This window comes from Mesoplodon bidens, assembly GCF_964165515.1.
Source record: "Mesoplodon bidens genome assembly, chromosome: 7".
NCBI lineage: Eukaryota > Metazoa > Chordata > Mammalia > Artiodactyla > Ziphiidae > Mesoplodon > Mesoplodon bidens.
Window position 1 is genome coordinate 29,542,050 of NC_138164.1, and position 72,089 is coordinate 29,614,138.

At 38.5% G+C, this 72,089-nt stretch overlaps 1 protein-coding gene across 1 annotated transcript; it reads left to right on the forward strand.

Moving 5' to 3' along the window:
• Positions 1–28,385: 28,385 nt before the first annotated feature.
• MMP13 (matrix metallopeptidase 13) lies at positions 28,386–38,593 on the forward strand (the record flags this gene model as incomplete). Its single annotated transcript, XM_081238901.1, has 10 exons — positions 28,386–28,505; positions 28,594–28,835; positions 29,518–29,666; positions 29,828–29,953; positions 31,904–32,065; positions 33,494–33,611; positions 34,612–34,745; positions 35,707–35,866; positions 37,721–37,824; positions 38,493–38,593. 10 exons carry the CDS (start codon positions 28,386–28,388, stop codon positions 38,591–38,593), a joined length of 1,416 nt encoding a protein of 471 aa, XP_081095027.1.
• Between the last annotated feature and the right edge of the window lie 33,496 nt (positions 38,594–72,089).

Below are 72,089 nucleotides of genomic sequence, written 5' to 3' on the forward strand. Positions count from 1 at the left end.
GGGGTGGGGAGGAGACTGAAAAACCTACAACCAAGAAGACGATAAGCAGACACTTTGAAGACATAAATAATCAGAAGCCATGAAATAAGGAGGATTGGGAGAGTCAGGAGTTAGTATAGGCAGTGGAGAATAAAGCAGGAGCAAAGAATCAGAGAGGAGAAGCGAGGCATGAAGCCAGCAGTGTCCCTGAGTAAGTGTCTGGCTTTGGTGGGAGTATCACCGGAACTGCTGCTGGACGACTAGAATTGCCATTGAATTGGGAAAGAAGTTTGGTTCTCCATGAGGCCTGCTAGATGATTGTAAATATGTTAAAGGTAACAGGCCTCCATAAATCCCTTCAGCTGTTCCCAGGGACTGACCACTTGGTGACCAAGTTCTGACTTCTTTCTCTGTGTTTCTTCATTTCTGTTTAGCTAGCAGATAACCTGCCAGCACTGTGGGCTTCTGTATCCAAGCATCCCAGCAGCACGTTTTTCACACCTTCAGTCACCTTTCAGGTTGGCCTTGATTTTAAGACCTCATGCACTATGTACTCAAAGGTAAAGACTGGTGAGGAGAAACGTCAAGGAGAAGACTCCCGTGAGTGCATTAAAGCAAAAAAGAACATGATTTATCAACTGGAAACCAGCTTGCCCTTTGCCTTTTTCTCTACTAGTCCAAGCCCCTCACCAAAACCCTGCAGAACCTAATGAAAATTCACAGCCTCCTAGAAGTATTTTCCAGTTGAGGGATTTCTACCTGATCTGCCCTAGCTCTTGATTATTTCTGTTGTCCCATACTAGAATGTGGTAAGAGAAATACTACTGCCTTGTAAAAAGGATTCTGTTAATTGGGATTTTCCCTTGTTTTGTCTAAAAGATTAAATCTTCTAAGTCTTGCATATCGTCTAAAACTTTAACTATGCTTTATGCATGACTGATGCTCAATAAATATTGGCTAATCTTCAGTAATAACAAATAACAACAGCAATAACTGACATTGATGATAAGTAGGAGGACCTGCTATATATCAGGTAAGGTGCTGCTGTGTTTATTATCTCTATTCCTTATATTGTTATGAAAGAAAGATATTTTTCACTCCTAGTTTATACACAAGAAAAATGAAACTCAGAAAGTTAAGTAATTTTGCCAAAGTCACACAGCTTTCAAGTCACCCCATGAAGATTACACTCAGTGCCTGTTTCCATAGTACACCAATGGTTAACTTTTTCAGGTGAGGGGACTCTATGGCTCAAGTTCCACTGTTGCTTATTACCTGAAATTTGTTTTTATAGCTGTCTACATTATTTTGAAGATAATTTGCCCTTCTGAACTAAGATTTTTCTTACTTAAATGGCTTTTAAGGAAATGAAAAGTCATTTATTTGTTATTTATATTTCTCTCTTTCTCTCTCTCTCTCTGTTTTGTGGTTATGGAAAATCCAGTAGTGATTCATACATACAGAATCAATTTAAAAGTTTTTACTAAAGGTATGCAGCACCATCTTCCCTGCCCCAAGGGCATGGCTCACAAACTCTTCATATCATTTATAGTTTAATCCAATGTTAAGCCACAAGCATTGTCTGGAGTTGAAGCCAGACAACATGACTCACATTATTTAGTGACTCTTGATAACTTAAAATCTTACTAACTTACAAGAGATTGCAAACAGCTTCTTTAAACTGTATGTATTAATGTTAATAGTATACTGATAATATTTAGGTTACTAACATTCTAATTAAATAAGGCTACTTACAATTTAAACTGAATTTGGGTTTAGACGATTTTTCTGTTTAATCTATCCATCAACCAAGTAATTTTTGAGCACTGGGTTCATAAATATCAATAATTAATAAATAATTGCAAATAGCATGCAACCCATGGAAAACCTTATGAATTATACAGAGGTTATGTTCACAGAGAATTCTCTTCAGACAACTAAAAAGAAATCCTAAGCCTCCTCCTGATTGATTATATCATGATCAGGGAGTTGTTTGTTTCATATTTTGTTGTATTTGTTTTCCTGAGACTCAAGCACGTGTGTACTAAAAGGGCAATTGCATTTCTATGGCAGAGCAAAGAGCAGATAAACACACTTTATAACAGGTAATCTGGGTTAGGCTGGTCTGGGATGGAAGAGTAGTTACAAAGCTCAACTAAGTTACCACTGTTAGTCTTCTTATATCTCTACTGCTCTAATATATATATATATATATATTTTTTTTTTTTTTGCTGTATGCGACCTCTTCACCGCTGTGGCCTCTCCCGCTGCAGAGCACAGGCTCTGGATGCGCAGGCCCAGTGGCCATGGCTCACGGGTCCAGACACTCTGCGGCATGTGGGATCTTCCTGGACCGGGGCATGAACCCGTGTCCCCTGCATCGGCAGGCGGACTCTCAACCACTGTGCCACCAGGGAAGCCCTGCTCTGATATCTTTTGCCTTAAACATCATCTCTGGATCATGGCAGTTCAATGCAGACCAGAGCTATTCACAAGAAACTGACAAATCATTGTGCCAGTGTTAATTTGGACAGAGGAATATCTGTTAGGTAAATATCTATTAAAGAATCATATCCAATAATTTATGCATTCTTTTCCACTGAGATACCTATATGAGTAATATAATCAAGAGCAGAGTTTTCTTGGTTTGTTTGGAGACAGAGCAAAAGGCCCTGGGTGATCTTAAAGGACTGTTCCTTCAGATTTTATCTGTTACTCTTTTCTCCCTCACAGACCAGATACTTCAGGTAGAACAAGTAGATATTGCTGCAGACAAATGTGTCTATATGTCAATCCTTACTCTGTTAAAATTATATAAAAGAAACAAAAGTTATAAAATTCTATAAGAACCAAGACAATGTGAGGATTTATTAACACTTGAGAGATTTCAATAAATTTCTGAAATTAACAAAATGATAATACTGGTGTTTCAGTACCTGTTTCATAAAATTCTGTGTTTGATACTCATTTTATTTTTTAAAAACATATTAAAAATTTATTAAAAACTTAAGAATCTTTGAAATAAGTTAGTTTATGCATTTTAAATATAAAAATTTATAAGAATATTCTAGGACATAAAATTTATTAGCACTTGTCAAATATGTATTATCTTTCTAAAATAAATTATCAAAATAAATTGTTAAAATAAAAAACAACTTATTTTCATAGTCTTTTGTTTCATCATTTGTAAATGAAGTTTTCCTATACATGAACTAATTTCAATATTCTCATCTTCATACCTAAAATTTTGGGGAAATCCTGCACTTTGCTGTCATAATTCAATAATTTGTCTCCATTAATTGTGTGAGGTTGGTCGTGAGGAATAGTAAAGTGCTGAATTTTTCAAACAATTCACATTTTTTTGTATCATTTTCTGGGCTATCTGTTTTGATAGTGTCACTCTCACTGCTTTCTAGTGTGTTTTTTTGAATTGGAGAGAAAGAGGTAAAGTTTCAGGTGGTATCCTGTGCAGTTGAATGTTATCACAGGGGACCACAGAACATGGCTGAGAATGGATACGTTTACATGGATCTCATCAGCAAGCCATTTTTTAAAAAGTGATTATATCATGATTTAGAGACCTAATGTTCTTTATTTTCAAAAAATTAATTAATTAATTTATTTTTGGCTGCATTGTGTCTTTGTTGCTGTGCACAGGCTTTCTCTAGTGTGTCAAGCAGTGGCTTCTCTTCATTGTGGAGCATGGGCTCTAGGCGCACAGGTTTCAGTAGTTGCAGCATGTGGATTCAGTAGTTGTGGCTCGTGGGCTCTAGAGCACAGGCTTAGTAGTTGTGGTGCATGGGCTTAGCTACTCCACGGCATGTGGGATCTTCCCAGACCAGGGCTTGAACCCAGGTGCCAGCACTGGCAGTCAGATTCTTAAACACTGCATCACCAGGGAAGCCCCAGCAAGCCATTTTTGACCACCACTGGTTTCTGGGAACCATTTCCTGATTGACTGCCTAAATTTGGGGGGTGGGTCATCTTAACTTTTGAGATTGTGACCTGTCTCCATTCCCATCAACTGACTAAATTCTATAAGATAATGAGTAATGGTGGAGCAAACTGGTTCAAAATCATTCATTTAATCTGGATATGGCAAAATACCCTTGAAGCAAATGAAATATTAGGATGAATGTCTCTTATGTAATGTACTTGCCTCTTCAAACTGAAAGCACTCCACTCTGCAGTCACCCAAAAACTGGCGGGTATAGGACTTTCCAAGATGTGTAAAGTATGTATCATTGGAGGAAGAGTAGGTCAAATCCTCTATTTAACCTCTTGCTTGATCAGGTTCATCAGCTTGCATATTTGTACAAGAAGGGGTCAAGATCCATTTAATCATTTGTGTTTGTCAGTGTTTTGGAAATTTTGAAAAGAACTTTGGTTTTGGAAAAAATTGACACATATCCTCAGTGATGCTTTACCAGGAATATGGCTCATTTCCTAACATCTGGATTATATTAATCCCATTAGCATTGGACTTATGGTTAAAATGGTCTGGCAGCAAGGTGATTAGATGAGTTCCCAAATTGAGGCAAACTAGTAGTGAGGGTCCTTGGGTTATGACCCATAAGGAAAATTCCTCCCATCCCTACAGTCCTGTCTAGTTCTGTTAGTATCTTTGTATTTAGGTGTCTGGAACAGACTCACTCATATTCTTGGCCACCCTCTAGTTAAATAAGAGCCAAAGCAAATGGACAGTGCTTGGTCCTTTGTTGTTTCAGAATAAATGCCGTTTTCTTTCTAACCACCTCCCTTCCTCCTCACCTTTTCTCCTTCCGTATTTTTCTATTATGTTGCCCATTTTCTTCTTTACTCTCCTTCCTTCCTTCCTTTTTCTTCTTCCTTTCTTCCTCCCTCCCTGCTTCACTCCTTCTCTCCCTTCCTTTCTCACTCTATTCTTTGTTTCCTCTCTCCCTCCTTACCTTCCCTCCAATGTCAGAGGGCAAATTACAAGATCCCTGTTGCTCAGCCAATTTTAGTGATAAAATCCTCAAAAAAAAAAAAAAAAAGAGCAAAACCTACATTCTACATTTAAGGCAACTAAACAAGGAGTGAAGCCTTTGCTTCTATCCATAAACTTTTACTTTGGACAAAAGAATGGGCTATACTTGCTCTGTCCCTGAACAGAAAATAGTGCAAAAAAAATAGTGATAAATGAATCATCTGCCAACATTTTGATCCTATAAAAGAGGCTCAGTGAGGCAGAGGATCAAAGTATCTCCCTTCAAACCTCCACCTTCAAGTGAAAGTCTCTGCAGAATCCCAAGCAGCAGAGGCCACCATATTTGTGCTGATGGCCTTTCTGTTCTGGAATCTCAATGTCTGCAGGCCCCTATCAGTCCCACATCTATTATACTTGTAGATAACAAGATGTCCTCACCAAGGCAGAATTGCTTCTCACAGAGGTAATATCTCCTTCTCTTTTAGTTTTCTGAATTTAGCATGTAGTTGTTACATTTAATGGGTATAATTGTGTGTTTTATTTCTAGCACTATTTGAAAGGCTTTTATCAACTTCCCTTGAAATGAACACATGGGAAGAAGAGCTCCTGGGGAATAGACTTCAGCACATGCAAGCCTTGTTTGACCTACAAGCAAAACGCTAACTAGATGTTGAAACTTTAAACCTTACGAAGCAGCTAAGGTGTATGTATATGTGGTGGTGGGGGTGGGCTTCCTGGCATAGTGGCGTATAACTTTTTCCTAAGAAAATGAAATGGCTAACTGATAATTTGACCTACAAGGAAAAAAGTGGCTTATAATTTTTTCTCTGTGCAATGTGTAATATTACTTTAGCTGGCAAGACCAGCTTTAGCAGTTTAGCATGTATTAAAAAGTAGTTGGAGGAATATATAGTATCCTAGACTATCCCAGTCAGCAGTCTGAGATTCTAATCCTAGCATTAACTTTGTCTTTTGATGTGGTTTTGAGGAAGTTTCTCAATGGCTTTGAACCTGTTTTCCAATGTAATATAAAGGGATTAGGTTAGATGATCTCTAGGTGTACTTTAGGGGTCTATATAAGTCTGTTATCCCTAAATCACATTCTTATGTATTCCACATCAGGCTAATCTGGTCTGGAATACTTGAATATTGACTTAGTAAATGAATATAGACTTAGTAAATATTGATACTTGAATATTGACTTAGTTACTTCAATATTGACTTAGTAAATCTTCCCTAAAGGGCTTAATATATCATAGAAGAAAATAAATTTTTAATTAAAAAATATGATGGAGAACTAATGATTTCATTTTTTCCTTGTGTAATAATTTAAAATGAACATTGAATTTTAAAATAGTTAAAATCAGTTGTTTCTTAAGAACAGTAGTGTTAAGAATTTTCCTGCAAATTTAGAGAGTTCAGAAACAACAAATATTGAACCTATGTTATTGGGCGGAACTGATTCTTTTTTTTTCACAATTCACACACACACTGTATTTTACTTTTTCAAGAGATAAAAAAACTGACACCAAGCATTGTAAATGGATGACCACAACAAAAGCAACAATGATTGCAATTACCAAACACTGAAACACACTAATACTATGTCATAATAGTGACATTCAGTCCAGTAATCCTCCACTGCAACAGCTCCTTTACTTTGCAGTGAAAATTGATTTGTATATTTCTTGCCTCTGAGTCCTTGTGAGATTTTTTTTTCTTGCAGCCATACTTTTTAATCATCTGAATAGTTGAATTTAGCTTTTTTAAAAAAATTTTTTAATTAGTTTCTGCTTTATAACAAAGTGAATCAGTCATACATATACATCTGTTCCCACATCCCTTCCCTCATGCATCTCCCTCCCTCCCACCCTCCCCATCCCACCCCTCCAGGCGGTCACAAAGCACCGAGCTGATCTCCCTGTGCTCTGCGGCTGCTTCCCAATATCTATCTACCTTAGGTTTGGTACTGTATATATGTCCATGCCTCTCTTTCGCTTTGTCACAGCTTACCCTTCCCCCTCCCCATATCCTCAAGTCCATTCTCAAGTAGGTCTGTGTCTTTATTCCCGTTTTACCCCTAGGTTCTTCATGACATTTTTTTTTAATTCCATATATATGTGTTAGCATACGGTATTTGTCTTTCTCTTTCTGACTTACTTCACTCTGTATGACAGACTCTAGGTCTATCCACCTCATTACAAATAGCTCAGTTTCATTTCTTTTTATGGCTGAGTAATATTCCATTGTATATATGTGCCACATCTTCTTTATCCATTCATCCGATGATGGACATTTAGGTTGTTTCCAGCTCCGGGCTATTGTGAATAGAGCTGCAATGAACATTTTGGTACATGTCTCTTTTTGAATTATGGTTTTCTCAGGGTATATGCCTAGTAGTGGGATTGCTGGGTCATATGGTAGTTCTATTTTTAGTTTTTTAAGGAACCTCCATACTGTTCTCCATAGTGGCTGTACCAATTCACATTCCCACCAGCAGTGCAAGAGTGTTCCCTTTTCTCCACACCCTCTCCAGCATTTATTGTTTCTAGATTTCTTGATGATGGCCATTCTGACTGGTGTGAGATGATATCTCATTGTAGTTTTGATTTGCATTTCTCTAATGATTAATGATGTTGAGCATTCTTTCATGTGTTTGTTGGCAGTCTGTATATCTTCTTTGGAGAAATGCCTATTTAAGTCTTCTGCCCATTTTTGGATTGGGTTGTTTGTTTTTTTGCTATTGAGCTGCATGAGCTGCTTATAAATTTTGGAGATTAATCCTTTGTCAGTTGCTTCATTTGCAAATATTTTCTCCCATTCTGAGGGTTGTCTTTTGGTCTTGTTTATGGTTTCCTATGCTGTGCAAAAGCTTTGCAGTTTCATTAGGTCCCATTTGTTTATCTTTGTTTTTATTTCCATTTCTCTAGGAGGTGGGTCCCAAAGGATCTTGCTTTGATTTATGTCATAGAGTGTTCTGCCTATGTTTTCCTCTAAGAGTTTGATAGTTTCTGGCCTTACATTTAGGTCTTTGATCCATTTTGAGTTTATTTTTGTGTATGGTGTTAGGGAATGATCTAATGTCATACTTTTACATGTCCCTGTCCAGTTTTCCCAGCACCACTTATTGAAGAGGCTGTCCTTTCTCCACTGTACATTCCTGCCTCCTTTATCAAAGACAGGTTGATCATACGTGCGTGGGTTTATTTCTGGGCTTTCTATCCTGTTCCATTGATCTATCTTTCTGCTTTTGTGCCAGTACCACACTGTCTTGATTACTGTAGCTTTATAGTATAGTGTGAAGTCAGGGAGCCTGATTCCTCCAGCTCCATTTTTCGTTCTCAAGATTGCTTTGGCTGTTCGGGGTCTTTTGTTTTTCCAAACAAATTTTGAAATCTTTTGTGCTAGTTCTGTGAAACATGCCAGTGGTAGTTTGATAGGGATTGCATTGAATCTGTAGATTGCTTTGGGTAGTAGAGTCATTTTCACAATAGTGATCCCTCCAATCCAGGAGCATGGTATATCTCTCCATCTATTTGTATCATCTTCAATTTCTTTCATCAGTGTCTTATAATTTTCTGCATACACGTCTTTTGTCTCCTTAGGTAGGTTTATTCCTAGATATTTTATTGTTTTTGTTGCAATGGTAAGTGGGAGTGTTTTCTTATTTCACTTTCAGATTTTTCATCATTAGTGTACAGGAATGCCAGAGATTTCTGTGCATTAATTTTGTATCCTGCTACTTTATCAAATTCATTGATTAGCTCTAGTAGTTTTCTGGTAGCATCTTTAGGATTCTCTATGTATAGTATCATGTCATCTGCAAACAGTGACAGCTTTACTTCTTCTTTTCCAATTTGGATTCCTTTTATTTCCTTTTCTTCTCTGATTGCTGTGGCTAAAACTTCCAAAATTAGGTTGAATAAGAGTGGTGAGAGTGGGCAACCTTGTCATGTTCCTGATCTTAGTGGAAATGGTTTCAGTTTTTCACCATTGAGGACAATGTTGGCTGTGGTTTTCTCATATATGGCCTTTATTATGTTGAGGAAAGTTCCCTCTATGCCTACTTTCTGCAGGGTTTTTATCATAAATGGGTGTTGAATTTTGTCGAAAGCTTTCTCTGCATCTATTGAGATGATCATATGGTTTTTCTCCTTCAACTTGTTAATATGGTGTATCACATTGATTGATTTGCCTATATTGAAGAATCCTTGCATTCCTGGAATAAACCCCACTTGATCATGGTGTATGATCCTTTTAATGTGCTGTTGGATTCTGGTTGCTAGTATTTTGTTGAGGATTTTTGCATCTATGTTCATCAGTGATATTGGCCTGGAGTTTTCTTTCTTTGTGACATCCTTGCCTGGTTTTCGTATCAAGGTGATGTGGCCTTGTAGAATGGGTTTGGGAGTGTTCCTTCCTCTGAAATTGTTTGGAAGAGTTTGAGAAGGATGGGTGTTAGCTCTTCTCTAAATGTTTGATAGAATTCGCCTGTGAAGCCATCTGGTCCTGGGCTTTTGTTTGTTGGAAGATTTTTAATCACAGTTTCAATTTCAGTGCTTGTGATTGGTCTATTCATATTTTCTATTTCTTCCTGATTCAGTCTTGGCAGGTTGTGCATTTCTAAGAATTTGTCCATTTCTTCCAGGTTGTCCATTTTATTGGCATAGAGTTGCTTGTAGTAATCTCTCATGATCTTTTGTATTTCTGCAGTGTCAGTTGTTACTTCTCCTTTTTCATTTCTAATTCTATTGACTTGAGTCTTCTCCCTTTTTTTCTTGATGAGTCTGGCTAATGGTTTATTAATTTTGTTTATCTTTTCAAAGAACCAGCTTTTAGTTTTATTGATCTTTGCTATCGTTTCCTTCATTTCTATTTCATTTATTTCTGATCTGATCTTTATGATTTCTTTCCTTCTGCTAACTTTGGGGGTGTTTTGTTCTTCTTTCTCTAATTGCTTTAGGTGCAGGGCCAGGTTGTTTACTCGAGATGTTTCCTGTTTCTTAAGGTGGGATTGTATTGCTATAAACTTCCCCCTTAGAACTGCTTTTGCTGCGTCCCATAGGTTTTGGTTCATCGTGTCTCCATTGCCATTTGTTTCTAGGTATTTTTTTATTTCCTCTTTTATTTCTTCAGTGATCACTTTGTTATTGAGTAGTGTATTGTTTAGCCTCCTTGTGTTTGTATTTTTTACAGATCTTTTCCTGTAATTGATGTCTAGTCTCATAGCATTGTGGTCGGAAAAGATACTTGATACAATTTCAATTTTCTTAAATTTACCAAGGCTTGATTTGTGACCCAAGATATGATCTATCCTGGAGAATGTTCCATGAGCACTTGAGAAAAATGTGTATTCTGTTGTTTTTGGATGGAATGTCCTATAAATATCAATTCAGTCCATCTTGTTTAATGTATCATTTAAAGATTGTGTTTCCTTATTTATTTTCATTTTGGATGATCTGTCCATTGGTGAAAGTGGGGTGTTAAAGTCCCCTACTATGAGTGTGTTACTGTCGATTTCCCCTTTTATGGCTGTTAGTATTTGCCTTATGTATTGAGGTGCTCCGATGTTGGGTGCATAAATATTTACAATTGTTATATCTTCTTCTTGGATCGATCCCTTGATCATTATGTAGTGTCCTTCTTTGTCTCTTCTAGTAGTCTTTATTTTAAAGTCTATTTTGTCTGATATGAGAATTGCTACTCCAGCTTTCTTTTGGTTTCCATTTGCATGGAATATCTTTTTCCATCCCCTTACTTTCAGTCTGTATGTGTCTCTAGGTCTGAAGTGGGTCTCTTGTAGACAGCATATATATGGGTCTTGTTTTTGTATCCATTCAGCCAATCTGTGTCTTTTGGTGGGAGCATTTAGTCCATTTACATTTAAGGTAATTATCGATATGTATGTTCCTATTCCCATTTTCTTAATTGTTTTGGGTTCGTTATTGTAGGTCTTTTCCTTCTGTTGTGTTTCTTGCCTAGAGAAGTTCCTTTAGCATTTGTTGTAAAGCTGGTTTGGTGGTGCTGAACTCTCTCAGCTTTTGCTTGTCTGTAAAGGTTTGAATTTCTCCATCAAATCTGAATGAGATCCTTGCTGGGTAGAGTAATCTTGGTTGCAGTTTTCTCTCCTTCATCACTTTAATTATGTCCTGCCACTCCCTTCTGGCTTGTAGAGTTTCTGCTGAGATATCAGCTGTTAACCTGATGGGGATTCCCTTGTGTGTTATTTGTTGTTTTTGCCTTGCTGCTTTTAATATGATTTCTTTGTGTTTAATTTTTGACAGTTTGATTAATATGTGTCTTGGCGTATTTCTCCTTGGATTTATTCTGTATGGGACTCTCTGTGCCTCCTGGACTTGATTAACTATTTCCTTTCCCATATTAGGGAAGTTTTCAACTATAATCTTTTCAAATATTTTTTCAGTCCCTTTCTTTTTCTCTTCTTCTTCTGGATCCCCTATAATTCGAATGTTGGTGCATTTAATGTTGTCCCAGAGGTCTCTGAGACTGTCCTCTGTTCTTTTCATTCTTTTTTCTTTATTTTGCTCTGCAGCAGTTATTTCCACTATTTTATCTTCCACCTCACTTATCTGTTCTTCTGCCTCAGTTATTCTGCTATTGATCCCATCTAGAGTATTTTTCATTTCATTTATTGTGTTTTTAATCGATGCTTGATTCATCTTTAGTTCTTCTAGGTCCTTGTTAACTGTTTCTTGCATTTTGTCTATTCTATTTCCAAGATTTTGGATCTTGGAAATAGAATCTTGGATCATCTTTACTATCATTATTCTGAATTCTTTTTCAGGTAGACTGCCTATTACCTCTTCATTTGTTAGGTCTGGTAGGTTTTTATCTTGCTCCTTCACCTGCTGTGTGTTTTTCTGTCTTCTCATTTTGTTTGTCTTACTGTGTTTGGGGTCTCCTTTTTGCAGGCTGCAGATTCGTAGTTCCCGTTGTTTTTGGTGTCTGTCCCCAGTGGCTAAGGTTCTTTCAGTAGGTTGTGTAGGCTTCCTGGTGGGGGGGACTAGTGCCTGTGTTCTGGTGGATGAGGCTGGATCTTGTCTTTCTGGTGGGCAGGTCCACGTCTGGTGGTGTGTTTTGGGGTGCCTGTGGCCTTATTATGTTTTTAGGCAGCCTCTCTGCTAATGGGTGGGTTTGTATTCCTGCCTTGCTAGTTGCTTGGCATAGGGTGACCAGCACTGTAGCTTGCTGGTCGTTGACTGAAGCTGGGTGCTGGTGTTGAGATGGAGATCTCTGGGAGATTTTCGCCACTTGATATTATGTGGAGCTGGGAGGTCTCTTGTGGACCCGTGTCCTGAAGTTGGCTCTCCCACTTCAGAGGCACAGCACTGACTCCTGGCTGCAGCACCAAGAGCCTTTCATCTACCCGGCTCAGAATAAAAGGGAGAAAAAGTAGAAAGACAGAATTAGTAGAAGAAAGAAAGAGAGAGAGAGAGAAAGAAAGGAAGAAGGAAAGAAAGGAAGGAAGGAAGGAAGAAAGAAAGGAGGGAGGGAGGAAGGAAGGAAAGAAAAAGAAAGAGTTAATGGAAGAAGGGAGGAAGGGAGGGAGGAAGGAAGGAAAGAAAGAAAGAAAGAAAGAAAGAAAAAGAAAGACAGGAGGGAGGGAGGAAGGAAGGAAAGAAAAAGAAAGAGTGAAAGGAAGAAGGGTGGAAGGGAGGGAGGAAGGAAAGAAAGACAGGAGGGAGGGAGGGAGGGAGGAAGGAAAGAAAAAGAAAGAGTGAAAGGAAGAATGGAGGGAGGAAGGAAAGAAAGAGAGAAAGAAGGAAAGGAGGGGTGGAGGGAGGGAGGGAGGTAGGGAGGGAGGAAGGGAAGGTAGGAAAAAAAGAAAGAGCAGGTAAAGTAAAATAGAATAAAGTATAAAATATGGTAGCGTTATTAAAATTAAAAAGTAATTATTTAAAAAAAACGGACAGATAGAACCTTGGGACATATGGTGGAAGCAAAGCTATACAGAGAAAATCTCACACAGAAGCATACACATACACATTCACAAAAAGAGAGCAGGGGGAAAAATCGAAAATCTTGCTCTTAAAGTTCACCTCCTCAATTTGGGATAATTCGTTGTAAAAAGAGGAAAAGGGGGAAAAGTCTTAAATCTTGTCCTCAAAGTCCACCTCCTCAATTTGGGATGATTCGCTCTCCATTCATGCACTCCACAGACGCAGGGCACATCAAGTGGACCGTGGAGCTTTAATCCGCTGCCTCCGTGGCTGCACAGAGAGATTTCCCTGTCTCTTCTCTGCTCTCGCAGCTCCCGTGTCTCAGCCTTGGACCTGGCCCCGCCTCTGCGCGTAGGTCGCCGGAGGGCGTCCGTTCTTCGCTCAGACAGGACGGGTTTAAAGGAGCCGCTGATTCGGGGGCTCTGGTTCACTCAGGCAGAGGGGAGGGAGGGGCGCGCAGTGTGGGGCGGGCCTGCGGCGGCAGAGGCCGGCGTGACGTTGCACCAGCCCGAGGCACTCCGTGCGCTTTCCTGGAAAGCCGTCCCTGGGTCCCGGGACCCCGGCAGTGGCGGGGTGCACAGGCTCCCCGGAAGGCGGTGTGGACAGTGACCTGCGCTCGCACACAGGCCTTGTGGCGGCGGCAGCAGCAGCCCCAGCGTCCCACGCCCGTCTCCCGGGTCCGCGCCTTTAGCCGCGGCTCGCGCCTGTCTCTGGTGCTTCTTTAAGCAGCTCTCTTAATGCCCTCTCCTCGCGCACCAGGAAACAAAAGGGAAGAAAAAGTCTCTTGCCTCTTAGGCAGCTCCAGACTTTTTCCCCAGACTCCCTCCGGGCTAGCCGTGGTGCACTAACCCCTTCAGGCTCTCTTCCTGCCGCCAGCCCCAGTCCTCTCCCAGCGCTCCGACTGAAACATGTTACCCGAGCCTCAGCTCCCAGCCCCGCCCGCCCGGCGGCCGAGCAGACAAGCCTCTCGGGCTGGTGTGCGCCTGAGGGCACCGATCCTCTGTGCCGGAATCTCTCCGCTTTGCCCTCCGCACCCCTGTTGCTGTGCTCTCCTCCGCTACTCCGAAGCTTTCCCCCTCCGCCACCTGCAGTCTCCGCCCGCGAAGGGGCTTCTAGTGTGTGGAAACCTTTCCTCCTTCACGGCTCCCTCCCACTGGTGCAGGTCCCGTCCCTATCCTTTTGTCTCTGTTTATTCTTTTTTCTTTTGTCCTACCCAGGTATGTGAGGAGTTTCTTGCCTTTTGGGGGATCTGAGGTCTTCTGTCAGCGCTCAGTAGGTGTTCTGTAGGAGTTGTTCCACGTGTAGATGAATTTCTGATGTATCTGTGGGGAGGAAGGTGATCTCCGCGTCTTACTCTTCGGCCATCTTCCTCCGGGCTCCGAGAGTTTTTTTTTTTTAATTCAAACAGAAAGTCACAAAAATTATAATCATCCTCATCAGTTCACTCAGTCCCATGTAATTAATTTTTTTATCTTGATTTTTGTTAATACTTTTATGAATTCATCAGTTTTCCATTAGAGTTCTGAAAATGCTTATTCATTCAGTTCAGCAGTATAGTCAGTTACCAGAAACCTGTACCTGTCAGAGTCTTTTCCATGAATTCCTCGAAGATGAAACCCTTTTATAGGAACATTTTTGCAAAAGCATCAGAGTACACCCAGAACTGTCTGTAAATGACAAAAGACTTAAAAATGACCATGGTTAAAGATTTGATGAAAGTTCATAATAATGCAACTGACAAGGAAATTTAGTTATTTCTGAGATATACATTTTAAAGTAATAACTAGAATTATGACTTACAACATTATACCAGAACATATAAGAATTTTAGAAATTTCATGTAATGTCTGAACCATTTATATTAACATATTTCCATACAAATAACCCAAAGAAAGTTTAGTATTAGTTGTTGTTTTTGTTAGTTGTTTGCTTTTTTATACAGCAGGTTCTTATTAGTCATCAATTTTATACACATCAGTGTATACATGTCAATCCCAATCGCCTAATTCAGCACACCACCATCCCACACCACCACAGTTGTCCCCCCTTGGTGTCCATACGTTTGTTCTCTACATCTGTGTCTCAACTACTGCCCTGCAAACCAGTTAATCTGTACCATTTTTCAAGGTTCCACATACATGTGTTAATGTACGATATTTGTTTTTCTCTTTCTGACTTACTTCACTCTGTATGACAGTCACTAGATCCATCCACGTCTCAACAAATGACTCAATTTCGTTCCTTTTTATGGCTGATAATATTCCATTGTATATATGTACCATATCTTCCTTATCCATTCGTCTGTCGATGGGCGTTTAGGTTGCTTCCATGACCTGGCTATTGTAAATAGTGCTGCAATGAACATTGAGGAGCATGTGTATTTTTGGATTACGGTTTTCTCAGGGTATATGCCCAGTAGTGGGATTACTGGATCATATGCTAATATTATTTGAGTTTTTTAAGAACCTCCATAGGGTTCTCCACATTGGCTGTATCAATTTACATTCCTACCAACAGTGCAAGAGGGTTCCCTTTTCTCCACCCCCTCTCCAGCATTTGTTGTTTGTAGATTTTCTGATGATGCCCATTCTAACTGGTGTGAGGTGATACCTCATTGTAGTTTTGATTTGCATTTCTCTAATAATTAGTGATGTTGAGCAGCTTTTCATGTGCTTCTTGGCCATCTGTATGTCTTCTTTGGAGAAATGTCTATTTAGGTCTTCCACCCATTTTTGGATTGGGCTGTGTTATTTCTTTAATATTAAGCTGCATGAGCCATTTATATATTTTGGAGATTAATCCTTTGTCCGTTGATTCATTTACAAATATTTTCTCCCATTCTGAGGGTTGTCTATTCATCTTGTTTATGGTTTCCTTGGCTGTGCAAAAGCTTTGAAGTTTCATTAGGTCCCATTTGTTAACTTTTGTTTTTATTTCCATTACTCTAGGAGGTGGATCAAAAAAGACCTTGCTGTGATTTATGTCATAGAGTGTTCTGCCTATATTATACTCTAAGAGTTTTATAGTGTCTGGCCTTACATTTAGGTCTCAAATCCATTTTGAGTTTATTTTTGTGTATGGTGTTAGGGAGTGTTCTAATTTCATTCTTTACATACAGCTGTCCAGTTTTGGAACTGATTCTTTCTCAATTGAGGTTCTAAATTACAACTCAAGTGAAGCAAAGGATTAAGACATGAGATAATTCCAGCATGAAATCTGTAGATACTCACATTGAGCCTGTTTTTATTTGCATCTGTCTATTTATTCGTTGGTTTATCCATTCAACACATTTTAATAGAGTAACAAGTCTGGGTCGAATCTCTAGGGATATAAAAATGAATAAGAAGCATTTTTGCACTCAATCTCTAGTACATCAGAAAGATATTTCTCCACTAGTGAATGCCTTTTAAAGTAAAACCTCACTGATTTAAAGCCTGCTGATATAGTTAAATATTTTATTTAGTATACATAAATCTCATCTAGCAGAATGATCTAGATAGGAAAAACACTTTAATGTTTTTCTGTGCTAATGTTTAGTTTTACTTGAAAGGCAAATCCAGTTAGAGTGCAGTAGCTAATTTTTCCCAAGAATCTATGAACTTAATGGTTCTTTAATTTTTTTTTTACAGTAATATTTTTTAAATATTTTGCCTCCGAACTCTGGGACCACCAATCCAATCATTTAGTGCATTACTTACTGATATATAGCATAGGCTGAATGTTAATTAGTTGTACTGAATTATCTCTTGCCTGACACTTCAATGAAATAAAACAAACATTCAAACATTGTATATTAAGTGGAATTTTGTGCCCTTATTTAAAATTATTAATGTCTTATAGTATTGTTTAAATATTAGCTGATTATAGTGCAATTTAGATTTTTTTAAGTAAGGATACTTGTATTACATAAAAATTAAGGCTGTGTCTAAAGAAATTTTAATATATCATAGTGTACCTTAGACTTCTGATTCTATAAGAAAATAAGAATCATGAAAATGCTAGATCCAAAAGTACAACAATCTTTAAAATGTCACATTTTATTGTCTCTCTGTGTTAATCAGAAAAGCAAATTACACTCCAGCTCTTTTCCCTAAAACTGTGGACCATGCTGTCCAAGCAGCCTTCAAGGTTTGGAGTGATAAGCCCCAACTCAAATTCACTGGAGTTTTCTGGGACACTACTGACATATAATCGTCTTCAAAAGCAGAGGTAATAATGATGAAAAGACTGTCTTTATTGAGGATGTCTCATTTTTTAATACACTCTACCTGAAGTGATAGGTTTTGTTCTTGTCTTGACAATTTTTCCACAATTATTTTCTGAGTTGTTTCTCTTTTAGAATATGGAGATTTCTTCCCCATTTGATGGGTCATTTGGACTGTTAGCACATGCTTTTTCTCCTGGTGAGGGTCGGGGAGATGATGTTCACTTTGATGATGATGAACTCTGGACAAATAATTCCAAAGGTAAAGGTGAATAACCTTCAATTAGAATTGATGTAATCCTATTCACTGAACTTGTGTAATCACTGACCTCAAAGAGTGGTGAAAGTAAGTTACAGAAATCCCCCATTTGGGAGAAAATTGCTTTTTCCATTTTATGTAAATAGGTTGTCAAAACATTGAGTTTTCCATCTCATATTCCCAACAGAAATTAAGGCAATAAAACAGAATTAACCAAAATGCTTTTTGAGGTCTTAGAGGGTTAAACTGACACTGCAGGGATTGTGTGGTAACACTACAAAGTTTGAATTGACCCAGGTTTTTTCCCTCCTATGGTTGAAGAAAGTGTAACATAGTTTGCTAATTGATCATTTAAACTTCAGTGTGGTGGAAATAATTTATAGTGATTCACAGATAAAACATATTGTCATATATTCAGATATAAAACAATGACCTTTATTTCACGTTTTGCTGCTTTAAGTTATATTCCTATTCTTCACTAACACTTTGACTAAATATCATATCAAGGGGTAGACAACACAGGCATTAAATATCGATCTATAATCTCTCTTCTTTCTTATTAGAAAAACAATGTGTCACTCTGTCCTCGAGCTGGCATAGAAAATATAGCCTTCATAGTAAACTAATGAGCATTAGAAAAGATTGCTGTTAAAACTTCTCCAACTTGGGCAAATGTGGAATTAGGAGGGTGTGTGTTTATATCAACTACATACTAATAGTCATGTTTGCCAAGTACTTTCTGCCAGAAGGTTTGCCTGAATCAACAAGAATTACTGTAATTAGCATGTTTATTGTTTTTATGCAAATATTGCTAAATGCTTTAAAATAACCTAAAGCTTCGAATTTGAATACCCCTAGTGTGTCGATTATTGCTTGCAGCTCAGCAATTGTTTTCATCATGCCAAAGTAAATTCTGGATAAACTCCATTATCATTAATTCAGATTTCAAACTTTGTAGCTACTGTACATTAGGCACTTACTATTTGCTGGGTCCTTTGGATATTAATAATAAAAACAACAACAAAAGCTAATCTCTAGTACAGTGATTGACTTCTTATAATATGCCATGTGCTTTACCATTAAATTCTCTCATTAATCCTGTAAGACTGGTTTCATTATCCTCACTTCACAGGTGAGGAATCTGTCTGGCTTCAGGGCCCATATCCCCTACCAGTACAGGATTCGCTATTTCTTTTACATATTCCAAACTAATTAAGTTTGTTTTTAAACATCTTTATTGGAGTATAACTGCTTTACAATGGTGTGTTAGTTTCTGCTTTATAACAAAGTGAATCAGCTATACATATACGTACGTTCCCATATCTCCTCCCTCTTGCGTATCCCTCCCATCCTCCCCATCCCACTCCTCTAGGTGGTCACAAAGCACCCAGCTGATCTCCCTGTGCTACGTGGCTGCTTCCTACTAGCTATCTATTTTACATTTGGTAGTATATATAAGTCCATGCCACTCTCTCACTTCATCCCAGCTTACCCTTACCTCTCTCTGTGCCCTCAAGTCCATTCTCTACGTCTGCATCTTTATTCCTGTCCTGCCCCCAGGTTCTTTAGAACCCTTTTTTTGTTTGTTTTTTTAGATTCCATCTATATGTGTTAGCATATGGTATTTATTTTTCTCTTTCCGACATACTTCACTCTGTATGACAGACTCTAGGTCCATCCACCTCACTACAAATAACTCAATTTTGTTTCTTTTTATGGCTGAGTAATATTCCATTGTATATATGTGCTACATCTTCTTTATCCATTCATCTGTCGATGGACACTTAGGTTGCTTCCATGTCCTGGCTATTGTAAATAGAGCTGCAATGAACATTGTGCTACATGACTCTTTTTGAATTATGGTTTTCTCAGGGTATATGTCCAGTAGTGGGATTACTGGATCATATAGTAATTCTATTTTTAGTTTTTTAAGGAACCTCCATACTGTTCTCCATAGTAGCTATATATACTTATATAGTTGTGTGGTGCCCAAATGTTCTTTGTCACTGAAAGTAAAGTGACCATAGTTTTTCTCTTATTCATTACTGCCTAATAACACAGAAGTCAAAGGACACAACAAAATCAGTAATGGAATCTCAGTGGCTCCAACCTGCACCCCTTGGGCACTTGCTGTGTCAGGGTCACTGACGAAGGTATCCTTACAGATTTTGGTTTTTGTCCTTCTTCATTAAATATGCAATAAGGGAGAGATGTAATTAATAAGGCTTAAATAATTTATCTAAAAAATCTTTTAAAAGAACTGATTTTGGTGTGGTTCTACTTATATCATCAACACTGTGTTCCTTCATAGACATTAACCTGTTTGCTGTTGCTGCACATGAATTTGGCCACAACTTGGGCCCCCATCACTCCAGGGACCCCAAAGTTCTGATGTACCTTATCTGATATACACCCACTTTAGCCAGAGGAATATCTTCTCTGAGGATGATGTCAAAGGCATCTGGGCTTTCTGTGGTTTGCTGACGTTTGGTTTTCTTCTCATTCTAGAAGTATTCATTTGCCCTTCTAATCTCCTAAAACAGCTTTTCTCAGTCTGTGTACTGTGGAACTCCAATGCTTCAAGAAGCAACTGAAAAGGCTGTTCCAAGCTCAAATAACTGAGGGACTCATTCCAAGCTCTAGCCCTTTTCTTAGATTATCATGATGTCATGAAGCTCTAGGAAGTCCTCCAGGAAAGAAACTGGTTCACAGTTGTTTAACCCAATATCTCCTAAGTTTATTTGACCATAGACATTTCCCTCTTTTTCTCCCTCCTTTCCTCACCACCTTTCTTCATTCCCACCATTAATATTGGTGGAACACCTCTGATATCCCATGGAATGAGGTTTCACACCACCCCCTTTGAAAAATGCAGTCCTAAGACACATAACAGTGAGGAGTGATTTTCTCCATGGGTTTGTGGAAGTCCAGATCTGAGAGAATCAGGATTATCAGGTTGGCCTCCATTTACTTTTCACCCAAATTTTTAATCTTATTTCAAAAGGCATATTTTATAGTAATTTAGTTATCTCTGTACCTGTAGTTTAAGATTCTCCAAATCTTTTTCCCATCTCAGAAGAGAAGCTCATAATTGTATGCTGCACTTTAGCAAATGCATGGCTGGTGCAGACTACAGAATACCATTTTATAAAATCCATCCTGTTAAAATTCATATAATTTATATTACATTCATTCCAAATTTTGTATGAGAAAATAAATTTCTGGGAGTTCCCTGGTGGCCTAGAGGTTAGGATTCTGGGCTTTCACTACCGTGGCCCATGTTCAATCCCTGGTAGGGGAGCTGAGATCCTGCAAGCCGTGAGGTACATCCAAAAGAAAAAAAAAAAAAACAGAAATTGCTCTAAAAGGTGGGAGATTTATTAATTGAAATATATAATCGAATTAAAATATAACTTAACATAGAATCTAATTAATGAAGGACATGACATCAGTCTTTGGCCAGACCTAGGAGAAAATGTTCCTTACCTATAAGACCTGGGGACCGGGTAAAATAATTATTATGTTTGCTGTCAAATACAATTTTCATTTCATTTTCTCACTCTCTGTGAAATTTAAAAATAGGGAGCTATTATTATCCTTGTATCTGAAAATAAATATATAATTTATACATGAAGATATACATTAAACTATACAAGAAGATACAGTAAGTCAGTGCTGATTGGGACTGGAAATTGTATTACAGTTTTCCCATTTTAATCCTTATATTGTCAACTTTATCAGTCAGGATCCAACCAGGAACCAGAAATAACTTTAGGTATTAAAACAGGATTAGAAGAGAAACAGAAACAACCCACAAATTAGCAACACCGAAAACCTCTACCAGCCCCTGGGGTTAGAGGGACACAGGGAGCAGATGATGTGATCAACCCAGCACCCTGAGTGATGAGGAGTTAGAAAGCATGGTGGGGCTGCCTGGGAGGAGCTGGAACCACAGAGGGAGGGGATGTCTACAGAAAACTGGAGACAGCCACCACTCCTCCCAAGGAAGAGAGAGGAGAGGACAAGAAATACTGGCTTTTCTCCTGCTCTCCAGTGCCTCCCTTTGGCTGACCCTACAGAGAAGCTATTTGGCAAGAGAGCCCAGGAAAAGTACTAATTAGCAGAGGAAGTGTTGAAAATAGGAAGTTAAGAACATCAAGTTCACCTTAAAGCTAAACAGTGGCCCTTCCCCCAGACACAGGGGAACACAGGTCACTATTTGAGACTAAGAATTAGGAATAAGCCACAATATATGAGCTGAAGACGTTTTCCTATCTCATTTTAATCTAGACATCAAAACTAGAATGCTAATGGTTATTTTGCTTTTGAAAAGAATCTGGAGACAATCTGAAGAAAATCAAGGGACCATGTTGGGTCATTATTTTCTTACTTTTAGGTCCAAGAAAGAGATCATTCAGTGGGCAAACTCCGGAGAAATTTGATCTAGACTTCACACCTGATACTATTATGCAGTTATGAGGAGAAAAAAGTATCTTTAAGGACACGTAAGTCAAATTTGAGACCTAATATCAGTGGAATACCTGGGAAACTCCCCATGCTGACAGTCTTCAAATTCTACAGTTCAGCTTTCCCCACCACTTTCCTTGTTTGCTATAGTCTGGCACACGTTTTTCCTTTTCCCTGAACAGAAGCTTTCTTCCATGCTAGTGCCTTCGTGCTTGCAGTTCCTTCTGCCTAGACTAATACTCTGCTCCCAGGTATTTTCATGGCTGAGACTCTCTTGTCATCTGGTCTCAGTTTTAAGTGTATCTCCTTGGAGAGGCCTGCCTTGACATTCAGGTGAACGTGTCCATCCCCCCAGCCCTGCCTCCAATCATTCTATAGCATCACTTCATTTTACATTCTTAATAATATTTCTAACTAGCCAAACTTGCCTTTTTTTTTTTTGCAATGTCTACTTTCTCCTTCTGATATCTAAGAGTTCTCGTCAATACTGCTTATGCAATATCCTGTATGCCTATAAGAGTGCCTGGCACAATGGTTTTGCTGGGTGCTAAGTAGGTTAGTTATTGCTAATTAATGATATATATCAGGTGCTTCCTGTGTGCCAGGCACTGTTGCAAATGCCCTCAGTCCTCATATAACCTATAACACAGGTACGGTGATGATCCCATTTGTATAGTTAAGATTGAGTAACTTTTCTTCTCACTCTGCTCCAGCCACACTGGTCTCCTTGCTGCTTTCCCCAATTATACCAGCAGATTCTTACCTCAGGGCTATTGCACTTGCTGTTCTCTCTGCCAAGAGCATTCTTCCTCAGACAGTTCCATAGCTCATGCCTTCACTGACCTTCCCTCAGGTCTTTTCTCAAATTTCACTTCCTCAGTGAGCCCTTCCCTGTCACCATATATAAATTACGACTGTCCTCCCTGAGCCCTCAACTCACTATCTTGCTCTGTTTTTCTCCTTTTCTCTCTCTCTCTACTAGAGTGTTCACTTCATGAGGACAAGGATTTTGATGTGTTTTGTTCACTGTTGTATCACTGAGATTAGGGAGCTAATAAATGGCAGAGTTGGGATTTTGGTTGGTGTAACTGATTCCAAGCCCTGTGCTCTCCATCTCTATGTGAGCTCCACAGACTTAGCTAAGGACTGGATCACTGGAGGGGTAAAAGAAACAAACACACATCCTGTAGTCCATAACTTAGAAGGATTTCTTTGTAATTTAGTTTATATTCAGTCAGTTTATTACATTCTTTGCCTTAGACATGTCCCTTGCTTGATCATAACTTTCCAACCAAAAATAAGGTCTTTCTTTGATTCATTGTTATTAACAAGAAAAGACTTTAGGGCCTTCATGTCGTGCTGGATGAATGTCCCAAGGGAATTAGTGAGCTTGGATTTCCAGGAGACACCCAAGAGATTGATGCTGCTGTCCATGAACCTAACACTGGGATGACCACCTTTCTCACTTGCAGACCAGTGCTGAAGGGATGAAATCATCTTAGCATCCAGGTTGAGGTAGAAGCCTTTGTTGGTAGTTCATGGTTGCAGTGAATTCCTGTCTATAATTTTCTGAAATTAACTAACTAGAGCATTATAGAAAAAATTTAAATGTTAACCTCTTTAATGTATAGCATTATTAAGATACATTTTGTGCATTTTGAGTTTATTCTCAATTTTATAATAGACTCAATCAAGAAAAGCAAACTATGGAAGATTGCTACCCCAAATTTATTAAAGATAACTTTCCTAGAATTGAAAATAAAATAGATGCAACGTATGACTAACCTGGCAAGTTTTTCTATTCTAGAAAGTACTGTTTTTAAAAACTTTTAAGGTTGACTGTCATCTAAATAAATCAATTTAAAGGATATATATATCCTTAAATTTTATATATATATGGGGTTATCTAAAAAATCTTGGGGTATTACAGTAAATTTTGTCTTCTAGTTTTCTCCCTATTTTCCAGTCATTATGCAATAAGTTTATTACTTTTTTGTACTTTACTTTTTAAATCAGAAAATTTATTGCTTAAAAATATGTAACAACTTCTACTTTAGTGAATTGAGGTAGCAAGGTGAGGTTAGGCTGTTTTAAAAATAGACTTTTTGATTCATTGTTTAAATATTAGGGATTTTAAAATACACTGAAATTGCTTGTTGTTAAAACCTCAGGCCCCATTTCTTGAGCTTGTTTTCATTTCTATTATTCACTGCCAAACCCTGTTTTTTTTCGTTTTCAGAGACATTTGGGCATGGATGGGCTAGAATGTGTGTTCTATTCCTGGTTGTTTTCTCTTACAGTATTTGGTTAAAGCTGGCAGAGGTGGACATTCAGTGACCACCCTTTTTAACAAAACACAATAAAAATTAAAATTCATTTAGGAATAGAGCCCAGGAAATTGTGTCTTGACTTTCAGATGTCATACTCGAGTAAGAACTGAAAAGACTTTAATTTTTCTTGCAGATTCTATTTATTTATTTTGTGGATCAACCCAGTATGAATGCAGGATCTCTGAAGACTATGAAATTCAAATGTTAAAAGTAAATGACCTCCTAAATTGCTGATCTTCTGCTTTGTAGCTTCAGCATCTAAAATAGTGGATTATGGCCTCTTGCCTTCCAAGATGGCCCACACTCTGTCTATGGAGTGTGTATCTCCCTGAACAAACCTTCTTTCACTTTACTATGTCTTGCTCTTGAATTCTTGCCTGCACAAAGCCAAGAACCCACACTTGGTGGCCATCCCAGGGACTCAGACATGACTTGGGATTTGACCATCCTCTTGCACCCCACTCTCTTTCCTGCAACATCTTTTCTGGCACCCAATGTGGGACCTCAAAGGCCATAATCTCAATCTGCCTATTGGGCTACAGCTCCCCTCTGAAGAGTGGCTGGGACTTATCCTGAGCCATGTAGATTCAAGTAGCCCGTTAAGTGGCAGCTGACGTCGCCTGCAGGATCTGGCAGAGACCAGTTCTCTGGCCGTGAAGAAGCGCACTGAGGCCAAAGCTTTTCCCCCTCAGTCTTTCTCATTCTCCTATTGCTCTATCTCTTTGGACTTGATAAGATCCACCCGGAAGACCACCAAACATCCAAATTAAGACTGCGTGGCAAGTAATTGACAAATGGTTGGGTCTAAAGAACTCCTGCCAGGGGGTTTATCTGCTGGCGCAGTGGTTGAGAATCTGCCTGCCAATGCAGGGTCACGGGTTCGAGCCCTGGTCTGGGAGGATCCCACATGCTGCGGAGCAACTAGGCCCGTGAGTCACAACTACTGAGCCTGCGCATCTGGAGCCTGTGTTCTGCAACAGGAAAGGCCGCGATAGTGAGAGGCCCGCACACCGCGATGAAGCGTGGCCCCCGCTTGCCACAACTAGAGAAAGCCCTCACAGAGAAACGAAGAACCAGCACAGCCAAAAATAAAAAATAAATAAAAATAAATAAAAATAAAATAGTGGATTATGTCATGATTGTGCATAAGTAGGTTAGGTGGGGCACTCTTACGCCTTAATCTAGGGTGTAAATATGATTAAGCGTTTAAATTCTAGTTTAGTTCTCTTTTTTTAAGAATACATGAGCCCATTTCATGGGGTCATGGGCAAAAAAAAAAAAGGACAGAATGAAAGAAAATCAGAGACTAGGGCAAAGCAACCTTCAGAGAGTGTTTAAAAAAAATCATTACTTTATGCAGCTACGGAATCAAATCATTTGCCTTTTAGAAAAATAAAGATACTACTAAGTGTCATTGTCAACACTAATAATTTATAATGCTCTAAGCTGAAGCCAAATTTTTTTTAGCATAAAGGTCCTTTGGTTTACAGAAATTTCATAATTTTAACCCAACTCAAATGGTCCATTGTTCCTATTATTTCATTATTTTTAATGAGGAACACCCCTGTGCTTTACTCAAGCGTTGTTCATAGACATTTTATGTTCTCTTCTGGGTGATGTTTTGAACTTAGAAACTGATGATGATATATGTTTTAAAAAGTCCCACATTGCTTATATCTGAATCAGCAGTAGATACACATACTGCACATATCTGATTTCGTCTACAGTTTTGCTTGCTTGTTCTACAGGTTTTCAAATTTCCCAGTGATTCGTAAGCTTCTTAGAACCATTTGTATATACCAGTTCAGCCTCTTTGTGCTTAAGTTGTCATTTGAAACCACAAACCACATCACCAGTGATAACCAGAAGGCATGGCTTTCATTTTAATAATTAACCTGAGATAAGGACTTGTGTTGACAAGCAGTTTGCTTGTCAGGATGTGTGGTGACACATCCTGATCACTGTATAAAGCCAGTCCTCCATGAACAATAGTCTATAGTCGAGCACTCCGATGATTTTTTAAGAAATCAATTTCTACTTTAATCTTCTGAGGAATTTTTATTTATTCCAGTAAGAAAATTGTGAAATGTGTAACAGCATGTTCTCATTAAACTTTCTGTGTTTATCTTTTTCACTGTTTATATTCTTAAATGAAATAAGAAACTAATAAAATATTAAAGTGGTTTGACAGTAAGCATAATTTTGAAAGTTGAAAAATGGTGACATTTATTTTTATTGTTCATTAAAAATCCTTCTTTATGGGGGAGATAATATTGCAATCACTGCAAGTAAACGTCTCTTATCTTATCCTTCATTCCATCTTCATAGAGACTAGCATAGTATCCTGCATAGTTGATGCCCAATCAGCTTTCATTGATTTAATAATGAAAAGGGCTTTAAAAAATTCTAGTTTCAGGTGGTAACATTTCTATAAATATATGAAGATCTATAAGTAGAGTTAGCCTATTTGATTCTTTTCACCCACTTTCAAACATTAAATAAAATGACACTTGTTTTTAAACTTCTTGTTCAAGGAGTTCTTTTTTTATTATCTAATGTGACCTTAAAAGACTATAAAAATTTATTGGTAAAAGCAAATGCTTTCTAATGAATCAATTTCTTATAAGCTTAATAGATGAATCAAATTTGTGGATAATTTTCACTTAATCTCAAAGTTAAATGTTATACATGGAAGAGGCTTAAATCAAATTATTATTTTGCATTGCTGATTGAGCCCAAATCTAATATTGAACTCTTTGGAAATAATCTATTGTAAGGACCTATTTGGCTCTATTTTGGATAAAAACATAATAAATTTCCCTGAAGTGATTGCTTACACGTGATAGGTTTTTCTGGTTTTCTCTGAGGTACTGGCTAATTTAGATAATAGCATTTTACCCACATGTTGGGATACCCTTCCCTACTCACCTTAATCTGTCTTCATGCTCCACCTGTTTGTTAGTATTTTCTGACCTAGACTTCTCTGTGACTCTTAATCACTTAAATTAACTTGTGTTTTCAATCATTCAGTCAATCTGAAGATCATGGATCATATTTCTCTATCCATTTACATCTGCAAGGGACCAAAGATGGCATTCTGAATTCATGGTATTAAATGTGTGATGTTCTAAACGGAATAATAGACTAGAGGTCCCTAAAGGACAGTTTTCTGGAGTTGTTGGAGCAAAGGTACTTCTATTATTCAAACTTAAAAGTGAAAATCAAGAAACTTGAAAATGGCCATAGAGTCTTAGCTTTCCTGAGCACTCCCAGAGGTGTGGGAACTAAGCAGCTCTGTTTTTGAGAAAATATCTGAGAATGGATGGAGTAGAGGTCATATTCCATGGCGGTCAAAAACATGAAGTTTACTGGCCTGGATTCAAATGCTGGTAGTAGCATTTATTAACCATATCACCTTAAACAAATATTTAACTTCTCTGTGTCTCAGATTATTCATATGTAAAGTGAAAAACAAGCCTTCCTACAATACCTACTTTATAAGACTATTGTAAGGATTAAATGAGATAATACCTTTTAAGTCTAGCATGCAGTAATCCCTCAGTATGTGTTAGCCATTATACTATATTCCAATATACTGTATTCTAATACATTCTTTTACCTCTGCCTGGACCTGTAGGGAATTCATGTAGGGTTCCATATTTGTTGAGAGGTCACACCAGTGCTTTTAAATTCCAGCTGCAGCACTCAATCCTGTGATGAGTCTCCAAGCTTTGTTCTGGTCCATTTCTGTGGCCTTCAGGTATATATAGTATTTCCCTCTTAGGTTCTCTGGAGAAAATGAAGTTTAAAACTCACCAGGTTATAAACATTCTGGAAACAAGACTAGATTTCTTACAGAAGTAAGTGTACCATCTTGATATTCTTATCTGAAAAAGTAGAAGTAGCTACTTTCCTACAAAGGGGAAAACATTTTTGCCAAGTGAAGTGAAAATTTTACTCTTCCCACAATAGCCATAAATATGCTGAGGCTGTTATTTTGCCAGATGGTTTTTGAGACCCTGCTGAAATGAGAGAAGGCCTCATTTTATATTTCCCTCAAATTCTACCAGAAACCACACTTCTTGGGAGGAAAAAAAGTCCTCATGTAAGCATGTTTACCTTTAACTGACTAGGAAGTTGAAACTTGTCCATAAATGATGACTCACCATCATAGGCCTATAAAAGTAAAGGTACTTGTCTGTGGGAAAGCAGCAGCCTCCAGGCACAACCATTCAAGATGCACCCAGGCGTCCTGGCTGCCTTCCTCTTCTTGAGTTGGACTCATTGTTGGTCCCTGCCTCTTCCCAATGATGAAGATTCTGACGATTTGTCCGAGGAAGACTTCCAGTTTGCAGAGGTAGAGTATTTTGCTAATCCCAATGGTGTGGTACATCTCATAAATGTCTTTTTCTTTTAAAAGAGGATCATTTTGGTCTCTTTCCTAGAACTACCTGAAATCATACTACTATCCTCTGAATCCTGCTGGAATCCTGAAGAAGACGGCAGCAAGCTCTGTGGTTGACAGGCTTAGAGAAATGCAGTCTTTTTTTGGCTTAGAGGTGACTGGCAGACTTGATGATAACACCTTAGACATCATGAAAAAACCAAGATGTGGGGTCCCTGATGTGGGTGAATATAATGTTTTCCCTCGAACTCTCAAATGGTCCAAAATGAACTTAACCTACAGGTAAATCATAGACTATCTTTCTTTAATATTTGTTATATTTTGTAGTATCAGATGTCTAATTTTCAGCACAAGGCTACAGGTGACAGAACACGTGTGGTCCCATTGTTTTACGTAGGCCTTAGATATTAAACTGGAAGTTAAGTAGGTCCAGGAATAACTTTAATACTGTTGATGAGAATATCTCATAGCATCTATTATTTTTACATTAACCCAGCATTATTTCTCACTGCAAATCTCAATTTATTTCTTTCAGTTATGAAACCAAAATAGAAGTAAAAGTAGTTTCAAGGAAATTTGCAGATGCAGTAATCAGGCATATTTATTATAACAGTGCTAAAAATGGAGAGTTTCATTCTCTATGAACTTTACAGAACTATTTCATTTGTTTAGGCTACAGTGATACAGAACTTTTAGCATGCAGTATAAGTTTTATTAAACATCTAAATACTTTAAGATGTCAAATGGTCAAATATTTGGAGATACTCAAATATCTGATTGAATTTTTCATTTTATAGTCTTTGTGTGTCATCATAATTAATAAGTTCTTGGAAACAATGGACCTGTAGTAGAACTTTTAGAGAAGCCATTGCATTTTGAGTAGAAAAGCAGTTTTCCAAGAAAATATATTCTAAAATAGCTTTCACCTTCCGAAAATTTGATTGAAACTTTCTCTGTTGAATAGAATTGTGAATTATACCCCTGATTTGACTCATTCTGAAGTTGAAAAGGCATTCAAAAAAGCCTTCAAAGTTTGGTCTGATGTGACACCTCTGAATTTTACTAGAATTCACAATGGCACTGCAGATATCATGATCTCTTTTGGAACTAAAGGTAATGATGCAGAATTTTTATATTCTGCTCCTTAATTGGCTCCATTCTTTTATTCCTTCTTTCAGTTATTCATTAATTTTTACAGAATTCAACAAAAATTCACTAAGCACCTGTGCTAGGCTTCGTATAATTAGAGTCTTAACTCTTGTTTTTGTGTATAGAGCATGGTGACTTCTACCCATTTGATGGACCATCCGGTCTATTGGCTCACGCTTTTCCTCCTGGACCAAATTATGGAGGAGATGCCCATTTTGATGATGATGAAACCTGGACAAGTAGTTCCAAAGGTTGTATTTCTTATAAAGATATAATTCATGATTATCAGATTAGATTTGATCATTAACCCATTAATAAGAAGTTTAAGCACACTGTAAATTATATTTGGTATTTGATTCTATTTTCCAAAAAAGTTTAACAAGTATGATAATCTTCCACTTATTAGTCTCTACAAGTTACATTTCTATAAGCCAATATGAAACGTTAAAAATGAGCAAAATCTACTAAGTCTAGTGGCTCGAGGGATACTAGCTAACTTTGAAACAGGATCAGAATGCTTTCTGTCAACCAAGGTGTTGTTATTGTGAATTACCTTTGACATGTTGAAGAAGTACAGTTTATTACAAATATAAATCTAAAAACTATTAGGTTTAAATATGTAAATGAGTTGGATGTGAGTTGGAATAGTTTTTTCCCTTGTAGAAATATTAATGGCACAAGTCCAGTCAAATTTCTGTTCTCTGTTATATGTTACTTGTTTTAGACTTGTCTATATCACTGATTTTACAAATACCACTCTAACAAATCAATATAGTGCCTTACTTGAGAAAGCATGAGACAAAACAGATTAAATTATATTCACAAGAGCAAAATGAAACTCACTGTTGAGTGAATTCAGTCAGTAGTTGAGTCTTCAAGGCTCAAAAGGATTGGGAATGTTAATTTAGACAGAAAAGCAGGATTAGCACAACTAGGACTTAATTTTGGAGCTATATGGACTCTTAGTTGTGACAATTAAAGGGTAGTCTTCAAAAACAACTACTTTTTATTATTCATTTAAATAAAAAGAATTATTTTTCTAAGAAGTAAAACTGGGCCTTGAATAGTCAATGTCTCAATGCGTACATCTCCAATCTGTCTTTGGAAGGAAAGATGAGAATTTATATATTTAAGGTCTGAACATTTCGCAGGTAGGAATGATTTTAGGAAGAAAGAACAACACCTAGTATTGTTAAGACATAGTCACAGTAAGCTTCAGTTTTTGGTTCCTGCATAAATTCTAGGTTTGAAATATTTAAGTGAAATGAATGAAAACATCCATAAGTCAGGATTAATTTTTCAGGTGAAGGCCAGGAATGGTACCCACTGTTAGTTATTTCAGTGAAGAATTACTTGTCATTCAGATTATCATGAACTTTGATCACTTTTATGGTCTGCACAATTCACTAAATTTGTTATATATTTTCTTCATGCATAGGCTATGAGAGCAAATGGTATTCAAGGTCAAATTGAAAACACTGGTTCCAGCTTTCATGTGTTCTTTTTCTTTTGATATTTTATTATTTTTTTCCAATTTAAATTACCAATATTAGGAGGCTCGATAGTTGGTGGAAAGAGTGACTAGAGGAAATAGTGTAAACACAGTGACATAGTAGTCTTCGAGAATAGAGGAAAGTTGGCCAATCATGTCTAGAGTTTCTGTTTCTTTAAATTCTAGAGTCTAGAGATATTCTGGAAAGGATCATTTGGTTGGAATTTGCTCCCAAGTAGATTCCCGGAGACCCGATTTAATGAATCCTCTATGCTTGGTCATTATACCTTTGGATGTCGCCTCCTGTTTAGATGATGTTCTAGGCAGTACCGTAGATATGTATCATCCTATATTTTTTCTCATGAGTTTCCAGTTAAAGTCATAACTGTCTACTTTCCTCACCTGACATGAGAAAACAAAGAGCAAATCAGGATTACTAGTGTCTTCACAATAAATCTTTTTTGATTACTAATCAATGTGTTGGTACTCTGTGTAGGCAGCTATAATCAAAGAGAGCACCAAATTATTTATAATGATTAAATAAATGTTTTAAATCTTCCTTTAAGACACTGAATATTAACTTTAAAAAGTGAGTTAAATAGCCAAGAAAGAGAAATGGTGACATACCAGATAGATGAGGAAAATAATATTTATTCTGTGAATTGGTCATTGGAGGACTTTTTTTCTCAATTTCTTTGTTTTCTTACAGGCTACAACTTGTTTCTTGTTGCTGCCCATGAGTTTGGCCATTCCTTAGGTCTTGAACACTCCAAGGACCCAGGGGCACTCATGTTTCCCATATATACCTACACTGGCAAAAGCCACTTTATGCTTCCTGATGATGATGTACAAGGGATCCAGTCTCTCTATGGTAACTATTAATTTATCAGTTTAACAGCAGAAGAGATATATACATTTATTTTCTAAATTATTAGTGAATTTACCATTACCAATATTGCTGTCCTGGTTTTGTTATTAAAACCTGGGGAAACATGCTCATTTTTTCTTTCCAAATCAAACTACTTGCTCAAGTAGAAAATATTCCATTCTCCAAAGTTTTGCAGAATGTAACTCCTCATGTTTGTATTTTATACATTGAAAGGTACATTTGATACCCTCACAATACCTCTGACATCAGAAAGAAATATTTTATTCACCATTTAACTAATGAAGAAACTAAGCCTGTGGAGTTTAAATAGTGTATCGATAGCATCACAACTGGGTGAAACACAGCTGGATAGTAACACAGCTTTTGGGATAGCTTTCACCCAGCTTATACAGGGAGAAAGTGAGATTTTAACCAGCTTTTACAAAATCTGGGTATTCTTTCAACTACTCCTGCTTGCCACAGTAGAAACGATTCAAGTGGCCTGTGTTAGTTTTTAACCAACATCTACAGTGACCATTTGTAAGAATCTGTTCCTTTTTTTCTCTTCCAAATTTTCAATAATATTTACAAAATAATTAAACTTCAACTCAAAAAAGCAAAAGTACCTACCATAAATAGAAGTAAAACCACAGTACACAGTCATCAGTGTAAACACTCTAGAACACAGAGCTCAGAAAACTAGCTCAGGCCACCCCAACCTATTATTTTCCCTTCTGGATTTAAATCTACTACAGCAGCTAGTGTAGGCATAGGCAAGGATTTTGCAATTTTTACTATTTCTACAATATCTTGACTGAGGAACTTCATGATAGAATAGGCTCTATTTAGAGAAAAATAAGTTTAGAATTATTTTATCTACTGCACCTCTTCTGCACTCATGTGAGCTGGTGGAACAGCTCCCAACATGTGGCCAGTCATACCAGAATGGCTGAAGACCTAGTTTTCACCGAGATGCAGCTGTGATGTGGTCAACTGGTAAAGCGACATGAGCTGATGTTGACAGCTGATAAAATAGGCAAGAGAAAGAGCCCAAATGAGGGCTCCCACAGAGACAACATGCCACCAGAAATGGCTTTGAGAGGAATGTGTTTCTCAAGAGGAGTCCATCAATAGGTTGTGCAAAGCATGCGGAAAGTTTCCTCAAAGTCTTTTCTCCCCCGCTACCCCATTTCTATCACCAACCTCAAGAAAGCTAAGTTTGTAGCTGAGATGATTCTCAAGGGTCTTGAAAGATGAAAACAGAAGGAGAAGTCCCATAGGCAAGAACTTGGTAACCATGGAGGAAGGAAGTAGGATTACAGGTTCTTTGGAGCATTATGTAGGGGTGGCAGGACTTACTGCCCTTTCTGCTCTCCACTGGCAGAATCAGGTCATCCTCAGTAACTTGCTTCACTCATTTCATGACTGCAGGTCCAGGAGATGAAGACCCCAACCCTAAACATCCCAAAACGCCAGACAAATGTGATCCTTCCTTATCCCTTGATGCCATTACCAGTCTCCGAGGAGAAACAATGATCTTTAAAGACAGGTACTCTTCGTATTATTTTATAAATCCTGCATGTAACAAACATTTGTGAAGCCATGTCTTCCAATTACGGAAACATGTGGTCAAACTTCCAAAGAAATGTGAAGTTAGTGAAAATAATAGAACTTTGGGTAGTTTATTTACATATATGAGAGGAAGTAAATAACTGATGGATAAATGTTTTACTTTTCAATGGATAATCTTGGCATTGTGTAGCTTCCTTTTACATCTTTGGTTGTAGTTTTTCTTATAAAGACATATTTACAAAGTAAATATAGAAATACAATTTATTTATTTTAAAACGCAGTTATTGAAATCAATTACCATATTAGTAAGTTGTTACTCATAATTCCACATGAATTCCTTTTGATATGGAAAAACTTTGTTTCTGGTAACATATGTTGGAATTTAAGAGAGGAAGCACTGTACAAACTAAATCTATAGGTGATGAAAAATGAAATACTAATTTTTAATTTTGATATTGTTTTAATATCCTTATTTGTTCATTTGTTCATCTATTCAATGAATTAATTGTTCCCTCATCTGTGATCCTATAGTATTGCTACCTCCTCTACTATAGCTCTAATTTCATTGTGCTCCAGTATTTTCTCATATATCAGTTTCCCCAGGCCATGAGATCTTGGGAGCATAGTTTGTGTCACTTATGTTTTCTTTCCAGAGCCCAACAGAGTGCCTGGCACATTTGCTTGCCACTTATAAGATATACAAAATTGAACAAATCATGGTCCCAGCCCACTAATGACTTGGAGCCTTCACAAAGGCTCTGTAAGATTTTAGACTTCAATAATTTAGGACAGAGTTAAGATAGCAACAGCTTGTTTAACTGGCACTTAAGGGAAGTGGAAATCTTTCACCTTCATGGGTGCTAGGGAATGGTTGTGTCTAACTTACCTGTATTGATGTGGAGACAGCTGGCTATCAGGATAGACATATTGCACTTGAAAAAATGATAGCAAACTCTGCATTTTTACTTTTGTGTTAGATTCTTCTGGCGTCTGCATCCTCAGCAAGTTGACGCAGAGCTGTTTTTAACAAAATCCTTTTGGCCAGAACTTCCCAACCGTATTGATGCTGCATATGAGCACCCTTCCCATGACCTTATCTACATCTTTAGAGGTAATCTTTCCACCAGTGAGACCTCCTACATGTCCAGAGCAGACAGTGATGAACTTGATGCTACCAGAGACTTAATAAAATGATCGTTGTCAAAAATACACCTAAATTAAGAATCAAGTATAACAAAATGGGAACCAGAAAGCACCTGAAACCTTTCTACCAAGTGTCCCCAAATTTGACAAGTAAAAAGTCTACATTATTACTTATATCCACTCTTTATTTCACACCAATCATCTCAGTTTTTTCTCTTATTTCCTCTTAAAAATTATTTACTAAGCAAATGTTATAACAATGTACATTTTTAAAAATTGAAAAAAATTATCCATAATTCCCTCTTCTGAAAAGTCGACTTATTTTATTTTATCACCTTATTTTCTAGCCTTTCACCATATGAAATACGTATTTTAAATATTTATATTCATAATGTATATACATTTTAATATTCTATTTGTTCCCTTGACATAAGTTCCCAAATTGCTATTCAGCTTCATGATCATAATTTATAATGGCTACATAGCATTTTACTGACATTGTTTCTATTGTTTGACTATTATAATTAATGCTATAATGAAGTCACTTTTTAGAGAAGAAAATAATTTTCTACTAGTATAAAATTTGAGTTTTCAAGTTTATTTCCTATCCCTACTGTGCTGCTTATTCACAGAGAAATCTTAGTGTATTTTCCACCCAGGTCCAAACAATATTCAGAGGTAACAAATTGTCAAACTAATCATGATATTTGGTTGGCTATACTTACAGTTAAGAAACTGGCATCTTAAATCCTTTTTTTTTGTTTGTTTGAAGAATGTGCATATTTCTGTGTTTCATAAACATGGTAACCACAAACACTGACTAATTTATTTCTAAATGTGTAAAATGAGTCTCTCTTTGTTAAATATCTATATATGTGAGTTTTAATAGATTCCCTTGAATAATAAAACAATGTTTTTACTTATTCTAGGCAGAAAATTTTGGGCTCTTAATGGTTATGATATTCTGGAAGGTTATCCCAGAAAAATATCCGACCTGGGATTTCCAAAAGAGGTTAAAAGGATAAGTGCGGCCGTTCACTTTGAGGATACAGGGAAGACGCTCTTCTTCTCAGGAAACCAAGTCTGGAGGTATGAGAGCCATATTTACTGACCCATCATCTTGTGTCATAGAGACAAAGTGAGTCTCGAAAATCTCTTGCTACTTAAAATTATCTCATGCAGTATTGTAAATGTCATACCAGTCATTCATTTCTCTTCCATGTCAGCTCCAGCAGGTAGCTCTTAACACTGGTATTTAAAAGTCTCAAGCCCTCTTGAAAATACACATAAAATTCTTGCCCTTTCTGGGCCACTCTTCTCTTTCTAAGGCATTTGTTGTACTACAACCATGGCAAAACTCTCTCTCTTATTTTGACATCTTAATTCCTTGTAATCTTTCTCCTGGATTCTCTTTCTTGTCATCCTCTCCTAATTTACATGGAACTCCATCTTCTGTGGCCAGAGAGGACATAAGAATAGGTACAGGAAAAGACTGAGCAAGAGAAGGCCACAATTTCTAGTCTGTTGATTCATTGGAGAGGTTGGCCAGGAAGCTGCTAGGCTTGTAGTTTGTGAAGCCAGCTCCTTTTGAAGAACAAGTAGAACAGGAATATCAAAAACACGTGTAGAGCTCAAGGCAGCATTGACATTGGCAATATTTATGAGCCCAAATCCACGTCTGTATTCAGGGATGATTATCTCATAGGTACACAATAGTTGAAATTTTTTAAATGGTAACTTTACTCCCTCTATACACACACACACACACACACACACACACACACATATATATATATATATACACTCATTATATATATATATGTACATATATATATACACTCAAGCATGCATGTGCACACACACACACACTCTTACATATCATCTTTACCTTTTGGCTTCTTTATTTCTGATAATGACACTTACAACTTTAAATATTACTGCCAGGTTCTACCTGCATTAGTGTTCCAGTCCCTTTACCCTATATGAGGTCTATGGCTCAGTCAAGTTGGATTGCTTACCATATCTCAAATGCACTGTGCTTTTATCTCCCCATATCCTCCCCTTATACAATTTTCTTTGCTAGAGGTCTTTCCCTACATCTCTCTCTTTTGAAATTCTATCCATTGTTTAAAGTTAACTTGAAAGTCTTTCTTGATCACCCCATTCAAAGTTATCTCCCTTCTCATGTAACTCCCATGACATCTCATGTTTACTCTCTCATGATGTTTAGCCCCTATTGCATAGTGTTGCAGTTTTGTGTGTATATGTCTTAGCTTTCTTGATAGTGCAGTGGTTCGTACTTTTTATCTATTGAAACATATCTCAAAAATATAAAAAACTTTCATCAGTAACAGTAAGAATATTACATCACAGGAGGCTGTTCTCTTAGGTTAATTTCAGAGTGTGTTTGGTTGGCTAGGGTGTGAGTATGTGCAGGGGAAGAGGAGTATGGAATATAAAGTTATGAGAGGGGAAAGCTGTGCTCCCCTTCCTAGTTTTGTTTCCACTGTATGCCTCTATAACTTTTTAGTGCAGAAATTGAACCTTAAATAGTTTGGCATCCGTTACTGCACTTAGCAAGTTGTCTTACACATAGTGGGAGCTCAACAGATAATTGTTCAATGCATAAACATATATTTATTTCACTCTAAGAACGCTTTCCTAATAATATACTTTTATAACAGCTATACAAATTTTGAAATGGAAATGAGCTTATAACTGTCTTTACAAAGATGGTCTTTAGGCAAGTCAAAATACCTCACCAGGTATCCACTATATACTCAGTATTATAATTCCTAATTTTAAAAAGCTACTGGTTGTTTCAAATGGACTTAAAAATTTGAAACTTTTGTCAATTTTGAAAGCTGCCATTATATCCATTGTATTATTTCTAAAGCAATTTACCCACGACCTACTCAAGAGTTTCTTTTTCTTATTAAATAGCTATGATGAAACTAACCATATGATGCATAAAGACTACCCCAGACTAATAGAAGAGGTCTTCCCAGGAATTGGTGATAAAGTAGATGCTGTCTTCGAGAAAAATGGTAACTAGTTCCACTGCACTGACCTTAATGGAGGGCTTCTGTAACCCCTTGAAATAATTTCCTTAGAAAGGAATTTTACACAGAACTTAGATGTGTTGATAAATGTCTGGCAGTTAAGGGTTTACTCATTCTTGTGTGACTACTTACACAGACAACAAACAAAAACTAATATGCTTAGAATAAATGAGAATTTTACTTAATGACTGCTAATTCTATGAATAAAAGATGCCAAATCTTAAACACTACCTTAAATTTAAAGATATTAAGATGCAAAAAGTATAGTTCAAATCAGGGGTGGAGTGGGGAGTAATTTATATATGAAGACCAATAATCATAGCTATATAATGATTTTTTGCTTGAATTATGGAAAGAGATGTTATCTCTAACTTACAAAAAATAACCAATATCAATAATTCAAGCATCAAAACTGGAGCTCCTGCCAATACAGCAATTAATTCGAGGTGACAGTTTAAGAGAGCTGGAGACATTTATACCTTTCCCCCTCTTTAAATTATAAACAATATATTAAAACATTAGTGGTATTTATAAAGATAAACACTGGAATGTTAAAAAAAAAAGTGAATCTAACAGATTGGGTTTTTAAAGGTAGCTAGAGTAAAACATTATTTTCAAACTCTGAAATTTTCTTTTTGGTCTTTTTCTTATAGGTTATATCTATTTTTTCAATGGGCCCATACAGTTTGAATACAGCATCTGGAGTAACCGTATTGTTCGTGTCATGCCAACAAATTCCCTATTGTGGTGTTAAATGTTTTAAAAATATTTTTATTTAAATCCTGGAGGCCATTTGGGATAATTCTTCCAGACGTTTTTTGGGGGGTCATGGGGGAGGGAGAGATATCAGGGGAAAACTTAGTTCTGTGAACAAGGTTCAGTAAGTTATCTTTGAATATTTAGTATCTATACAGCTATGCGTGGGGCTGGAACCACAATGAATTTTATAGTCGTGAAATTCATTATCTCTAAGGATCACCTAATTCTTGTGTGCTATACAGAAGCAGTAGTTGACAATATTCACCATCAAAAATGGGATATATGATCTGTCAAAGAGAGTTAGCTTAATATATTTATAAGGAAACTTTGCAAAGACATAAAAGTAAATCACATTTATATAATTAATGAATCATCTTTACCAAATAGTCTAAAGTCGTATGAAAATGAAATTTTGGGGAGCATATGACAGCCATACACAAACAACAATAAACCAAAGGAAAATGTTTGTAATAAATATATTGTAGACAACTTTCCAAAGAAATAACTTGGGTTTTTCACTAAAAATATTTGGTTTTATGTGCCCCTTTTCATTCAGAAATATCAGAGTCACTAAAGATATGAGACAAAGACTAATGGTGAGGATAGCAGATGTGGCCTTTGTATTGTGTTTAATTTTCACTATTGACAATGACTCAAGGACTACTCTCAAAGAAGACAAATATTTCTTTTCATATTTATAGAAGACAAAGAGAGATGATCTCTCTTCGTATTAAAATATTTCAGGTCTTTGAAAAATATCAAAGTATGGGGCTTCCCTAGTGGCGCAGTGGTTGGGAGTCCGCCTGCTGATGCAGGGGACGCGGGTTCGTGTCCCGGTCCAGGAGGATCCAGCATGCCGCAGAGCAGCTGGGCCCATGAGCCATGGCTGCTGAGCCTGCGCGTCCGGAGCCCTTGCTCCACAACGGGAGAGGTCACAGCAGTGAGAAGCCCGTGTACCGAAAAAAAAAGAAAAAAATCAAAGTATATTAAAATTGTTAACAAAATGATCTAAGGCCACAGAATCACTTTTTCATAAATCATCTGATTATTTAAGGCTAAAAGTAGTGTTTTAACCCTATTTTATCTAAACAATTGTTTTAATTGTCCAGTTTACCTTGGATATATAAGCTATTTTTGAAATAAATAGACTAAAATATATCATAAATTGGAAGTATATATGTTAGAACAGAGATATCCAAAATAAAAGAAACATTCTACTGGATTATGGTCCTCTTGAAAAATGAAACTATGCCTTTTTTCTCCTTTTTTTTTTTTTTTTCCTTTAATTCCTCGGAACTTTTTACAGTGCCTGGCACTTGTTCTTTATTGAATATATGAATGGTCATCAAGGGAAGAACCATGGTGTTGAGAGATCATGTTCCTAAAAACTCAGGCAAAGAAAAGAAAGTGTATTATATATGTGAAAAGTATTAGGAAGTGTTTATATTGTTTATAATAAAAAGTTATTTTCAACAGATATTGTCATATGGTATATTTTTGTCTTTTGGTATAATTTTAAGCTTTTCCTCACACAAAGAATGTCCATTTAAATTATTCCTTTTTCTTGCTAATCTTTTTGTTGGGTTGTTTTTTATAAGAACACTAAATTCAAATTTAGTATTAATTGTACCCGGCTTTGTTAACTCAAGTTCTGGTCGAATTTGGTCAGCCTCGTGCTGATGAGCCCCCTTTTCTGGGCCAGCTTCCTTAGATTGAGCCCACAGGCTCCTCAGAATCTTCTCTGCTGAGAGTATTACTTGGTAATGAAGTGGAGAAAGCAGTAGATCTAGAGTTAGGAAGACTGAGTCCTAACACTGACTCTGCCATGAACTCGGGCATGTTACTTCAGGCAGCTCATTTAATCTGTTTGGGCTTTACTTTGCTGATGTTTAAAATGAAAGGAATAGCAGCTTTAGGGAAATAAGAGGAAGCAGGGAACTCTAATGGGGAAGACAAACACTACCTAGGAAACTCAGGGCCACTGAGCTTAAATATTAGGTCTTTTGTGTTTTCTTAAACAGTGTTCATCCTCAAACATTTAATAAGTATCTGTTCTATGTCAGGCACCTAAGACATTGAGATAAACTAGAAAAACTTGATGTCTACCCCTGAAGAGCCTCTATCCTACTATGATAACAAAGTGATTAAAATTGAGTAAATAAAGTGCTTTTCCAGGGGAGAAATGACCACCTGTTATGGGTGCAGAGAAGACTGCTCTTACCTTCCTCCCAGTGCACTCCCAAATTCAGTCTATGCACTTTTCATCTTCCTTGACAATTTAATAGGATTCCTGATTTCTAAGTTTTGCTATTGGTGTAGAACATCATCCATCCATCCATCCATCCATCCATCCATCCATCCATCCATCCAATAAATATATAAGGTACAATAAGTATTAATTTCTGTCCTGTGTCAGGAACTTCAGTAGATGCTGGGAGTACAGTGAAAAGCAAAACCTCATTACTTTCTTGGAGCTCGCAGTGTAGTTGGGGAGACAGACGTTAATCAGATAAGTATAAATTACAACTGTGATAAATGCTACAAGGTAAGGAAACTTGCTCTGAGATCCTCTCATAAGAGGGATTTTACCTACTGTATATACTGGGGGGAGGGACACAGGAGAGTCTTTCAAGAAGGGCAACACAAAGGAAGAGATAGATACCCAAGCTGACATAAAATATGAGTACAACAAAGGCAGTGAAGGGAATCAGGGAAAGGGTTCCAGGCCCATGCCTTCAGACCAGAATGGATCTGTTGGAGCTCAGTAGAGAGTTACAGAGAGGTTTTTTTCGCCTGCACTACACAGCTTGCGTGATCTCATTTCCCCGACCAGGGATTGAACCAGACCTCAGCAGTGAAAGCTCAGAATCCTAACCACTAGGCTACCAGGGAACTCCCTTACAGATAGTTTTATGATGATGTTGGCAGAGTATGGATAAGTAAACCGTACCAGGAAACCCCCTAAATCCAACCGTGTTCCTCCTATCCTTCATTATGCCAAATATAAATCAAAGAATCCTTCTATGATCAACAAGAAAAAGAAAAAGTATTGATTTTTAATGACTGTTAGCACAAAATAACTGTCTAGTCTAAAAATAAGCATAGATCATTGTAGGGGTTGGCATGTGAATATCTACTTCTTGGTAATTGAGTCAGTTGATGGAAATATTAACTTTTTTGAGCATATGGGTGTCTACATTATTCTGAAACAAGGTGGGGACCTGTTTCCATCAGAGCACTGGGGAGGCCCTTCCCCAGTGAAGGCCTTGGTCCTGCCTGGAGCCCAGTGGGTCAGTGCATGGTACTGGTGTGGTAAAAGGCCACTCACCAACCCCACCCCTCGTCTTAAGTGGATGACTTAACTCTGAGGGAAACCCCAGGTGGATGGTGTCTAATTCCTCTCTGCATAAGAATGGTTGCTTTAGAACAATACTTCTCAGTGTGTGTTCTGTAGGCCAGCAGCATCAGTGTCACCTGGGAACTTGCTAGAAATGCACATTCTGTGCTCGCTCAAAGCCAAGGAATGAGATCTGTGTTTTAACAAGGCTTCCAGTCCCTCAGGTCCCTGAGTCCCTCAGAAAATCTCTTTTTCTGAAAGAGATGACATTGGTGTTCCCAGGGGTCAAAGCTTCCTGCTAAGATCTTGGGGAACACTGTATTCTACACTCCTTCCCAAAGATTCATAGTATATACTAGCATATTAAAGGCTACAAATAATCCTGTGTCAAAGAAACTGTTTAACCTATTGAACAAGGTTTTCCAAACATATCTGAACATGGAACCTCATTTACTTTCTTTTACTCTTTTTTTTTTTTTTTTTTTTTTTGCGCTACGCGGGCCTCTCACTGTTGTGGCCTCTCCCGTTGCGGAGCACAGGCTCCGGACGCGCAGGCTCAGCGGCCATGGCTCACGGGCCCAGCGGCTCTGCGGCATGTGGGATCCTCCCAGACCGGGGCACGAACCCGCGTCCCGTGCATCGGCAGGCGGACTTTCAACCACTGCGCCACCAGGGAAGCCCTACTTTCTTTTTAAAAGAGATGTTTAACTTGATTTCAGAAAATTTTTCATTTGCTTTATTATTTGCTTGCATGGTCTCTCTCATGGATGGCTGGATAGATAAACCAATAGATAGAGATGTACAGTCAGGATTTTTCCCAACTCCCATTTCTTCTCCAGCCTCAATTTCAAATGCTCAATCTGATTGGTGTTACTTGGATCCGTGTCCTTCCACTGTGGCCAGAGCACCAAATTCAAATAACACCAAATGTCTATTTGGAGTTTACCAATGGGGGCAGGGGTACTATTTAAAAAGAACTCAATATGAGTTGAGTGGTTGGGCTTAATAGGCTATGCTATAAAATATGTTACACTTAAAATACAAATAGCCTGTTCACACAGATATTCATGTATGATGTGAAGAGACCAAGTTAGAGTGCATTTGCCTAACACATTACACTCAAGTTGAATTGTAGCTAGTAATAGCCTCTTCATCAAATAATAAGGGTGAAAAGTTTGAAACCCCCCTCGAAGTGAACCAGTAGTTTAAATGTTTTGAAATAGGAGCAACTGATGAGATCCCATGCTGGTGAAACAAATTTTGCCCTGGAAATTATCCTGGGAGAACTTTCACGTTAAATTAAAAATAGAGTCTTCAATCCCTGCATCCTCATATCAGAATAAAAATGCCAAGACATATATAGCAGATCTCACAAAAAGATAGCCACTATACCTCTCTACTAAATTTAAGTCACAGTTACAGGAAATAACTTGGTATTTAAGGATTCATCATAAGATTGTGAGATTCAAAATAGTTCCACTAGGTGGCATCAGCCATACTGTTTTGAAAATGATGAATCGATTTAATTACAAAACAAAACTAATACTTCGCTCTTTAATGTAAGGATGAGGAATCTGGCCAAATCGCTGATGGTTTAATTCCTGACTTTATGCCGTTGACTTTCAAATAAGGTTTAACAGCTAAGGAATTAGCTTGCTCTAGTTTTCTTATGTGTCCCTGTCACTCTTCTCAACTCTAAAATTTTCCTTCATGGGAGGTGAGAGTCAGGAAGGTGTGTCACACCAAGCCACCAAGACCTGCTGCAGGCCCCTTGGAGCTGGGGTTTGTGCGTCACCACAGACCTCTGGGTGACAGGCTCCAACATGAACCACAAAATACACAATGTACCCAGAGAATGGAATCACACTAAAAAGAAACCAAACTAGTTGGCAGCAAGAGGGAAGAAAATCCCAAATTACCAGTCCAATTACCTGGAGACTATGTTAAGCACAGAGGAAGAGAATGCTTAAGCTTTCCAAATGTTCTTTCTCACATGGTTTAGTTTTTCTAAATTTTTTGGACTTTTATACCTGCCTGGTATTCTAGAGTTTGTGAAATGCTGATTTAGGATTTCTTGGCTTTGTTCTACCTCACTGCTCACAAGGCACTCAAATGGGACTACAACTATTCTATTAATGACCTCTGGAGGATCAAAGATATGGTAGGTTACACCAACAGCATGGCCATTTTGGTAAGAGTTTATCATGGTATCTTACTGGACTTAAATGGTCAAAATTATACCCTAAAATTAGATGCTGTGAGAAAGAAAATTTCTCTTCCATATATTTAAAATTTGCTATAACCCAGTCCAGAAATAATCATTAAATAATGTCCTCACACATCAACAGAGCAAGGAAGGATTATAAGTACTTCATATCCAGTGAGTCTGTGAGACTCTTAAATCTTGGTTGAAATGGTAATGGACTCACATTATTCAAAATTGGTTTGTTATATTTTACTATTCTTTACAAGTGAAGACATTACTCTTTTCCATTTTCATGGCTTTATGCTGGATTAAAGGACATCATCCAAGCATCCTTAGCTATGGCCTCATCTGCTATGCCAAAATGATTTAAAATTAGTAACTAAAAGTGTGTTTTGGGTTATTTGTTTTTAATGTTTACATATACCAGTAGGCTTCCTTTTCTTGACAACCCTACCTTTCTTTTAACAGACTGGGCACTAAAGGCTAGCACAGTACAAGTCACAAGCAAAACAGTTCACAGAACCGTTCCAATTCTATCTGAAAAGGACTATTGCTTTCTGTGGTTAAAGGTGTGGCTTTTCTGTGTTTTATCCTCTAGCCAGTCTGTGCCTCAGCTTAATGAGTGCCAAGTGGCTTGTGACTTTGCTTCCAAAGCAACACAAGGAAAAAGGAAATCTGTGAGTTCTAAGTACCTCTGAGCACATGGGGCACAGTGTGTATGCTTATGCTGTCTCTGTTTCTGGAAAACTCTGGTTTGGATCATTTTGAGCTGAGAAACAGCAGCTATGCCTCCAGCCAAGCCCACCTTTCTGAATTCACTTATCAGGATTTATCCCATAATAAATAAGATACCTCCTAAGTAGTTGTATTCCCAATTTCACAGGGAATGTCCAAACTGATTAATGGTTTGAATAACAGAGATAAAATAAAGGCCAAGGAACCAGGGTAATGAGGGAATGAAATAATGGACAGTATTTTGCAGTAGTGGTAATAGAAGCAGAATACTTGTACAACAAATTTACCCAGGGATTATGTGGAATTAACTGGAATATTAACGAAGAACTCAGAGCTATTTTACTAGAATTGCCTTATACCCTCTGTATATGTAATATGCTTCTGCTTGATATTTACATTTAAGTTCAAAACATTTCCTGAAATGTGGCAAATTTGGGGGCTGAGGGCACATGGCAATATTGTATATCCTGTGTTTACTTAAGATGAAAATTTCTAGAGGAACCAATTAGATCATCTGATTCATTTTTTATTTTTACGAATGAGAATGAGGCCAAGAGAAAGGAAAGGAAATGATCTCTCAAAGACCATACAATAGTGTTGGAGGCTGGACCATAAAAATCACCCAGATCTTGGGTGGCCTCGGCCTGCAGCGTCTTGAAGCAGGGTTTCGGTTCCCATCTAGTGACTGAGGTCAGGTTGTGACAGTGAGAGCACTGAATCCTAGCCACTAGACCAGTGGTCAGTGACAAGGCCCTGGCCCTACGACTTTACAGAAAAAGAATTCCCACAAGGACAGAAAATAGTGAAACAAGTAAAGTATTTATTAGGAAAAAAAAGAAGTACAGTACGTGTGGATAGACACACGGGCGGGCTCAGAGAAAGAGTCGCGCCCTCTTGGCAGTTTGAATCACTTATATGGGGCATTTCTTCCATGTTTCCTTTGACCAATCATTTTGATTTGCCTGGTTCAGAGTCCATATTTGGTGTATCTCAGGATCTTCCCATGTGTGCATGTGCATCTCTTAGCCAAGATGGATGCTACTGAAGAGGCCTATGGGTAGACTTAGCCACGTAGCATCACTCCCTTTTTGACCTCCAAGGACCCTTTCTGCTCATGTGTAGTCAGGGAGGTCTCCTAACTTCGAGAATGAGGGATATGTGGTCTCTTATCTTCTATCTGGGCAGGGCCCAGCCTCCTCTCTTAATTGTCCTGTTATTCCCATCTCAGAGTATCGGTCCACAGGGAACGAACTCAAACAATTTAGCCTGAGGGCCCATCTATCACCTGCCTCAATCCCACTTTTCTCCTTCCAGTTTATTAATTCCTCTACTACTTCCACAGTCTACTATGTGTTTAGATATCCATTATTTATCAAGGGTCATGAAATACATTTAATTCTACCGTAAGGGTACCACTAATCTGACGGTACAAGGGGAGCTGAGTCCATGTGTCTATATTATCTTGGATAACAGTCAGGCCCCCACAGGCTTTCAGCCTTTGCTGGCCACCCTCTCCCCACAGCTCAGGTCTCTGATTGACCCTAGTCAGGAGAGATTAAAAGGGCTCTGGCTCAGTTGTCTGAGATTCAGTAAGAAATTTTCTTTGCCAGGACAACTTTGATTTTGCATCCAGTTTTGACAACTCAATTTCTGTGATTTTCTCAAGACTGAGTCCCTACCTTTGTTACAAACTGTCTCCTCCTTTAGTCCCTATGCCAGAATCCCTGTTTCTTAATACTCTGTGCCCAAAGGATACTGCCTTCTTTTCACCAGATCTTACCGGTTCAAGTTCTGGTCCTCGCCTCAGCCCAGAGGCTGGGCCCCACCACTATTTTTTTTAATTAATTAATTTTTGGGGGGGCTGCATTGGGTCTTCATAGCTGCGCACAGGCTTTCTCTAGTTGTGGCGAGAGGGGGCTACTCTTTGTTGCGGTGCTCAGGCTTCTTATTGCAGGGGCTTCTTTTGTTGAGGAGCACAGGTTCTAGGTATGTGGGCTCAGTAATTGTGCCTCGTGGGCTGTAGAGCACAGGCTCAGTAGTTGTGGCGCATGGGCTTAGTTGCTCCATGGCATGTGGGATCTTCCCGGACCAGGGCTGGAACCTGGATCCCCTGAATTGGCAGGCGGATTCTTAACCACTGCGCCACCAAGGAAGCCCCCCTCCCACTGCTTATTGATGAGGGGCTGGTCTCTTCCTTCAGTGAAGACAGAAATATTGACAAATACATACAACTATCTCAATTTTCTTCGGTCCATCCCAAACATCTTACATTTTTTCCCCCTCTCACTCTTAACCATCCAATTGGCTTCTTCAGGAAAAAAAAAGTACAACTACAAAGATCGCTCCTTCACAGCACCTGAGCACCCACTCCATAGCCCCTCTGGATATCATCAGCATAAAAGCTAGTCACAGTAGTCTGTCGGGAAGAAAGTAATTTTCCTCTACCCTTCTAGGTTCTTCTGGCTGGTGTAAGAATTAAATTGATGTGAGACAGATTAAAAGAAAATCAAACAAAAGTTTAATAACATGTACACATGGGAGAGACCCAGGAGAACTGAGTAACCTGCCAAAATGGCTGAAACCCTCACCTTAAACACCATCTTCAGATGAAGACAAAACAGGATGTTGGGGGCAGTGGTCTGGGACTTCAAAGGGGAGAAAGCAATTCACATGAAGATGGAAAAGCAAATGTTTGGTAAGCAAATGTTTGCTGGCCCATGCAGAGACAGTGGGGCACAGAAAAGAATTTTAACAAGCGACTTGACTTTGTGGGGTGCCTCCCTGTGTGCACCTAGTTCATACTATAGTTATCTATGGTGGCAGCTCCCTTCCTGGAACAGGTCCTCCATCTTTCTTCTTTCAGGCAGTTAAGGGAAGGTCAAAGTTTCTTCCTGAGTCTTTCGTGCCTTGATTGTTGAAACAATCCATATGCATATGAAATAATCCATATGCCAAAGAGACATTTTGGGGTGGGAATTTTGCTGTAATCTGAAAGAATTCATGTAGAGCCCTTAGCAGACTCCTAGGCCTGTAACAAGTGCTCAAGAAATAACAGCTGCTACTTCAACAATGCTGAAGATGGTGGTAGGGGTGGGTCGTGGGAGGGTAGAGGTATGGAATGACGGGTCTAACTAAATCAGAGACAGGAAGCACATCCTCAAAACCAGTAGCTGAAGTCATTCTTGGTTTTTGTCTTTAAAAAAAAATACAGTATAATTTATCTTCCCTGGGTTAAACCCTGAGTCAACCACTTTCCCCAGACTGCCTGGGAGTTTACAGGAAAAAGAACATACAATACAGGGCAGATGAAACGTGGGAGAAAGAACTATGGGAGAGGAGATGGCTCCTTCACGTGGCCCAGAGGATGAGAAAGGACCCCATCAGACAAAAGAGCCCCTTGCCTCTAAGAGGACAAAGCCCTTCACTGTTGTGTCAGAGAAGGGTTCCTGGCATAACAAATATTGAGGCTCCCAAACACAGTCCCAATTCCAGCCCCAGAGCCAACCACCCTTAACTTGGAAAGCCAGCCCCAGTGAACGTGGCTTCTGTGTCAATGTCCCTTGAAATGGTGTTGGTTTGGAAGCTGTGGCTAGGAAGGACTGAGGTCAGGATACCTGAGCAGCCCAGGTGCTGGGGCTCCCATCAGTCATTTCCGCACCACTGCAGACAGTGATGGGCGCAGTGGCTGACCAAGGAGGGGGTTGGAGATGGACTTAGTGCAGGCACACATTTTCAGGGGATGAGGGGCTGTGGCCAGAGAGCTGTTCTCAGTGCAGAGAAGACGGTGGAGTGGGGAGGCAATAGTGAAAATGAAGTCATTTTTTTCAGGTTTACAGCTGTAATCCTCAAGTACTCCCTTGTTCATGCAAACTAAATGTTACTTCTCTTCAGTTTAGTCAAATGATTAAGTGCTTGTATGTCTGCTATTTTTCTTGAGAATATGGAATTCTTTATTTTTTAAGATTTTTTGTTGTTGTTGTGGATCATTTTTAAAGTCTTTGTTGAATTTGTTATAATATTACTTCTGTTTTATGTTATGGTTTTTTGGCCGGGAGACATGTGGGATCTTAGCTCCCCAGTCAGGGATTGAACCTGCACCCCCTGCATTGGAAGGCGAAGTCGTAACCACTGGACTGCCAGGGAAGTCCTGAGAATATGGAATTCTGCTATTAAAATTCTTAGAAGGAGCTCTCTGGAATTGAAAATAAAAAAATATGAGTCATCCATTTCTATATAGCTAATGAGTCCTGCCTCCCTTTCTTTGGTTCTGGGCCAACAGAGGATTCTTCTTATGTGGGTGGTAGCATCAAAATGCCCTTCTGCCCTTTGTGAGGATCATCTAGTCAACTACTGTACTATCTATACTAACAGTAGATATCAACATGTGAATACAGTAGTTTAGAAAAAAGGAAAGAGTACCTAATAAAGGATTTGTTATTATTTGTCCTTGAAATACATTTTAAGGTTTATTGGTGGAAATAGATTTTCTTTATTAAATGTCTTATTTAGGTTAGTTTTAAAATTTATCCATATGTCCCCAGTATGCACAAAGCCTAGAGGAAAGACCCAGAGGCTTCTAAATTGCAAGGAAGATTAGCCAGTCATCAAGGATTTCTCCCAAGGAAAGGTAAGGTCTAGGTGGGATGACAGAGGCACTGCACTCTGGGGTATAGCTCATCTGAGACTAAAGTCCTGCTGGATCCTCAGGATGAGCATGGACAGAAATTGTTGATATCCAGCCCTTTCCTAAACCTATTTCTTCCAATATGTTATACAACTTAACCATGTCACATGGCCCAATCAGCTGAAGCACAAGATAGTCATTTTTTCCAACCATGTGCCTGACTTTATTTCTGCATCAGTAGCTGAATCAACTCTGAGCATTCATATTGCAGCTGAAAAAGCCACATCCTCTGGGCCTAAACCTATTGTTTTAAAGCTATATGGAGTGGATGTACTCATTCCATAGACAGTACATCGACATGGCCACACCCTTAGGTTACAGCATTACAGGTGTGTCTCACGCTTCCTGGAGGATATGCTGACTTATCTCTGCCCATCTTCAACCCCAACTGACAGCTGATGCTATCAACTCCCAGTCCCTCCTCCTTGGGAAAAGAAAGAAAATAGATTAAGGTGTTCCCTTTGGCATGTTCCCTTTGGTGGTATAATCATTGATGATTATTTACTTAGTGAAGAAGAATTAAGACTTTGGGCCCCAGGGCAAAACACACCCTATAGAAGCATGGTTTTATACCAGCTGGATGCCTGTTACTGAACAAGTCATGATAATCAGAGTTGAGTCAAGCTCGAGAAGGCTTTTGCTATATGCCTTTGAGTAGAATTCTCACAGCTGAAGCTCTCAAAGAGACTGGCAAACTTACCATTGATAAGGTTGTCTTCCAAATTTCTTAGAATAAAATTTAACTGTTAGAGTTTTCATCCATCACTTCCTCATTTATTAAACAAAGTAGTTTTGAGTATATTGTAGCCTAATTTTGCTAACTGAGGCTGTTGGCATATTTCTCAGGGAGGAAGTGAAGTTAGGTTTAGGTGTAAAACTGGGCCACGGCACCTACGCAACAAGTTTCAGTAATAAGTGCCAGGACATGAAACTGAGTCCCCCTAAAACCAAGTTCCCCTGTGAGTTTATGATTAATCTCTCTATCCAAAACTTTATTCACTTTCTTGTCCAACCCCTGTGATGCTCAGGATTGAGGAGTATCAAAAGAAAAGGGGGATTGAAACCAAGCAGAACCGTGCAGGGCCTTCCTGGGTACAAAACTCCTCCATATTCCCCATTTGTTGTTTGTAGAAAAAGGTTTTAGTCTCCTAGGCCCTCCTGAGTTACAAAGAGCAGACTCAAGCAGTTAATGATTAGAACAGTAGAGTCACAGGACTCCTAGATCTCCCTGAAGGGATATAGGTAACAATCTGGTGCATATCTTTGAAATGATCTGCAGAAACTAGGACCTCAGTGGAGGATGGTGACTACATGCTGAACACAAGCACAGAGACCTCAGATGGAACCAGAAGGTTGGAACCAGAAGGTTGATGACTGAGATTCCTGAAATATCACACTGTTACCTCACAACCAACCAAACAGAAGAAGGTCCACAAGCTGATCAGGCATCCTATGACCCTCTCCCCTAACATTGTCTTTATTTTTATTTTATTTTATATTGCAGTATAGTTGGTTAACAATGTTGTGTTAGTTTCAGGTGCACAGCAAAGTGATTCAGTTATACATATACATGTATCTGTTCTTTTTCAAATTCTTTTCCCATTTAGGTTATTACAGAATATTAAGCAGAGTTCCCTGTGCTATACAGTAGGTCTTTTTTGGTTATCTATTTTAAATATAGCAATGTGTACATGTCAACCCCAATCTCCCAATCTATCCCTCCCTACACTCCACCCTTCCTCCCTGGTAGCCATAAATTCATTCTCTAAGTCTATAAGTCTGTTTCTGTTTTGCAAATAAGTTCATTTGTATCTTTTTTTTTAGATTCTGCATATAAGTGATATCATATGATATTTGTCTTTCTCTGTCTGACTTACTTCACTTAGTATGATAATCTCCAGGTCCATCTCTGTTGCTGCAAATGACATTATTTCATTCTTTTTAATGGCTGAGTAATATTCCATTGCATATATATACCACATCTTCTTTACCCATTCATCTATCCTAAAAGCCATCCAGGGAGTTTGGGTCTTTTGAGCATGAGCTGCCCATTCTCCTTTCCTGGAACCCTGAAAATAACCCTTACTTTGCTGCAGATACCTGCTGTCAGTATTTGGCTCTCTGCACTGTGGGCACAGGAAACTTTGCTTGATAACAGACACATTTAGTCAAACATGTGAATTGATTTTTAGGTTACAATTACAAAACATCAGGTTGTATATAATTTTACAAATAGGGATTAAGCAACTTTCATGGCAGAGTAGGTAAATACCCATGATCCCTGACCACTGGGAACATAACTGGTGGACAAGGGGAGAATAGATTGGGAAATAGTGAGTCTTAGAAATTGATAAGGTTTCTCTTCTCACCCTCAATGAAAGTGCAGAAAGTTCCAGTGATTTTCCCTATGTAGCTGCTCTCTGGTATAGTTTTACTATAGTACCCAATCACTGAATTAAGAAAAGTAAGACAAGTGTTCATTTTATTTTTGTGGCATTGAGCAATTTCTGTCTTCACCTGCAACAAAGGACAGGAACTTCAATGTGTCATGGGGTGGTGGTCCCCATGAGCAGTAGTCCCCAAAGGCCTGGCTATGTGAGGAGGTGACTGGATGACATCACTTTCAGACCAGGGCCAGTTGTACAGCCTTGAATGAATCTGACAGTCATTTTGCTTCAGAGGTAGTCATGTTGACTACAAAGCTCCCTGAGTTCGTGGTCTTATTCTGACTCAGAAACATTGTTGTGTATGAAATGCAAGATTTGAGAGAATCTGCAGATATTAGGTTGGAAAAGAGTGAAGAGAAACAGAGAAGAGGCACTGGGCAGAAGCCAAGAGGCAGGAAAAGTTGTGAATGGGAAGAGACCATAATGCAGAGAGCAAAGTTCCTTGACAGCAAGAGTAGAAGTGGAAATGGTGATAGAAAGTGACTGATCCACCTGATGGATGCCTGTTGGATATACTACCTCCTCCATGAAGTCTCACCTTGTCACACTAGGCAAAGTCATCTGCCTTCTGAACCCAGCACCTAGCCCCTCTATTTTGGCCTTACTGTACTTTGTATCTCTCTCAGGGCTCTTTGAGTGGGAGAAATATAGAATGCAACTCTGGCTAAGGATTCTGGGTAGTTCACAGAATTGAAAGAAAAGCTAAACTCCTAGATATCAGAAAGGACAGATTCCATCCCAGTCCTGATATCTCAAGAGGAGGAATCCAGACTTTCTCTGGGCAGTTCCATTGAAATGATTCTACTTCACTGCTTCCATTTTATGTCAGTCCACTCAAGAGTCAGTTTCCAGGAAGAGAGAGTTGTGTTCTCTCAGCTCAAGACTGCTGGCTACCCTTGGTAGGGGCGAGTGGCAATGGGCCTGAACTGGACTGACAGTTCAATAGCACAATCATCCCATGGGTTAGAGAAGAGAGAATCAAAGTAAAGAAGGATGCATTTTACTAAAAGAAAGAGGAAAGGATATTGTTCAGGCAAACAAACAAAACAAAACCAAAACAGATGTGCGGCACACACCGTCCTCTATTTTACAATTATTTGCAGAGTTGTCTTTGTCACCTACTAAATGGGGCAAGTAATACATTTTCCTCTTCCAGGCAGGGTCCATTCATTAATTTTATTTGATCCTTTAATAATCAGAATATTATTATCGATGTCTAACATTTATTGAGCAAATACAGTGATACTGTGTTGGGTGTCTTATATGCATTATCTCATCTGATTTTCTCAGCATATGTATACAGTAGTTGTTTTATTAAACTCACTTTACAGACAGGAAAACCATGAGTTGAAGAGGTTAAGAACTTTCCTAAAAACACAGCCTGTAAGAAATAGAAAAGGGTTTAAAACTCGGTTTGTGTGACTCCAAAACTCAGGCTTTTAACCACCCTGATATATTGACTCCACATTATATGAGATGCATATTTTAATTAATTAATTAATTGATTGATGGCTGTGTTGGGTCTTAGTTGTTGTGATCGGGCTTTCTCTAGTTGTGGCGAGCAGGGGCTACTCTTCTTTGCAGTGCGCAGGCTTCTTATTGTGGTGGATTCTCTTGTTGCGGAGCACCAACTCTAGCACGCGGGCTCCAACAGTTGTGGCACACAGGCTTTAGAATGCAGACTCAATAGTTGTTGCACACTCAGTAGTTATTTGCTCCGTGGCATGTGGGATCTTCCCAGACCAGGGCTCGAACCCGTGTACCCTGCTTTGGTAGGTAGATTCTTAACCCCTGTGCCACCAGGGAAGTCCTGATGAATATTTTTAATAAAAGTATTTTTCCACGCTTGTACAAAATATCTTTTAATAATTTATGCAGCCCAGGACACAGCACCTCAATCTAAGACTTAAAAAAGCTGGAAAGGACTTAAAGAAAAGCTATTGAGAGGCAGCATGGTAGTGAAGAAATGGCTGATGAATGAAAGTCTCAAAAAAATTATGACTGTCATGTGAAAAACTCCAAAGTACCTGGTCAGGTCAAGCCCAGTGTCCACGGACTAAGCGACAGCCAAGGTAGGGAAAAATAAATGAGACTTTCTATGAGGAATTTTTGGAGATTGAAAGGTTCTGAGTAAAGAGAAGATTTGGTTATTTTTACTCCAACCTATAGAAAATATTGAAATGTAAGAAGTAAAACAAACAAGTTTTAAATAAATTTATAGTTCACACAAAGGCTAAGGTGTTCTCTGGCTGCCCCTAGTCTTACAGGCTGAGGTTGGTGGAGTTCTCTAGCACTCCCCTGGATACTGCTGACTGGGCTGGAGAGAATCTTAACTTGCCTCACTTTGGTAATCCTCATGTTTTTAGAATGTGACTTCTCTGCTGAGAAGTGAAACTACAGGTACACCTTGTTTTATTTTGCTTCGCAGCTATTATGTTTTTCACAAATTGAAGATCTGTGGCAGCCCTGCATTAAGTAAGTCTTTCAGCATCATTTTTCCAACAGCACTTGCTCACTTCATGTCTCTGTGTCACATTTGGGTAATTCTTAAAATATTTCAGACTTTTTCATTATTTTCATATTTGTTATTGTGATCTGTGATGAGTGATCTTTTATATCACTGCTATGGCTCGTTGAAGGCCCAGATGATGGTTAGCATTTTTTAGCAATAAAATATTTTAAAGTTAAGTATGTACATTGTTTTTTCAGACATAATGCTATTGCACACTTAAGAGACTACAGTATACTGTAAGCATAACTTTTATATGCACTGGGAGACTAAAAAAATTGTGTGGCTCACTTTATTGCAGTGGTCTGGAACCGCACCCACAATTATCTTTGAGGTATATGTCCGTACCAGGCCTTTCAAGCTAGCTACTGCTGGACATGTCCACTGTAGGGACAATTTGTTTCAAAGAGATCTCAAGTGAGTCATTCGTGTTCCTAGAATGCAGGCCTGGGGACAGGAAAAAGACATCATGGGCAAAACTGGTCTGAAATGAATGGAATCCAAATACTTTTGGCAATCCAAGTGGCCAAGTCCTGTGCACTGACCATCACAACAAAGACTCATGGTCTTACACTGGAGGCCAAAGTCATCTAGTAGTCACTGGCTTTTGTTTCTGGAGGGGAGAGAGGGGTCTGGTCAATTCCTCCTTATTTAGCAATGTGTCACTCCCTTGCATAAAACCCAGCCATGGTTCCAGTTAGCTCTCAGGAAATAATTCCAACTGCTCAGTGTGGCTTACAGACATCACCTGGTCTGACCCCATGCCCCCACCTGACCCTCTAGCCTTGTCTCTCATTTCTGTGACCCTCCATTCCCTTATGTCCCCTCCCACCTTTCCACTGCCCTCCCTGATACAAACATCATTTTTTCGTTGAAGACACCAAACTCTTTTTCCTTTCTGGCCTGAGAATATGTGTTTACTTCTTCTTCAACTTTCAGATCTAATTTTTTTTTTTTTTTTTGCAGTACGTGGGCCTCTCACTGTTGTGGTCTCTCCCGTTTCAGAGCACAGGCTCCGGACACGCAGGCTCAGCAACCATGGCTCACAGGCCCAGCCGCCCCACGGCATGTGGGATCTCCCCGGATCGGGGCACGAACCCGTGTCCCCTGCATTGGCAGGCGGACTCTCAACCACTGCGCCACCAGGGAAGCCCTCAGATCTAATTTTAAATGTCACTTCATCTAGGAAGCCTCCCCTGACCCTAGGTCTGGATTAAGGACATGAGCCTCCTTTTTGCATTATAATTGTGTGGGTTTTTTTTTTCTGTATTCTCCCCTAAGACTCTAAGCCCAGTTATGGCAGGAAATGAAAGCCTTATTCATATATATATATATATATATATATATATATATATATATATATATATATATACACATATATATATACACACACACATACATATATATACACTTATATATGCATATATATGTATACACACGTGTATACACACACATACATATTATACACAGACAAACTGAGAGGAAAGAGGTAATGAGGTAATGTGACTTATCTCACACCTCACGATTTAGTTCCCTGCAGTTATGTTCATTCAAATACCGAGCACAGGAAAACCCTGGGTTACATGATAGTGACAGTTCCTGGTGAGGATACCTTTGCCTGCAGACATGAGGAAGATAGGCAGAAGCTCCATGGGCACAAAGCCAGTTCCACCATTTAAGCAGGGCAAGAAGGGCTCCCAAACTGGGCTCCATACTTTAGAGTGTCTTGCATATCAAAAACTCTAAGTAAAGCCTTTTTTCCCCCCTGTTTTATATCTTAAGAAGGTTTTATTGAAATTTTGCTACCACCCTGAGTGAACGATATTATGGGAGGAGGATACACAAGTTGCATTGGCCCTTCAAGTCAGTACAGGCAAGACTGAGGGTGTGGCAGTGTATACATGTCAGTGATGGGAGGGTCAGGTGAGAAGGATGTCTCCCCCAAATCACATGAAGTGGGTGTCTTTGCAGATGAAGCTCCCCAGACATCTTTTCTCCTTTGCTCCTCGGGGGAGGTGCTTAGAACTACCTGGAAATCTTGAATCAGAAAAGTAAAGCATTGGGGAGGGCGCTTGGCCAGGAAGTTCTGACAAGAGCCCAGCTTCTGCCCTGCCCCAGAAGATGTGCACTATCAGGTTCACAGGCTGCTGAGGGATGGGGGCTGGATGGGGGATGAAAGTGGAGAGAGTGTGGGGAGAGGTGCGAGTCCACAGCCTCTTTGGCCTCTAGTCTAGATATTTAGACATGTAGTAGGTGGATCTCTACTTGGATCCTTCCTCCTTGGTCCCTCACCAATATTTGGAGTAGACCTGTGCACAGTCTTGCTTCATTAGCTATGAAGGCTCTTGTGTGCTTCTCCTTGGAAATGGGCATGGTTACTCCTTACTTAACTTTCTATTCAAGGAGTGACTCAACTTTTAACGTGTGCTTATATTGATTCTTCTGTCTGACCCAACTGTTTGGCCAGTCACTACTTGGTATGGAGCCCCTCTGTTGAGCAGACCTTTTATGTCCATGTCTCAGAGACCATCTGCCAACCCATAAGTGTCTTGGGTGAGGCATCCCTCTCTGAGCTAATCATCTGTTGGCCACAGAGACAGGTCACATTTTACACAGAAGTGTGGTGATTTGGGGATGAGGAAACCACTTGGCACTGGCTCTGAAGAAGCTGTGAGCAGAGTAGGCACTCAGAACTCCATGTCCAATATATGCTCTTTCCCATATCCCACACTGCTACCCAGATCACTGAATGCTACTTTTTTTTTGAATTTTATTTTATTTTATTTTTTATGCAGCAGGTTCTTATTAATTACCTGTTTTATACATATTAGTGTATATATGTCAATCTCAATCTCCCAATTCATCCCACCAACACCACTCCTGCCGTTTTCCCCCCTTGGTGTCCATACATTTGTTCTCTACATCTGTCTCTATTTCTGCTGTGCAAACCGGTTCATCTGTACCATTTTTCTAGACCAAATGCTACTTTTATATTAATTTTAAGTCATTTATGCAGTTATTCTCATTCCCACCTAAAGTACACCAGCTACAAAAATGTGTGAGAATCTAAATTAAAACATTCTGACTCTTCTGCAAAAGAAGAAGAGAAAATAAGAACTCTTCAAACTTCAGTGCATGACTTAGAGTTTTTCAAGTTATTTAGAAAGATGTAGTAAGTTCTTTCACTGTAAATTTACCCTGGTTTCAGAAATGTCTTGTATGTCTGAGAATGATTTCATTTCCTCTACAAAGGTCAGTAATAGTCACCATAAAATTAAGACTGTGAAAAAAAGAAACTGCATCTATATTTAGAAAACAATCAACTCCTTTCCATTACACAGCAGTTTGGGCAATCTTAGTGACTATCTTTGCATAATTTATGCACAAGTTTATTTATAGAATTTATATAATCTCCTCATTAAGCTGGTCCAAACACTACGCAGTCCAGTATTTTGGTCACATGTACTTAACCATCCCTCATAATGTTATGTGGCTCCTACCACTCTGAGAGTTGTTCTCTCCTTAAAAGTAAACCAGTAAGTTGACCTCAGTCTTTCTTCATGCCTGACATTGGCTCTTCACTGGCCTTCCCTCTCCATAAGTTCAGCAGGCGTGGATAAAGGGAGCCCCCAGGACCCTTTCTAGTTGTGGCTCCTGGCACTCACACCCAGCCCTAGAAAATGTGAACGTGGATGTCACCGGCTTCTCCACAGATGAACTGTCTCAAAGTCTTGTCCCATCCTGGGAAAAGAGGAGGAAATAGATGAGAAAAGGTGAAATTTAAGTATACTACTCCAAAGAATGTAAGTTCTCAGAATCAAGGAGAGCTTCAAACATGGATTCTCAACTCTGATTATTCATTGGAGCCAATTGCCATGTTTAAAAGACTCACACTCTACCATCAACCTTAGAATTCTAATGCCAAAGACATGGGTAGGGAATGGCATATGTGCATGTTTCTAACAGTAATTTCGATGCTCAAGCAGATTTTGAAACCAGTGCTTTGAATGAGAGGTTTACAATTTGCTTTTATTTCCCCCTCCACAAATGAGCAAGAGATTCATTTCACTGAATGACAGACTGCACACATTGGTGCTATTCCAGTTTTGGGAGGAGAGAAGTTTGGTTCCAATAATAATCTCCTCAATCCGCCATAGGCCTTAAAAGAAGAGTGTACAGAGTCATCTAAGCAAAATCACACAGCAAGAAAGTCTGCCTGACTTTGGGTGTTTACTTCCCTTTTAACATGTTTGTGATTCAATATGGCTTCCTTTTCTCAGGTGTTGAGTTTGATTTGGGGGAGCATCATTATCAGGTATCCTTGGTACACTATTACATGAGGGATTACAACCAAATTCTTGAAAAGTAAAAAAAATTGGAATATTACTCAGTAACTACAAAAACAAACCACTTTTGATACATGTAACAAAATGGATAAATCATAAAAACTGAGAGAAGGCAAAAGGTACTGCATGATTCATTTCTACAATATTTTAGAAAAAAACAAAAGCACAGAGATACAAATCAGCTCCATGGTTACCAGGGACTGAGTGTGTGTGTGGGGGGGGGTTATGCAAAAGAGGAAAATAATTTTCTTGAGGTAATAGAAATAGCTTATGTCTTTTTTTCTAATACATTATGTTTATTAGAGGACTATATGACCCAGACTTTTTATTTATTTATTTATCTATCTATCCATTTATTTATTTACTTACTTACTTATTTATTTACATCTTTATTAGAGTATAATTGCTTTACATTGTTGTGTTAGTTGCTGCTGTATAACAAAATGAATCAGCTATATGTATACATATATCCCCATAACCCCTCCCTCTTACGTCTCCCTCCCACCCTCCATATCCCACCCCTCTAGGTGGTCACAAAGCACCAAGCCGATCTCCCTGTGCTATGTGGCTGCTTCCCACTAGCTTTCTATTTTACATTTCATTATGTATATATGTCAGTGACACTCTCCAACTTTGTCTCAGCTTACCCTTCCTTCTCCCTGTGTCCTCAAGTCCATTCTCTACATTTGCATCTTTATTCCTGTCCTGCCCCTAGGTACTTCAAAACCATTTATTTTCTTTTAGATTTCATATATATGTGTTAACATACGGTATTTGTCTTTCTCTTTTTGACTTACTTCACTCTATATGACAGACACTAGGTCCATCCACCTCACTACAAATCACTCAGTTTTGTTTCTTTTTATGGCTGAGTGTTATTCCATTGTACATTTGTGCCATATCTTCTTTATCCATTCATCTGTCGATGGAAACTTAGGTTGCTTCCATGTCCTGGCTATTGTAAATAGTGTTGCAATGAACATTGTGCTACATGACTCTTTTTGAATTATGGTTTTCTCAGGGTATATGTCCAGTAATGGGACTGCTGGGTCATATGGTAGTTCTATTGTTAGTTTTTTAAGGAACCTCCATACTGTTTTCCATAGTGGCTGTATCAATTTACAGTCCCACCAACAGTGCAAGAGGGTACTCTTTTCTCCACACCCTCTCCAGCATTTATGGTTTGTAGATTTTTTGATGATGTCCATTCTGACTGGTGTGAGTTGATACCTCATTGTAGATTTGATTTTCATTTCTCTAATGATTAGTGATGTTGAGTAGCCTTTCATGTGTTTGCTGGCAATCTGTATATCCATCTGTGGAGAAATGTCTATTTAGGTCTTCTGCCCATTTTTGGATTGGGTTGTTTGTTTTTTTGATGTTGAGCTGCCTGAGCTGCTTGTATATTTTGGAGATGAATCCTTTGTCAGTTGTTTCATATGCAAATATTTTCTCCCATTCTGAGGGTTGTCTTTTCATCTTGTTTATGGTTTCCTTTGCTATGCAAAAGCTTTTAAGTTTCAGTAAGTCCCATTTGTTTATTTTTGTTTTTATTTCCATTTATCTAGGAGGTGGGTCAGAAAGGATCTTGCTGTGATTTATGTCATAGAGTGTTCTGCCTATGTTATACTCTAAGAGTTTTATAGTGTCTGGCCTTCCATTTAGGTCTTTAATCCATTTTGAATTTATTTTTGTGTACGGTGTTAGGGAGTGTTCTAATTTCATTCATTTACATGTAGCTGTCCGGTTTTCCCAGCAACACTTGTTGAAGAAGCTGTCTTTTCTCCATTGTATACTCTGGCCTCCTTTATAAAAGAAAAGATGACTGTATGTTTGTGGGTTTATCTCTGAGCTTTCTATCCTGTTCCATTGATCTATATTTCTGTTTTTGTGCCAGTACCATACTGTCTTGATTACTGTAGTTTTGTAGTATAGTCTGAAGTCTGGGAGACTGATTCCTGCAGCTCCATTTATCTTTCTCAAGATTGCTTCAGCTATTCGGGGTCTTTTTTATTTCCACACAAATTGTGAAATTTTTTTGTCCTAGTTCTGTGAAACATGCCATTGGTAGCTTGATGGGGATTGCATTGAAGGTGTACATTGTTTTGGGTAAAATAGTCATTTTCACAATGTTGATTCTTCCAATCCAAGAACATGGTATATCTCTCCATCTCTTTGTATCATCTTTAATTACTTTCATCAGTGTCTTATAGTTTTCTGCATACAGGTCTTTTGTCTCCTTAAGTAGGTTTATTCCTAGTATTTTATTCTTTTTGTTGCAATGGTAAATGGGAGGGTTTCCTTAATTTCTCTTTCAGATTTTTCATCCTTAGTGTATAAAAATGTAAGAGATTTCTGTGCATTAATTTTGTATCCTACTGCTTTACCAAATTCATTGATTATTTCTAGTAGTTTTCTGGTAGCACCGTTAGGATTCTCTACGTATAGTATCATTTCATCTGCAAACAGTGACAGCTTTACTTCTTCTTTTCTGATTTAGATTCCTTTTATTTCTTTTTCATCTCTGATTGCTGTGGCTAAAACTTCCAAAACTATATTGAATAATAGAGGTGAGAGTGGACAACCTTGTCTTGTTCCTGACCTTAGAGGAAATGGTTTCAGTTTTTTGACCATTGAAAACGATGCTGGCTGTGGGTTTTTAATATATGACCTTTATTATTTTTAGGTAAGTTCCCACTACGCCTACTTTCTGGAGGGTTTTTAAGATAAATGGGTGTTGAAATTGTTGAAAGCTTTTTCTGCATCTATTGAGATGATCATATGGATTTTCTTCTTCAATTTGTTAATATTGTTTAACACATTGATTGATTTGTGTGTATTGAAGAATCGTTGCATTCCTGGGATAAACCCCACTTGGTCATGGTATGTGATCCTTTTCATGTGCTGCTGGATTCTGTTTGCTAGTATTTTGTTGAGGATTTTTCATCTATGTTCATCAGTGATATTGGCCCGTAGTTTTCTTTCTTTGTGACATCCTTGTCTGGTTTCAGTATCAGGGTTATGGTTGCCTCGTAGAATGAGTTAGGGAGTGTTCCTCCCTCTGCTATATTGTGGAAGAGTTTGAGAAGGATAGGTATTAACTCTTCTCTAAATGTTTGATAGAATTCGCCTGTGAAGCCATCTGGTTCTGTGCTTTTGTTTGTTGGAAGAGTTTTAATCACACTCTCAATTTCAGTGCTTGTGATTTGTCTGTTTATATTTTCTATTTCTTCCTGGTTCAGTCTCAGAAGGTTGTGCTATTCTAAGAATTTGTCCATTTCTTCCAGTTTGCCCATTTTATTGGCATAGAGTTGCTTATAGTAATCTGTCATGAACCTCTGTATTTCTTCAGTGCCAGTTGTTACTTCTCCTTTTTCATGTCTAATTCTATTGATTTGAATCTTCTCCCTTTTTTTCTTGATGAGTCTGGCTAATGGTTTATCAATTCTGTTTATCTTTTCAAAAAACCAGCTTTTAGTTTTATTGATCTTTGCTATTGTTTCCTTCATTTATTTTTCATTTATTTCTGATCTGATCTTTAAGATTTCTTTCCTTCTACTAACTTTGGGGTGTTTTGTTTTTGTTGTTGTTCTTCTTTCTCTAATTGCTCTAGGTGTAAGGTTAGGTTTTTTATTTGAGATATTTCTTGTTTCTTGAGGTAGAATTGTATTGTTAGAAGCTTCCCTCTTAGAACTGCTTTTGCTGCATCCCTTAGGTTTTGGGTCATTGTGGATTCATTGTCATTTGTTTCTAGGTATTTTTTTATTTCCTCTTTGATTTCTTCACTGATCTCTTGGTTATTTACTAGCATATTATTTAGCATCCATTTGTTTGTATTTTTTACAGGTTTTTTTCCTGTAATTGATTTCTAATATCATAATGTTGTGGTCAGAAAAGATGGTTGATATGATTTCAGTTTTCTCAAATTTACCAAAGCTTGATCTGCGACCCAAGATGTGATCTATCCTGGAGAATGTTCTGGGTGCACTTGAGAAGAAAGTATATTCTGCTGCTTTTTGGTGAGATATCCTATAAATATCAATTAAGTCTATCTGGTCTATTGTGTCATTTAAACCTTGTGTTTCCTTGTTTATTTTCTGTCTGATGATTTCTCCATTGGTGTAAGTGGGGTGTTTTAAAATCCCTAGTATAGTTGTGTTACTGTCAAAATCCCCTTTTATGGCTGTTAGCATTTGCCTTATGTATTGAGGTGCTCCGATGTTGGGTGCATAAATATTTACAATTGTCATATCTTCTTCTTGGATTGATCCCTTGATCATTATGTAGTGTCCTTCTTTGTCTCTTGTAATAGTCTTTATTTTAAAGTCTATTTTGTCTGATATGAGAATTGCTACTCCAGCTTTCTTTTGATTTCCATTTGCATGGAATTTGTTTTTCCATCCCCTCACTTTCAGTCTGTACGTGTCCCTAGGTCTGAAGTGGGACTCTTGTTGACAGCATACATATGGGTCTTGTTTTTGTATCCATTCAGCTAGTCTATGTCTTTTGGTTGGAGCACTTATTCCATTTACATTTAAGGTAACTATCAATAAGTATGTTCCTATTACCATTTTCTTTATTGTTTTGGGTTTGTTATTGTGGGTCTTTTCCTTCTCTTGTGTTTCCTGCCTAGAGAAGTTCGTTTAGCATTTGTTGTAAAGCTGCTTTGGTGGTGCTGAAATCTCTTAGCTTTTGCTTGTCTGTAAAGGTTTTAATTTCTCCATCGACTCTAAATGAGATCCTTGCTGTGTAGAGTAATTTGGTTGTAGCATTTTCCCTTTCATCACTTTAAATATGTCCTGCCACTCCCTTTTGGCTTGCGGAGTTTCTGCTGAAATATCAGTTGTAAACCTTATGGGGATTCCCTTGTATGTTATTTGTTGTTTTTCCCTTGCTGCTTTTAATATTTTTTCTTTGTATTTAATTTTTTATAGCTTGATTAAATGTGTCTTGGCATGTTTCCCCTCGGATTTATCCTGTATGAGACTGTCTGTACTTCCTGGAGTTGATTAATTATTTCCTTTCCCATATTAGGGAAGTTTTCAATGATAATCGCTTCAAATATTTTCTCAGTCCCTTTCTTTCTCTCTTTTTCTTCTGGGACCCCTATAATTCGAATGTTGGTGTGTTTAATGTTGTCCCAGAGGTCTCTAAGACTGTCCTCAATTCTTTTTATTCTTTTTTCTTTATTCTGCTCTGCAACAGTTATTTCCCCTATTTTATTTTTCAGGTCATTTATCCATTTCTTCTGTCTCAGTTATTCTGCTATTGATTCTTTCTAGAGAATTTTTGAGTTCATTTATTGTGTTGTTCATCATTGTTTGCTCTTTAGTTCTTCTTGGTCCTTGTTAATTGTGTCTTGTATTTTCTCCATTCTATTTCCAAGATTTTGGATCATCTTTACTATCATTACTCTGAATTCTTTTTCAGGTAGACTGCCTATTTCCTCTTCATTTGTTTGGTCTGGTGGGTTTTTACCTTGCTCCTTCATCTGCTGTGTGTTTCTCTGTCTTCTCATTTTGCTTAACTTATTCCATTTTGGGTCTCCTTTTTGCATGCTGCAGGTTCATAGTTCCTGATGTATTTGGTGTCTGCCCCCAGTGGGTAAGTTTGGTTCAGTGGGTTGTGTAGGCTTCCTGGTGGAGGAGACTGGTGCCTGTGTTCTGGTGGATGAGGCTGGATATTGTCTTTCTGGTGTACAGGACCATGTCTGGTGGTGTTTTTTGGGGTGTCTGTGACCTTATTATGATTTTAGGCAGACTCTCTTCTAATGGATGGTGTTGTGTTCATGTCTTGCTAGTTGTTTGGCATAGGGTGTCCTGCACTGTAGCTTGCTGGTCGTTGAGTGGAGCTGGGTCTTAGCATTGAGATGGAGATCTCTATGAGAGGTTTTGGTTTAGCTGTTTGATATTACATGTAGCCGGGAGGTCTCTGGTGGGCCAATGTCCTGAACTTGGCTCTCCCACCTCAGAGGCTTAAGCCTGACACCCAGCCAGAGGACCAAGACCTTGTGAAGCATACGGCTCAGAAGAAAAGGGAGAAAGAATGAAATAAATAAATAAATAAAATAATTAAAATAAAAATTAAAAAAATTATTAAAAATAACAAAATTAAAAGGTATTTTAAAAAACAGAAAAAAAGTAAAGAAAGAAGAGAGCAACCAATCTGAAAAACAAATCCACCAATGATAACAAACTCTGAAAACTATACTAAAAAACATAAAGAAAAAAGTGACAGAGAGGACCCTAGGACAAATGGTAAAAGCAAAGCTATACAGACAAAATCACACAAAGAAGCATACCCATACACACTCACAAAAAGAAAAAGGAAAAAAAAAAACATGTATATCTATCTATATAAAAAAAGAAAAAGGAAGAGAGTAGCCAAATCAATAAACAATTCTACCAATGGTAATAAACTCAAAATACTAAAGTAAGATAAACATAAAACCAGAAACCAATTAGACGCAGAAATCACACCCCAAGTCTACAGTTGCTCCCAAAGTCCACCGCCTCAATTTTGGGATGATTCGTTGTCTATTCAGGTATTCCACAGATGCAGGGTACATCAAGTTAATTATGGAGATTTAATCTGCTGCTCCTGAGGCTCCTGAGAGAAATTTCCCTTTCTCTTCTTTGTTCTCACAGTTCCTGTGGTTTAGCTTTGGATTTGGCCCCGTCTCTGCATGTCGGTCACCTGAGGGCATCTGTTTTTGGCTCAGACAGGACGGTGTTAAAGTAGCAGCTGATTAGGTGGCTCTGGCTCACTCAGGCTGGGGAAGAGGGAGGGGTTTGGAATGCGGGGTGAGTCTGTGACATTGTAACGGCCTGAGGCTCACCGTGTGTTCTCCCGGGGAAGTCGTCCCTGGATCATGGGACCCTGGCAGTGGCAGGCTGCACAGACTCCTGGGGGGGGGAGGTGTGGAGAGTGACCTGTGCTTGCACACAGGCTTCTTGGTGGCTGCAGCCACTGCCTTAGCATTTCATGCTCATCTCTGGTGTCCACACTGATAGCCACGTCTTGTGCCATCCCTGGAGCTCATTTAGGCAGTGTTCTTAATCCCCTCTCCTCACCCACCCTGAAACAATGGTCTCTTGCCTCTTAGGCAGTTCCAGACTTTTTCCCAGACTCACTCCCGGCTAGCTGTGGCGCCCTAACCCCCTTCCGGCTGTCTTCACACAGCCAACCCCAGTCCTCTCCCTGGGATCTGACCTCCAGATCCAAGGCCTCAGCTCCCAGCCCCCACCCACCCCTGCAGGTGAGCAAACAAGCCTCTCAGGCTGGTGAGTGCTGGTCAACAGTCATCCTCGGTGCAGGAATCTCTCTGCTTTGCCCTCTGCACCCCTGTTGCTGCATTGTCCTCCATGGCTCCAAAGCTCCCCCCTGACCACCTGCCGTCTCCACCAGTGAAGTGGCTTCCTAGTGTGTGGAAACTTTTCCTCCTTCACAGCTCCCTCCCAGAGGTGCAGGTCCCATCCCTATTCTTTTGTCTCTGTTTATTCTTTTTTCTTTTGCCCTACCCAGGTACATGGGGAGTTTCTTGCCTTTTGGGAAGTCTAAGGTCTTCTGCCAACATTCAGTAGGTGTTCTGTAGGAGTTGTTCCACATATAGATGTATTTCTGATGTATTTGTGGGGAGGAAGGTGATCACGTCTTACTCCTCCACCATCTTGAAGGTCTCTCTCCTTTCTATCACTTTAAATATGTCTTGCCACTCCCTTCTGACTTGCAGAGTTTCTGTTGAAAGATCAGCTGTTAAACTTATGGGGATTCCCTTGTATGTTATTTGTTGCTTTTCTCTTGCTGCTTTTAATATTTTTTCTTTGTATTTTATATTTGATAGTTTGATTAATATGTGTCTTGGCATGTTTCTCCTTGGATTTATCCTGTATGGGACTCTCTGTGCTTCCTGAAGTTGACTGACTCTTTCCTTTCCCATATTAGGGAAGTTTTCGACTATAATCTCTTCAAATATTTTCTCAGTCCCTTTCTTTTTCTCTTCTTCTTCTGGGACCCCTATAATTCGAATGTTGGTGTGTTTAATGTTGTCCCAGAGGTACCTGAGACTGTCCTCAATTCTTTTCATTTTTTTTTTTATTGTGCTCTGTGATAGTTATTTCCACTATTTTATCTTTCAGGTTACTTTTCCATTCTTCTGCCTCAGTTATTCTTCTATTGTTTCCTTTTAGAGAATTTTTAATTTCATTTGTTATGTTGTTCATCATTGTTTGTTTGCTCTTAGTTCCTCTAGGTCTTGTTAAATGTTTCTTTTATTTCCTCCATTCTCTTTCCAAGATTTTGAATCATCTTTACTATCATAACTCTGAATTCTTTTTTCAGGTAGACTGCCTATTTCCTCTTCATTTGTTTGGTCTGGTGGGTTTTTACCTTGCTCCTTCAACTTATGCATATTTCTCTGTCTTCTCATTTTGCTCAACTTACTGTGTTTGGGATCTCCTGTTTGCAGGCTGCAGGTTCGTAGTTCCCGTTGTTTTTGGTGTCTTCCCCTAGTGGGTAAAGTTGCTTCAGTGGGTTGTGTAGGCTTCCTGGTGCCTGTGTTCTGGTGGATGAGTCTGAATCTTGTCTTTCTGTTGGGCAGGACCGTGTCCAGTGGTGTGTTTTGGGGTGTCTGTGAACTTAGTATGATTTTAGACAACCTCTCTGCTAATGGGTGGGTTTGTGTCCCTGTCTTGCTAGTTGTTTGGCATGGGGTGTCCAGTCCTGGAACTTACTTGACCCAGACTTTTGAAGTGATGCTTGGTTGTTACATGTAGCTTCAAAACTGGGATTTGGATTGTATTTCATACCAGGAGGAAGGGTTTGAAATGCTCTGGATAGAATGGATAGATTCTGTCCCACAGGGAAAGGAAAAATATTGTTGTGGCAGTTAATATTTCTAAAGACAATAATGTTCTATAGTGGGAAGAACATACACACACACAAGTAATAACCCAATTAAAAAGTGGAACACAGGGACCTCTACTCAATATTCTGTAATAACCTATATAGGAAAAGAATCTGAAAAAGAATGGATATATGTATATGTATAGCTGAATCACTTTGCTGTACCCCTGAAACTAACACAACATTGTAAAGCAACTATACTTCAATAAAATTTTTTTTAAATGGGAAATGAACTTGCATAGACATTTCTCCAAAGAAGACATACAAATAGCCAACAGATATTTGAAAAGAGGCTTATTAATAATCAATGAGTAATCAACATTATTAATTACTAGTGAAATGCAAATCAAAACTACAGTGAGACATCACATCACACCCATTAGGATGACAATTTTTATTGTAGAAAAAACATATAACATGCAATGCATCCTGTTAACAATTTTTTTAGTGTACAGTACTGTATTGTTAACTATATCTACGTTATTGTATAGCAGAGTTTTAGAACTTTTTCATCCTGTGTAACTGAAACACTATACCCATTAAACAAATACTCTTTATTTCCCCCTCACCCAAACCCCTGGAAACCACCATTGTATGTTCTCCTTCTGACTTTGGTTTTTCTTTTTTTTTTTGGCTGTGTTGGGTCTTCGTTGTGGACTTTTCTCTAGTTGTGGCGAGCGGGGGCTACTCTTTGTTTCGGTGAGCGAGCTTCTCATTGCAATGGCTTCTCTTGTTGTGGAGCACAGGCTGTAGGTGCACAGGCTTCTGTAGTTGTGACACGTGGAGTCAGTAGTTATGGCATACAGGCTCTGGAGTGCAGGCTCAGTAGTTTTGGTGAATGGGCTTAGTTGCTCCAAAGCATGTGGGATCTTCCTGGACCAGGGATTGAACCCGTGTCTCCTGCAATGGCAGGTGGATTCTTCACCACTACACCACCAGGGAAGTCCCTTTGATTATTTTTGATACCTCATTTAAATGGTATCATACAATATTTGTCCTTCTGCAATTGGCTTATTCACATAGCATAATCTCCTCAAGCTTCCTTCCTGTTTTAGTGTATGACAAGATTTTCTTCTTTTTAAGGCTAAATAATATTTCATTTTATTTATATAGTATATTTTCTTTATTCATTCATTCTTTGATGAACATTTAGGATGTTTCTATCTCTTGGGTATTATGAATAATGCTGTAATGATCACAGGAGTGCAAATATCTCTTCAAGATCCTGTTTTCAATTCTTCTGGATAAATAGCCTGAATTGGTATTGCTGGATCACATGATAGTTCTATTTTTATTTTTTTGAAGAACTTCCATACTGTTTTCTCTAGTGGATGCATCATTCCTACCAGCAGTGTACAAGACTTCTAATTTCTTCAAATCCTCACCACCTGTTATTTTCTGGTTTTGGTTTGTGTTTGTTTTGTCTTGTTTTTAATTGGGGAGTTTAAGCATTTGCATTTAAAGTAACTATTGATAGAGAAAGACTTACCATTTGCCATTTTGCTAATTGTTGATCTGTCTTGTAGCTCTTTTTTCCTTCTTTTCCTCTCTTGCTGCCTTCCTTTATGTTTCATTGATCTTTTTAGTGACATGCTTTGATTCTATTTTCATTTTCTTTTGCGTGCCTCACATTGGTACATTCTTTGCGTTTGCCATGGGGTTTATATAAAATATTTTATAGTTACAGTAATCTGTTTTAAGGTGTTAACAACTTAACTTCAATTGCATACAAAAACTACGTTTTTACTTCACCCCCACTTTATGTTATTGATATCACAAATTACATCTTTCTGTATTGTGAATCTATTAATGTATTTTTATAAGTATAGTTATTTTTGATAGCTATAGTTATTTTATTTTATAGTACAGTTATGGTTAGTTTATAGTATAGTTATAGTTACTTCCTTCTCCAGATTAGTAAAGTATTCAGCCATTTATTTTTCTTCAAATAAACTTTCTGCTCCTTTCTCCCTCTTTTCCTGGAATTCCCATAATGTTTATATTGGTCCTCATTATGCTGCCCATAAGTGTCTTAGAATTTCCTTACACTTTTTCATTTCTTTTTCTTTTTCTCTGACTGGATAACTTCAAATGACTTGTATTCAAGTTCACTGATTCTTCGGCTTGATCAAGTTTGCTTGAACATGTTGAACACGTCTAGTGGCATTTTCAATTCAGTTACTGTATTCTTCAGCTCCAGAATTTGTTTGATTTCTTTTTTGTATTTCTATGTCTGTTGATATTCTCATTTTATTCATAAATTGTTTTCCTGGGTTGAGTATGACAGTTATTTTGAATTCTTTGTCAATTAATTCTTATACCTCAGTTTCTGGAGATCTACTGTGTCCCTTTGATTGGGCCACATTTCCTTGTTTCTTCATGTGCCTTGTAACTTTGTATTAGGATCCACACATTAAAAAAAACCCAGCCACCTCTCCCAGTATTTATGGACTGTTTCATATAGGGAAAAACCTTCACCAATCAGACCAGCTAGAGAGTCTGGGAACCTCTCAAACCTTCCCTGTGGATGTGTCTTTTATGGACTTGCACATGTAAATTCGCATTAGATGGATTTGCTGCCTTCTTTTTTTCAGGAGCTAGTTATCTCTTGCTTCCTGAGGTCTGTCTGCAGTAATGCAGGTTCTCTGGAGCTACCTCAAGCCACCAGTGTCTCTTTTGTTTTCAATGTTCCCCAGGCTTCTAGAGTATGTCAGGTTCCATAAGCACTGAGTCAGATGAAACAGAAGCTAGTCCCTTGGGCAGTTCCCTGAAAAATCAGAATGTTAGATTCATGCTTCACTTCTCTTCCTTCCCCCCAAAAGAGAGACTGTCAAGCTGTATCAACTTCTGTCTGCTGTACTGTAGGTCTTCTGGAGAAATAGCATGCAGCTAAGGTGTCATTTGTTCTCAGAGGTCCCTATCCATCTGTGTTGCTTGGTCCCATCAGTGCTCCAAGAGAGGTGAGACAGAAACCAGTACCTTAAGCAGGCCCTTGAAAACCTACAGGATTGGATACATGTTCCAACACTTTCCCTTCCCAGGGAGAAGCCAGGAGTTGGGGCTTCCTTCCCACTTGGTTCTGCACTGAGCCAGTGGGAGGGCATATGGTGACTGAGTGCTCCAAACCATTGCTTTTGTTTTCAGCAGCCCCCAACCTAATGCCTTTTCCTGTCAGCACTTAGATTCAGGCAAGACAGAAACCAATTCCTTGGGCAGCTCTCTGAAAAGTCTGAACATTGGATTTAGTGTCTAGTCTTTTCCTTTTCTCCCTAGGGAGAAGCATGGAGCTAGGAATTTTCTTCCTATTCACATAGAGCCAGGAGGAGGCACTATGGTAAGTGAGTGCCACAAATTTTGCTACTGACTTTGATAAGGCTAGTTTTGCACTCACCTGAGATGCAGGAGCCTCCTAACTGGTTTCTGGATTTCTCAGAACCAGAATTGGTTCATGTATTATTGTTGAGTCAGTGTCCTCATAGGGAGAGGGAGAGTCTGGAGTTTCCTATTCTGCCATCTTTCTGACATCACTCCTCAAATGGTTTATATCTTGATTGGGGGGGGGTAGTTTGTATACATTTGCCCAAACTCACCAAAATATACATTTTTCTGTATGCAAATTATACCTCAATATAATTATGTATGTAAATTATCCCTCAGAAAAACTGACTTTAAAATAAATTAATTTAAAAATTAATGTAACAAATTAAAAGAAAAAAAACTCTATGGCCTAAACTGCTTCTAGATATTCTACTTCAATACTCAACAATTTATATACCATTAAATTCCATTTAGAACATAGATTTATATGGGTAAATTTTTCTGATATATGGTCTGTGCTTACTTTTACTGTTTGATTTTTTTCTTGGTTTCTAGTCTCAAGACTGATTACTTTACTGATAATTTGTGTCAATTCTAATCAACTTTCAACAGACTTGAAATGCCAATTAGACTGTTTCTTTGAAGCCTTATACTACCCTCCCCAAATCTAATTACATTACTCATTTTCATTTTTAATGGTTGATTGAACCTATCAGTGCCTAAAATAAACTATGCCTTCAATAAATTTTGTGTTCTTTAATCACATGTTTATGGCCATTGTTTTTCATGTTCTCAAAGCTCTATCTTTGGCCAAGTGCACAAGAACCACATTAGAGTAGAACGTTGGTGGAGAGATCTCATCTCATCTATTCATATCTTACTGCAGTTGCTTCTCTCTCCACAATTCTCATCCTAATAGTCTTGTGGAACAGTCTCCTCTTATTTCTCTACTTCTAATATCTTGGATGTTGCTCCTGGCTCTAGCCTCTGGCTCTCTTCTCTTGA